The 54227-nt window shown below is 56.0% G+C and overlaps 9 non-coding genes across 9 annotated transcripts; 7 read left to right on the plus strand and 2 right to left on the minus strand.

Annotated features, from left to right (window-relative positions):
* Nucleotides 1-19531: 19531 nt before the first annotated feature.
* TRNAK-CUU lies at nucleotides 19532-19604 on the minus strand. Its single transcript has one exon. It is a non-coding gene; the product is annotated as a tRNA-Lys (tRNA).
* Nucleotides 19605-20704: 1100 nt separating this feature from the next.
* Nucleotides 20705-20776, minus strand: TRNAQ-CUG. The gene has a single exon. It is a non-coding gene; the product is annotated as a tRNA-Gln (tRNA).
* A 2199-nt stretch (nucleotides 20777-22975) lies between these two features.
* Nucleotides 22976-23048, plus strand: TRNAF-GAA. Its single transcript has one exon. It is a non-coding gene; the product is annotated as a tRNA-Phe (tRNA).
* Nucleotides 23049-24452: 1404 nt separating this feature from the next.
* On the plus strand, nucleotides 24453-24525 carry TRNAK-CUU. Its single transcript has one exon. It is a non-coding gene; the product is annotated as a tRNA-Lys (tRNA).
* A 1486-nt stretch (nucleotides 24526-26011) lies between these two features.
* Nucleotides 26012-26083, plus strand: TRNAQ-CUG. The gene has a single exon. It is a non-coding gene; the product is annotated as a tRNA-Gln (tRNA).
* A 1319-nt stretch (nucleotides 26084-27402) lies between these two features.
* TRNAP-CGG lies at nucleotides 27403-27484 on the plus strand. The gene has a single exon. It is a non-coding gene; the product is annotated as a tRNA-Pro (tRNA).
* A 1703-nt stretch (nucleotides 27485-29187) lies between these two features.
* On the plus strand, nucleotides 29188-29259 carry TRNAQ-CUG. Its single transcript has one exon. It is a non-coding gene; the product is annotated as a tRNA-Gln (tRNA).
* A 1157-nt stretch (nucleotides 29260-30416) lies between these two features.
* Nucleotides 30417-30489, plus strand: TRNAK-CUU. Its single transcript has one exon. It is a non-coding gene; the product is annotated as a tRNA-Lys (tRNA).
* Nucleotides 30490-35583: 5094 nt separating this feature from the next.
* On the plus strand, nucleotides 35584-35657 carry TRNAT-AGU. The gene has a single exon. It is a non-coding gene; the product is annotated as a tRNA-Thr (tRNA).
* Nucleotides 35658-54227: the final 18570 nt, after the last annotated feature.

The following is a 54227-nucleotide window of genomic DNA, read 5'->3' on the forward strand; positions in this document are numbered from 1 at the left end:
CACCATATTGATGCTGAACGTTGTGCAGACACCCGATCGGCACAGCCCCCTGCAGCCCAGAACTTCTGAGCTCAAGCGATCCGCCAGCCTCAGCCTCCCCAGGCGCTGGGATCACAGGCACCAGCCACGGAGCCAAGCTTGTTTTGCTGTCTGGCAGCTGGAGCTTTAAACTCTGCTTGTGAGCTCTGTGCCTTGGCCAGACGGGGACAGCCTGGAACTGGGAAATGCTCCTGCTTCCCCCGTCCCCGTCTCATGTCGAGCTGCAGGCGCCGCTGTCCTGCCAGGTAAGATCCCGGATGTTTCGGTGCCCCCCATCCCCCGCCCAGGTGTCCGGGTATCTCTGCCCCCCATACAGAATCCTGGGTGTGGGGGTGTCCGTCCCTCTGCAGAGGATCCCGGAGTGTGGATGCCCTTGTCCCCCCCTACAAGATCCTGGGTGTGTGGGTGCCACTCTCCCCCCCGTAGATCTCTGGTGGGTGGGTCCCCAGGGTGTGAGTGCTCCCATCCCCCGATACAGGCTGGGGGGGGGGGTATAACTGGCTCTCCCTGTCCTGCCCAGGTGCTGCTACAGCAGCTGCTCCCAGGGGCAGCAACCCCACTGTCACCCTGCAGCTTTAACCTGCTCCAGGGGTGACCTGCTTCACCCTCCTGTGGGAGCCCGGGGACCCCGGACTTCCCAGAGTCACCTGATTGATGCCGAGCTTAGCACAGACACCGGCTCAGCATGGCAGGGAGCTGCCCTGAGCCCTGACAATCAGCTTCCCTCAGCCTCCTGCTGCACAGCGAGGGTCCCATGTGAGAAGCTTTGTGCCCCGCGTGTCCAGCCAGGTCCCTTCCAGCTCCAGCTTTCAATTCTGCTTGTGAGCTCCCATCTCCGGCCACACGAGGCAGCACTAACGGCCTCATCTAAATTTGACCCTTCAGACCGCAGATTATAACCCAGCGGGCAGATTATAGCCCAGGAAGCCAAATCCTTCCCCAAACTGACAGCTGAAGCAGAAGATCCCCTTGGAAAGATCAGGAATTTTGCCTTTAAAAACAAGGAAAATGTGCATTGTTCTCTTCTGTCTACAGCGAGAGATTGAAGAAACTCAATTGATTTCATTGACTGGAGGTTAAGAGGGGATTTAGTCACTGATTTTAAATACACAGTTTTAAAAATTCCCAGAGGGGGGAATATCTGATTTTAAAGGGTTCTTTAATTCACCAGACAAAGGTTGAACACGACCCAATTGGTTTGCAGTCAATGTCACAAAATGCCAACAGGAAATTACCATTTTTTAACCGTGAGGCTAATTATCTAGTGGAACAAGTTCTGTGCAGGAATTGGTTAAATCCCCATCACTGCCCTGTGTAAATGAAGACCGCAGCTCTTGCTGCAAGACACCTGGTGTGTGGGTGTCCCTGTTCCCCCTTCAGAACCTCTGGTACATGGTGATTCCCTCCTCCCAGTTCAAGATCCCCAGCGTGTGGGTGCTCCCATCCAGGATCTCCGGTGGGTGTCTCTGTCCCCCACCCCATGAACTAGCTCCAGTGTGTGGTTTCCCTGCCTGCCCCCATCCAGGATCTGTGGGTGTCTCTGTTCCCCTTTTCAAGATATGTGTTGCTTGGGTGCGTCCCTCACCCCAAGTCAGAATCCCCAGCGTGTGGGTGCTCCCATCCCCCCCTCCAGGCTCTGCGGGGGGTGTCTGTATAAAAAGAGACTGTGTCTCACTGTCTTGCCAAGGCTACACTGCAGGGACTATTCACAGGCACGATCCCACTACTGATCAGCAGGGGAGTTTTGACCTGCTCCATTGCCGACCTGGGTCGGTTCATCCCTCCTTAGGCAACCTGGGGACCCCAAGCTCTCCCAGGGTCACCATATTGATGCTGAACTGAGTGCAGACACCCGATCGGCACAGCCCCCTGCAGCCCAGAACTCCTGAGCTCAAGCGATTCGCCAGCCTCAGCCTCCCCAGGAGCTGGGATCACAGGCACCAGCCACAGAGCCCGGCTTGCTTTGCAGTTTGGCAGCTGGACCTTTAAACTCTGCTTGTGAGCTCTGTGCCTTGGCCAGATGGGGACAGCCTGGAACTGGGAAATGCTCCTGCTTCCCCCGCCCCCGTCTCATGTCGAGCTGCAGGCGCCGCTGTCCTGCCAGGTAAGATCCCGGATGTTTCGGTGCCCCCTTTCCCCGCCCAGGTGTCCGGGTACTTCTGCCCCCCAGACAGAATCCTGGGTGTGTGGGTGTCCGTCCCTCTGCAGAGGATCCCGGAGTGTGGAGGCCCTTGTCCCCCCCGACCCGATCCTGCGTGGGTGGGTGCCACGCTCCCCCCCCAGAAGCGCTCGGGTGCGAGGGTGGGTGCCCCGGTTCGCCCGTACAGCATCCCTGGTGCACGGGGGCCTCCCTCCGTCCCAACTCAGGGGCCCCAGGGTGTGAGCGCTACCATCCCCCGATACAGGCTGGGGCGGGGGAGGGGTATAACTGGGTCTCCTGTCCTGCCCAGGCGGTGCTACAGCAGCTATTCACAGGGGCAGCAACCCCACTGTCACCCTGCAGCTTTAACCTGCTCCAGGGGTGACCCATGCGGGTCGGGAGTGAGGGGCACCAGCAGAGCTGAGAGTCTGGACGTCAGGACTGGGATAGCAGGGGCTGCGGGTCGGGAGTGAGGGGCACCGTCAGAGCTGGTTGACGCCTAAGGGGCTGCGGGTCGGGAGTAAGGGGCACCAGCAGCGCAGTAACTGGGGATCTCAGCGAGGAATCGAGTGGGCTGCGGGTCGGGAATGAGGGGCACCGTCAGAGCTGGAGGGAGCGCAGGGGGCTGCGGGTCAGGAGTGAGGGGCACCAGCAGAGCTGAGAGTCTGGAGGTCAGGACTAGGATAGCAGGGGCTGCGGGTCGGGAGTGAGGGGCACCGTCAGAGCTGGTTGACGCCTAAGGGGCTGCGGGTCGGGAGTGAGGGGCACCAGCAGCGCAGTAACTGGGGAGCTCAGCGAGGAATCGAGGGGGCTGCGGCTTGGGAGTGACGGGCACCAGCAGAGCTGTGAGGTTGGAGGTCAGGACTGGGATAGTAGGGGCTGCGGGTCAGGAGTGAGGGGCACTGGCAGCGCAGTAACTGGGGAGCTCAGCGGGAAATCCAGGGGGCTGCGGGTCGGGAGTGAGGGGCACCAGCAGAGCTCTTGGTGTGGAGATCAGGATTGGGATAGGAGGGGCTGCGGGTCGGGAGTGAGGGGCAGCAGCAGAACTGTGAGTCTGGAGGTCAGGACTGGGATAGCAGGGGCTGCGGGTCAGGAGTGAGGGGCACCACTAGAGCTGGGGGGAACCCAGGGGGCTGCGGGTCGGGAGTGAGGAGCACCAGCAGAGCTGAAGGAAGCCCAGGGGTCTGTGGGTCAGGAGTGAGGGGCACCGGCAGCACAGTGACTGGGGAGCTCTGCGGGAAGCCCAGTCGCTGCAAGTCGGGAGTGAGGGGCACCAGCAGAGCTCTGGATCTGGAGATCAGGACTGGGATAGGAGGTGCTGCGGGTCGGGAGTGAGGGGCAGCAGCAGAGCAGGAGGGAGACCAGGGGGCTGCAGGTCAGGAGTGAGGGGCACCAGCAGAGCTGAGAGTCTGGAGGTCAGGACTGGGATAGCAGGGGCTGCGGGTCGGGAGTGAGGGGCACCGTCAGAGCTGGTTGACGCCTAAGGGGCTGCGGGTCGGGAGTGAGGGGCACCAGAGGTGCAGTAAGTGGGGAGCTCAGCGAGGAATCGAGGGGGCTGTGGGTCGGGAGTGAGGGGCACCAGCAGAGCTGTGAGGCTGGAGGTCAGGACTGGGATAGTAGGGGCTACGGGTCGGGAGTGAGGGGCACCAGCAGAGCTGTGAGGCTGGAGGTCAGGACTGGGATAGTAGGGGCTGCGGGTCAGGAGTGAGGGGCACTGGCAGCGCAGTAACTGGGGATCTCAGCGGGAAATCCAGGGGGCTGCGGGTCGGGAGTGAGGGGCAACAGCAGAGCTCTTGGTGTGGAGATCAGGATTGGGATAGGAGGGGCTGCGGGTCGGGAGTGAGAGGCAGCAGCAGAACTGTGAGTCTGGAGGTCAGGACTGGGATAGCAGGGCCTGCGGGTCAGGAGTGAGGGGCACCACTAGAGCTGGGGGGAACCCAGGGGGCTGCGGGTCGGGAGTGAGGGGCACCGGTAGAGCTGAAGGAAGCCCAGGGGTCTGTGGGTCAGGAGTGAGGGGCACTGGCAGCACAGTGACTGGGGAGCTCTGCGGGAAGCCCAGTCGCTGCAAGTCGGGAGTGAGGGGCACCAGCAGAGCTGTGGGTGTGGAGATCAGGATTGGGATAGGAGGGGCTGTGGGTCGGGATTGAGGGGCACCAGCAGAGCTGTGAGGCTGGAGGTCAGGACTGGGATAGTAGGGGCTGCGGGTCGGGAGTGAGGGGCACTGGCAGCGCAGTACCTGGGGAGCTCAGCGGGAAAACCAGGGGGCTGCGGGTCGGGAGTGAGGGGCACCAGCAGAGCTCTTGGTGTGGAGATCAGGACTGGGATAGGAGGGGCTGCGGGTCGGGAGTGAGGGGCAGCAGCAGAGCTGTGAGTCTGGAGGTCAGGACTGGGATAGCAGGGGCTGCGGGTCAGGAGTGAGGGGCACCACTAGAGCTGGGGGGAACCCAGGGGGCTGTGGGTCGGGAGTGAGGGGCTGCAGCAGAGCAGGAGGGAGACCAGGGGGCTGCGGGTCGGGAGTGAGGGGCACCGTCAGAGCTGGTTGACGCCTAAGGGGCTCCGGGTCGGGAGTAGGGGGCAGCAGCAGAACTGTGAGTCTGGAGTCAGGACTGGGATAGCAGGGGCTGCGGGTCGGGAATGAGGGGCACCGGCAGAGCTGGAGGGAGACTAGGGGGCTGCGGGTCGGGAGTGAGGGGCACCAGCAGAGCTGTGAGGCTGGAGGTCAGGACTGGGATAGGAGGGGCTGCGGGTCGGGAGTGAGGGGCACCAGCAGCGCAGTAACTGGGGAGCTCAGCGAGGAATCGAGGGGGCTGCGGGTCGGGAGTGAGGGGCACCAGCAGAGCTGTGAGTCTGGAGGTCAGGTCTGGGATAGTAGGGGCTGCGGGTCGGGAGTGAGGGGCACCGGCAGCACAGTAACTGGGTAGCTCAGCGGGGAATCCAGGGGGATGCGGGTCGGGAGTGAGGGGCACCAGCAGAGCTGTGGGTGTGGAGATCAGGACTGGGATAGCAGGGGCTGCGGGTCAGGAGTGAGGGGTACCACTAGAGCTGGGGGGAACCCAGGGGGCTGCGGGACGAGAGTGAGGGGCACCGGTAGAGCTGAAGGGAACCCAGGGGTCTGTGGGTCAGGAGTGAGGGGCACCAGCAGAGCTGTGAGTCTGGAGGTCAGGACTGGGAAAGCAGAGGCTGCAGGTCGGGAGTGAGGGGCACCGTCAGAGCTGGTGTACGCCTAAGGGGCTGCGGGTCGGGAGTGAGGGGCACCGGCAGCTCAGTAACTGGGGAGCTCAGCGAGGAATCCAGGGGGCTGCGGGTCGCGTGTGAGGGGCACCAGCAGAGCTGTGGGTGTGGAGATCAGAATTGGGATAGGAGGGGCTGCGGGTCGGGAGTGAGGGGCACCGGCAGCACAGTGACTGGGGAGCTCCGCGGGAAGCCCAGTCCCTGCAGGTCAGGTGTGAGGGACATCAGCAGAGCTGTGGGTCTGGAGATCAGGATTGGGATAGCAGGGGCTGCGGGTCAGGAGTGAGGGGCACCACTAGAGCTGGGGGGAACCCAGAGGGCTGCGGGTCGGGAGTGAGGGGCACCGGCAGCACAGTGACTGGGGAGCTCTGCGGGAAGCCCAGTCGCTGCAAGTCGGGAGTGAGGGGCACCAGCAGAGCTGTGGATCTGGAGATCAGGATTGGGATAGGAGGGGCTGCGGGTCGGGAGTGAGGGGAAGCAGCAGAGCAGGAGGGAGACCAGGGGGCTGCGGGTCGGGAGTGAGGGGCACCAGCAGAGCTGTGAGGCTGGAGGTCAGGACTGGGATAGTAGGGGCTGCGGGTCGGGAGTGAGGGGCACTGGCAGCGCAGTAACTGGGTAGCTCAGCGGGGAATCCAGGGGCATGCGGGTCGGGAGGGAGGGGCACTAGCAGAGCTGAGAGTCTGGAGGTCAGGACTGGGATAGCAGGGACTGCGGGTCGGGAGTGAGGGGCACCGTCAGAGCTGGTTGACGCCTAAGGGGCTGCGGGTCGGGAGTGAGGGGCACCAGCAGCGCAGTAACTGGGGAGCTCAGCGACGAATCGAGGGGGCTGTGGGTCGGGAGGGAGGGGCACCGTCAGAGCTGGAGGGAGCGCAGGGGGCTGCCGTTCAGGAGAGAGGGGCACCAGCAGAGCTGAGAGTCTGGAGGTCAGGACTGGGATAGCAGGGGCTGCGGGTCTGGAGTGAGTGGCACCTTCAGAGCTGGTTGCCGCCTATGGGGCTGCGGGTCGGGAGTGAGGGGCACCGGCAGCACAGTGACTGGGAGCTCGCGGGGAAGCCCAGTCGCTGCAGGTCGGGAGTGAGGGGCATCAGCAGAGCTGTGGGTCTGGAGCTCAGGATTGGGATAGGCGGGGCTGCGGGTCAGGAGTGAGGGGCAGCAGCAGAACTGTGAGTCTGGAGGTCAGGACTGGGAAAGCAGGGGCTGCATGTCGGGAGTGAGGGGCACTGTCAGAACTGGTGGACGCCAAAGGGCCTGCGGGTCGGGAGTGAGGGGCACCAGCAGAGCTGTGGGTGTGGAGATCAGGATTGGGATAGGAGGGGCTGCGGGTCGGGAGTGATGGGCACCAGCAGAGCTGTGAGGCTGGAGGTCAGGACTGGGATAGTAGGGGCTGCGGGTCGGGAGTGAGGGGCACTGGCAGCGCAGTAACTGGGAAGCTCAGTGGGAAATCCAGGGGGCTGCGGGTCGGGAGTGGGGGCACCAGCAGAGCTCTTGGTGTGGAGATCAGGATTGGGATAGGAGGGGCTGCAGGTCGGGAGTGAGGGTCAGCAGCAGAACTGTGAGTCTGGAAGTCAGGACTGGGATAGCAGGGGCTGCGGGTCAGGAGTGAGGGGCACCACTAGAGCTGGGGGGAACCCAGGGGTCTGTGGGTCAGGAGTGAGGGGCACCGGCAGCACAGTGACTGGGGAGCTCTGAGGGAAGCCCAGTCGCTGCAAGTCGGGAGTGAGGGGCACCAGCAGAGCTGTGGATTTGGAGATCAGGATTGGGATAGGAGGGGCTGCGGGTCGGGAGGGAGGGGCAGCAGCAGAGTAGGAGGGAGACCAGGGGGCTGCGGGTCGGGAGTGAGGGGCACCGTTAGAGCTGGTGGACGCCTAAGGGGCTCCGGGTCGGGAGTAGGGGGCAGCAGCAGAACTGTGAGTCTGGAGTCAGGACTGGGATAGCAGGGGCTGCGGGTCGGGAATGAGGGGCACCAGCAGAGCTGTGAGTCTGGAGGTCAGGTCTGGGATAGTAGGGGCTGCGGGTCGGGAGTGAGGGGCACCGGCAGCGCAGTAACTGGGTAACTCAGCGGGGAATCCAGGGGGATGCGGGTCGGGAGTGAGGGGCACCAGCAGAGCTGTGGGTGTGGAGATCAGGACTGGGATAGCAGGGGCTGTGGGTCAGGAGTGAGGGGCACCACTAGAGCTGGGGGGAACCCAGGGGGCTGCGGGATGGGAGTGAGGGGCACCGGTAGAACTGAAGGGAACCCAGGGGTCTGTGGGTCAGGAGTGAGGGGCACCAGCAGAGCTGTGAGTCTGGAGGTCAGGACTGGGACAGCAGAGGCTGCGGGTCGGGAGTGAGGGGCACCGTCAGAGCGGGTGTACGCCTAAGGGGCTGCGGGTCGGGAGTGAGGGGCACCATCAGAGCTGGTGTACGCCTAAGGGGCTGCAAGTCGGGAGTGAGGGGCACCGGCAGCGCAGTAACTGGGGAGCTCAGCGAGGAATCCAGGGGGCTGCGGGTCGGGTGTGAGGGGCACCAGCAGAGCTGTGGGTGTGGAGATCAGGATTGGGATAGGAGGGGCTGCGGGTCGGGAGTGAGGGGCACCAGCAGCACAATGACTGGGGAGCTCCGCGGGAAGCCCAGCCGCTGCAGGTCGGGAGTGAGGGGCATCAGCAGAGCTCTTGGTGTGGAGATCAGGATTGGGATAGGAGGGGCTGCGGGTCGGGAGTGAGGGGCAGCAGCAGAACTGTGAGTCTGGAGGTCAGGACTGGGATAGCAGGGGCTGCGGGTCAGGAGTGAGGGGCACCACTAGAGCTGGGGGGAACCCAGGGGGCTGCAGGACGGGAGTGAGGGGCACCGGTAGAGCTGAAGGGAACCCAGGGGTCTGTGGGTCAGGAGTGAGGGGCACCAGCAGAGCTGTGAGTCTGGAGGTCAGGACTGGGAAAGCAGAGGCTGCGGGTCGGGAGTGAGGGGCACCGTCAGAGCTGGTGTACGCCTAAGGGGCTGCGGGTCGGGAGTGAGGGGCACCAGCAGAGCTGTGAGTCTGGAGGTCAGGACTGGGAAAGCAGAGGCTGCGGGTCGGGAGTGAGGGGCACCATCAGAGCTGGTTGACGCCTAAGGGGCTGCAAGTCGGGAGTGAGGGGCACCGGCAGCGCAGTAACTGGGGAGCTCAGCGAGGAATCCAGGGGGCTGCGGGTCGGGTGTGAGGGGCACCAGCAGAGCTGTGGGTCTGGAGAACAGGATTGGGATCGGAGGGGCTGCGGGTCGGGAGTGAGGGGCAGCAGCAGAACTGTGAGTCTGGAGGTCAGGACTGGGATAGCAGGGGCTGCGGGTGAGGAGTGAGGGGCACCACTAGAGCTGGGGGGAACCCAGGGGGCTGCGGGCCGGGAATGAGGGGCACTGGTAGAGCTGAAGGAAGCCCAGGGGTCTGTGGGTCAGGAGTGAGGGGCACCGGCAGCACAGTGACTGGGGAGCTCTAAGGGAAGCCCAGTCGCTGCACGTCGGGAGTGAGGGGCACCAGCAGAGCTGTGGATCTGGAGCTCAGGAGTGGGATAGGAGGGGCTGCGGGTCGGGAGTGAGGGGCAGCAGCAGAGCAGGAGGGAGACCAGGGGGCTGCGGGTCGGGAGTGAGGGGCACCGTCAGAGCTGGTTTACGCTTAAGGGGCTCCGGGTCGGGAGTAGGGGGCACCAGCAGAGCTGTGAGTCTGGAGGTCAGAACTGGGAAAGCAGAGGCTGCGGGTCGGGAGTGAGGGGCACCGGCAGCACAGTAACTGGGGAGCTCAGCGAGGAATCCAGGGAGCTGCGGATCGGGTGTGAGGTGCACCAGTAGAGCTGTGGGTGTGGAGATCAGGACTGGGATAGCAGGGGCTGCGGGTCAGGAGTGAGGAGCACCACTAGAGCTGGGGGGAACCCAGGGGGCTGCGGGACGGGAGTGAGGGGCACCGGTAGAGCTGTGGGTGTGGAGATCAGGATTGGGATAGGAGGGGCTGCGGGTCGGGTGTGAGGGGCACCGGCAGCACAGTGACTGGGGAGCTCCGTGGGAAGCCCAGTCGCTGCAGGTCAGGAGTGAGGGGCATCAGCAGAGCTGTGGGTCTGGATATCAGGATTGGGATAGGAGGGGCTGCGGGTCGGGAGTGAGGGGCAGCAGCAGAACTGTGAGTCTGGAGGTCAGGACTGGGAAAGCAGGGGATGCATGTCGGGAGTGAGGGGCACTGTCAGAACTGGTGGACGCCAAAGGGCCTGCGGGTCGGGAGTGAGGGGCACCAGCAGAGCTGTGAGTCTGGAGGTCAGGACTGGGATAGTAGGGGCTGCGGGTCGGGAGTGAGGGGCACTGGCAGCGCAGTAACTGGGGAGCTCAGTGGGAAATCCAGGGGGCTGCGGGTCGGGAGTGAGGGGCACCAGCAGAGCTCTTGGTGTGGAGATTAGGATTGGGATAGGAGGGGCTGCGGGTCGGGAGTGAGGGGCAGCAGCAGAACTGTGAGTCTGGAGGTCAGGACTCGGATAGCAGGGGCTGCAGGTCAGGAGTGAGGGGCACCACTAGAGCTGGGGGGAACCCAGGGGGCTGCGGGTCGGGAGTGAGGGGCACCGGTAGAGCTGAAGGAAGCCCAGGGGTCTGTGGGTCAGGAGTGAGGGGCACCGGCAGCACAGTGACTGGGCAGATCTGCGGGAAGCCCAGTCGCTGCAAGTCGGGAGTGAAGGGCACCAGCAGAGCTGTGGATCTGGAGATCAGGATTGGGATAGGAGGGGCTGCGGGTCGGGAGTGAGGGGCACCATCAGAGCTGGTGGACGCCTAAGGGGCTCCGGGTCGGGAGTAGGGGGCAGCAGCAGAACTGTGAGTCTGGAGTCAGGACTGGGATAGTAGGGGCTGCGGGTCGGGAGTGAGGGGCACCGGCAGCGCAGTAATTGGGTAGCTCAGCGGGGAATCCAGGGGCATGCGGGTCGGGAGGGAGGGGCACCAGCAGAGCTGTGGGTGTGGAGATCAGGATTGGGATAGGAGGGGCTGCGGGTCGGGAGTGAGGGGCACCAGAAGAGCTGTGAGTCTGGAGGTCAGGTCTGGGATAGTAGGGGCTGCGGGTCGGGAGTGAGGGGCACTGGCAGCGTAGTAACTGGGTAGCTCAGCGGGGAATCCAGGGGGATGCGGGTCGGGAGTGAGGGGCACCAGCAGAGTTGTGGGTGTGGAGATCAGGACTGGGATAGCAGGGGCTGCGGGACGGGAGTGAGGGGCACCGGTAGAGCTGAAGGGAACCCAGGGGTCTGCGGATCAGGAGTGAGGGGCACCAGCAGAGCTGGAGGGAGCGCAGGGGGCTGCGGGTCGGGAGTGAGGGGCACCGGCAGCGCAGTAACTGGGGAGCTCAGCGAGGAATCCAGGGGGCTGCGGGTCGGGTGTGAGGGGCACCAGCAGAGCTGTGGGTGTGGAGATCAGGATTGGGATAGCAGGGGCTGCGGGTCGGGAGTGAGGGGCACCGTCAGTGCTGGGGGGAACCAAGGGGCTGCGGGTCGGGAGTGAGGGGCACCAGCAGAGCTGTGGGGCTGGAGGTCAGCACTGGGATACCATCCAGCCTGATGGTAAGCGATGCCCAGCTGAGCCCATGGCCAGTACGTCCTGCTCCACCCACAGCCGGGCTGGGAGCCAGGACTCCTGGTTCTTCTCCCCAGCTGTGGCAGGGCAGTGCAGGCTAGTGGTTAGAGTGGGGGTTGGGAGCCAGGGTATCCGGGTCCCACCGCTAGCTCTGGGAAGGGAGTGGGGGCGAGTCGTGGTGCCCCCCCCCGGCTTGAAGTGGTTTCCATCCTGTGCAGGGTTTACAGGTTTGTTCACTGGCTCTCAGCACCTCCCACTATACAAATTGTCCCAGTGCCGCTGGATCTAGTGGTTAGAGCAGGGGAGGCTGGGATCCAGGCAGGGGCGGTGGGTGTAAGGGGCCCAGGGAGGCACCTGGCCTGTGCTCCACCCAGAGGCCCTGCTCCCACTGTCCTCTCCCGCAAGGCCCCATCCTCACTTCGCCCTTCCCCAGCTCCATCCGGCCACATGGGGCCGTGGGGAGAGGCCGGGGTGCAAACGGCAGAGAGGCAGGCGGGGGCCTTGGGGTGGGGGCTAAGTGGCACATGTGGCAGGGCCTCGGGGGAAGAGACGTGAGAGGTGGGCAGGGGGGGTCAGGGGAGTGGAACAAAGGGGTCCTGAGGGGGGCGTGTGGGCGGGGCTGAAGGGGGAGTGTGGGCGGGGTGGAGGGGGCGTGTGGGCAGGGCTTTGGCAGGAGGAGGCTGAGTGGCAGCAGGCCTTGGGGCAGGGCCACAGTCCGGCCCGCCCAGCCTCCCAAGTGGAGGAGTCCCAAGCTGCCCATGGAGCCAGGACTCCTGGGTTCTATTCCTGGCTCTCCCACAGACTCCCAATCTGAGCTGGTGCAGCCCATCTCGCCCTCCCTGGTGCCTCAGTTTCCCCCGTGTGAGACGGGTCCCAGTGTGAACGGCTGCAGAGCCCTGAAGAATCTCGTCCCTTCTCCTGGCGGCTCCTTGGTAGCCCTGGGGAAGCAGCCAACTGCTGCAGCCCCTGGATCCCGTCTGGGCAGCCCGGGGTGGGGGTGGGATCTGGGCAATGGGAGGAAGGAATCCCCCCTTCCCCCACCCCACCCTGGGGACATGGGGGGAGGCTGGTGCTGCGGGGGCAGGGCGTCCTGCAGCCCTCGCAGGGGAGAAGGGGCAGGTTCCCGGCTTGGCTGCTGATGGGGGCGGGGTGGGGGCACTGCTGGACTGGGGCTCCCCTGCGGGGTGGAGATGGAGCACGGCCTGCTGGGAGCGGACGTCTCCTCTGGATGGGGAGGGTGACACTGGCCAAATTGTGGAGCCCCTGTCCCCAGACGAGGAGGGCCTCTCAGCCTTGCCGGCTCGTCTCTCTTTCACCAGGATCGGCCCAGCACCTGGCCTGGCCCAGACCCCCCTGCCTCAGCGCCAGCAGCGGCCCATTGGGGGGAGTGGCGCGGCCGGGGGTGGGGCCTCTCAAGCCCCCGGGAGCAGGGCCGGGCACTGGGGGCAGAGGCTGCGAGGGGGGGAGGTGGGTTGGAGAGATGTCGGGGGTGAAGCTGGGACTCAGGGGAATGGGGCAGGCTGCAGGGAGGAAGTGTGGGGGCCACCGGAGGAGCTGGGGGCTGGGAAGCTGCGGGGGACACAGCCGGGGGTAGTGGTGACACCGCAGGGGGCTGCTCAAGAGGCAGTGGGCTGGGGGCAGGGCGGGAGCTCGGACAGGGGTGGGGTCAGGCTATTGCGGGTCTCCTCTGAATGGCACCAGACTGCAGGGAACCCCACGGCCGGCAGCCCCCTGCTGGGGTCTGGTCAGTGCAGCCCCGCTGCACCCTGCTGGGGTCTGGTCAGTGCAGCCCCGATGCACCCTGCTGGGGTCTGGTCAGTGCAGCCCCGATGCACCCTGCTGGGGGTCTGGTCACTGCAGCCCCACTGCACCCTGCTGGGGTCAGGTCACTGCAGCCCCGCTGCACCCTGCTGGGGCTCTGGTCACTGCAGCCCCGATGCACCCTGCTGGGGCTCTGGGCACTGCAGCCCCGATGCACCCTGCTGGGGGCTCTGGTCACTGCAGCCCCGCTGCACCCTGCTGGGGTCAGGTCACTGCAGCCCCGATGCACCCTGCTGGGGCTCTGGTCACTGCAGCCCCAACCTCACACTGGAACTGGGCGGGGGGGGGAAGGTTTCTTCTTGCGCTCCCATTGGTCAGGGCTCTGCCTCCTCTTCCTATTGGCTATCTCGGGAGAGGCGGAGTTTCCGCGAGGGCGTCACGTGGCCTTGAAGCGTTCGCGAGGCGGCTCCTGAGCAGCCCAACCCCGAGCTCCCCTCCCACTGCCGCCCCTCCCCTCTCTGCCCCGCCCCAACCCCAGGCTCCTCCCCACTGCCGCCCCTCCCCTCTCTGCCCCGCCCCAACCCGCCCCTGAGCTCCCTCCCCACTGCCGCCCCTCCCCTCTCTGCCCCGCCCCCAACCCCTGAGCTCTCCCTCCCCACTGCCGCCCCTCCCCCTCCCGGCCCCGCCCCCAACCCCCCCGAGCTCCCCCTCCCCCAGGGCCGCCCTCCCCTCCCTGCCCCGCCCCCAACCCCTGAGCTCCCCCTCCCCAGGCCGCCCCTCCCCTCTCTGCCCTGCCCCCAACCCCACCTGAGCTCCCTCCCCAGGGCCGCCCCTCCCCTCCCTGCCCCGCCCCCAACCCCTGAGCTCCCTCCCACTGCCGCCCCTCCCCTCTCTGCCCCGCCCCAACCCCTGAGCTCCCCTCCCCAGTGCCGCCCATCCCCTCCTCCCCGCCCCAACACCCCAGAGCTCCCCTCCCCAGTGCCGCCCCTCCCCTCTCTGCCCCGCCCCAACACCCCGAGCGCCCCACCCCAGTGCCGCCCTCCCCTCTCTGCCCCGCCCCAACACCCCTGAGCTCCCCTCCCCACTGCCGCCCATCCCCTCTCTGCCCCGCCCCCAACACCCCCAGCTCCCCTCCCCAGTGCCGCCCATCCCCTCTCTGCCCCGCCCCAACCCCCAGGCTCCCCTCCTCAGTGCCGCCCATCCCCTCTCTGCCCCGCCCCTGAACCCCAGAGCTCCCCTCCCCACTGCCGCCCATCCCCTCTCTGCCCCACCCCAACCCCAGGCTCCCCTCCCCACTGCCGCCCATCCTCCTCTTTGCCCCGCCCCAAACAACCCCGAGCTCCTCCCCAGTGCCGCCCATCCCCTCTCTGCCCCAGCCCCCAAACACCCCCAAGCTCCCCGATGCCGCCCATCCCCTCTTCTGCTCCCGCACTCAAACACCCCCGAGCTCCCCTCCCAGTGCTGCCCATCCCCTCTCTGCCCCCGCCCCAACCACCCCCGAGCTCCCCCTCCCAGTGCCGCCCCTCCCCTCTTCTGCCCCGTCCCCAACACCCCCAAGCTCCCCTCCCCAGTGCCGCCTCCCCTCTTCTGCCCCGTCCCCAACACCCCCGATCTCCCCTCCCCAGTGCCGCCCATCCCCTCTCTGCCCACGCCGCCAACACCCCTGAGCTCCTCGATGCCGCCCATCCCCTCTTCTGCTCCCGAACTCAAACACCCCCGAGCTCCCCTCCCCAGTGCCGCCCATCCCCTCTCTGCCCCCGCCCCAAACACCCCCGAGCTCCCCTCCCCAGTGCCACCCATCCCCTCTTCTGCCCCCGCCCCAAACACCCCCAGCTCCCTCCCCACTGCCGCCCATCCCCTCTTCTGCCCCAACCCCAAACACCCCCAGCTCCCCTCCCCAGTGCCGCCCATCTCCCTCTCTGCCCCTCCCCAACACCCCCGAGCTCCCCTCCCCAGTGCCGCCCCTCCCCTCTTCTGCCCCCACCCCAAACACCCCTGAGCTCCCCTCCCCAGTGCCTCCCATCCCCTCTTCTGCCCCACCCCCAAACACCCCTGAGCTCCCCTCCCCAGTGCTGCCCATCCCCTCTTCATCCCCCAAATACCCCCAGGCTCCCCTCCCCAGTGCCGCCCATCCCCTCTCTGCCCCCGCCCCAACACCCCCGACCTCCCTTTCCCCTCTCTGCCCCCGTCCCCAAACACCCCAGCTCCCCTCCCCAGTGCCGCCCATCCCCTCTTCTGGCCCCGCCCCATCATCACCCCGAGGACCCCTCCCCAGTGCCGCCCATCCCCTCTTCTGCCCCAGCCCCAAACACCCCCGAGGCCCTCCCCAGTGCCGCCCATCCCCTCTGCTCCCGCCCCAAACACACCCCGAGCTCCCCTATGCCGCCCATCCCCTCTTCTGCCCCTGCCCCAACACCCCCGAGCTCCCTCCCCAGTGTCGCCCATCCCCTCTCTACCCCGCCCCAAACACACCCCGAGCTCCCTCCCCAGTGCCGCCCATCCCCTCTCTACCCTCGCCCCAAAACACCCCCGAGAACCCAATCCCCAGTGCCGCCCATCCCCTCTCTGCCACCGTGCCCAACCCCCGAGCTCCCCTCCCCGATGCGGCCCATCCCCTCTTCTGCCCCCGCCCCAAACACACCCCGACACTGCTCCTGGTTTTGGGAGGGGAACAGCAGAAAGGACAAAAGAAGCAAGAGACAAAGAGAAAGTAGGGAGGGATGGATGGAGGAAAAGGTGAAACAAAAAGGACAAACCCTAATGTCCCCAGTGATTCTAAGGGACAAAATCCCAGGTGCGCAATAAAATTCTGCCTCCTTAAGCTCGTGTTTTCCATGCCTAGAATTCAACTGTCACCTGATGGATCAGACTGAACAGGTTTCATACCTCAAGGAGGCTCTTACCTTCTAAACAGGGACGGCTGTTTTCTAGTAAAATCAGGCAAAGGGAAGGAGAAAACTCGAAAGAGGTTCCTCCTGGCGCTCACGTCCGTGAACCCGAATACTCTCTCAGTCCTCAAAGAGAGACCTGGAGAAGGAGACTTGCTGAAGCAAAGCCACAGGGGCCTCTGAGGGTTCCCTGGCCCCTCGCCCCTGTCCTGCCTGGCTGATGTCAGCATCTCTCTGTGAGGTCACCACCTCCCCACCACCTTTGACCAATAGTCTGAGGTCCTGCAAAAGGCCTTTGTGATGTCACTGCCACACCCCTCCCTTGCTGGGCTAATGTCCTGCCCCTGGCCAGGCACTTGGGAGGTTTGAGCTACTCCCTGTGGATCACCCCACTCAAGGAGCGTTCGTTCTAGGAAGCAAGCCGGCTAGACAGGAAACATCAGACGCTGCTCCCAATGCTACACTCAGTTTTTCAGAAATTAGTCGACTTTATGGCCAGAAGGGACCATTAGAGCATCTAATCTGACCCCCTGCATATCACAGGCCTCCTGTATGACACAAGAGCTACTTTTGGGGCAAACACATTCCAGAAAGGCATCTAGTCTTCATTAAATGACATCAGGAGATGGAGAATCCACCACTTTCCCTAAAAGATATTTTTCTCCAGCCCTCAGAACATTTGGTGGCTCTTTGCAATTGAACGAGCTCAACCTGTTTAGCTTATCAAAAGAAGATTGAAAGGTGATTTCACTGAAGTGTTGAAGGGCCTTAATGGAGAGAAAATATTGGGTATGAAAGGGCTCTTTAATCGAGCAGAGAAAGGCATAACAAGACCCAATGGCTGGAAGGTGAAAAGAGACAAATTCATATTACAACTAAGGCACAAATATTCAACAGCGAGGATGATTCACGACGGGAACAAGCTCCCAAGGAAAGTGGTGGATTCTAATTCTAATTCCTTATGAATATTCTGTGTGTTTGTGTCTGCAGGGGAGGAACATGCTATATGCCCAGAGGCCTTTATTCCTCCAGCCTGCAAGGACAGAGGGGATGTCAAGGAGTTGCTCCTTCAATGCCCCCCACAGAAAGGCCCTTCTTAGGAAAGGCAAAATCCTGGAGAGAAAGAGTAACACTGAACTAGACTCCAGAAAGACAGATTTTTATACTCGCAGTAAGAAGTTTTTCACCTCACCAGGGACTTGAACCCTGGACCCTCAGATTAAAAGTCTGATGCTCTGCCAACTGAGCTAGCCAGGCTCACATAGGAAAAGCATAAGTTGGTGCACAGGTGAAGCTAGTCAAGAAAAATCGAGACGGCCACAATAGGGGAAACCTGCTGCTCTCTCTCTCTTCCCAGCCCTGGCTTGGCTGGGTATTAGTGCTGGTTAAAAAGACGGGAAAATATCGGCATCTACCATCCTTTCATAGCTGTACAAGACTCAGGCACAATACAGAGGTGCCCATCTGCAAGTGCCGAATGGTTGGATTGGCTAATGCAGCCTGTAGACGTCCAGGGCACTCTGGGATATACAGCCAAGTGTCCATCACCATCATCAATTCAAAGGGATAATGATAATGGTAGCAAGGTTCACAACTGACTCAGCAGTTGCATACAAAGGTGCACGTTTGGCAGTTACGTTGGCTCAGGTTGGCCACCCCAGTCTAGATGTAGAAGTTACAACATTTAAACTGGAAAGAGGGGCCAATTTCCCCATCATTTCACACCTTTACATCCAAACACGATGAAGGTAGCAGATAGAGCCAGAGCAGGTTGTCTATGGGACCAAGTATATGCAGAGTATCCTCGACAGAGGTTTGTTCAACCTGTTCTTAAAAACCTCTGAGGACAGAGACACCACAGACGCCTTTGGGAGCCTATTCGAGACCTTAACTACACTCAGAGTCTGACATTGGTGAAGTAGGAGGCTGAGAAAAACAACACTGGCTGTCAGAAAAAAAACAGCCCTCCCTGGTGCTTTAAGCAGTAGGTTCTGGTGTTTTAACAGCCATGGCCTGGGTTCAATTCCCCCTAAAAGCCAGAAGTTTTTCAATGAAAATCTCCATTCATTTCGCATTTGAAATGGAAAGGAAAAGAGGGCTTCTTGTCCTTATTAACAAGGCAAAGAATGGCTTTTTTCTCAGTAAATATTTTTAAAAGGCGCTGACTCGACCTGAAGATCTCATTTCATTTGTATTTACAATGGAATGATTCTCTCTAGGATAGACAGAAATTCTTCAGCTAGACTCGGATTCCACGGGAATACGAGAAGCGATTGTGTCCAACACCTGCCTTTTTTTGGACAACAGTGATGTCCAGGTTTTCCATGGACATTTCCCTTCCAGCACCTCAGGCTCCATCCAACAATACAAGAAACTGAAATGCACAGAAAGTTTCTCACCATAGGATTCACTGACCAGGCCGGGGGAAAAGTTTTGCCATTTGAAGATGTTTGAATTCCCTCCAACTTCTCTCATACAAATGCTAAATAGTTGGTGGTGTAATGTTACAGGAGAGGTTGAAATTAGGCTATTTCGTCAGATAGAAGACAGTGATTGTGTCAGGAGTGGGATGTGAATGGAGCCTAGAGCAACAAATGACAGTCTTAGAGGGCTTATTCCTTCACCCTCTCACTTCCCTGGTCCTTCTCGCATGAACAGAGAGCAACAATACCTGAAGTCCAAAGGCGCAAACAATTCGATGTTTATTGGGGTGAACGTCCAGCAAGCATGATTCCAGTTTCCTTCCTTAGTGTTCCCTTCTCAGCTCTGACACCAAAGAGCTTTGTCTGTGTCCCTGTTTCTGTTCCCATCCCAGTTCCCATTTCCCCCTGTAGCAAAACATGATCCCAATTCCCCCATCCCCAGTCCCTGGTCCCATTCCCCACCCCCACCTTCCTGATTGACTGCAGACTATATAGTAAAACCTGAGTTTTGCTTCGCTATTCCTTAACCAATCATTTTACTGAAATTTAACTAACCAATCCTAATATACTGTAACATGATTATCTAACCAATTATATTCCACCACCTTCATTGGTTTATACCCAACAAAATTAATGATACAGCAGGCAGAAACAATCACAGAACCAGACAGAGACCATGCAAATAAACATACAAAACAATACAGAAGGGAGGATTTCACAACTACATCTATACAGACATAAGGGTTTTCCAGCTGTGTCTATTGATAAGTGAGTTCTTGCCAGACAGGATGCTACCAAACTAAGTTTCCCTTTCTCTGGAGGTGATGGAATATCAGGACAGGATTGTATTCCTCACAGCCCAATAGCACCTTATTTCAATGTGACTAGTTGGGAATGTGTGAATGTGACCACACACTTCCCACCTTATGGCTGCCTTTGCTGCTTAGCCGAAGAACCAGGCCTCAGACTGTCACAGTAAGAGAAGGCCATTACACAGACAGACAGTGATTTTTTATTCTTTCTTTTATACCTTTATAACTAGCTAAGTGATAAAAATACACCTAAATTCTTAAAGTACAGGCCTTTGCAGACTGGCCTGAATATCTGTATCCTAACAGTCCTCGAGGTCAGGCAGCCTCTGGGTAAGGGGGTGGGGACTCAGATCCTTTCTACAGCCAATTGCACCAGGGTCGTGTATAAACCAGGCAAGTTCCCCACAATAGCCAGACCAGATGCCCCCTTTACACTTATGCTCTGTCCTCATTGCTTCTCTGTCTCCCTTCCCCCCATCTCTGCTGCTCCCCCTCTGGGCTTTCTCAGCACCTGGCCCCACAGCGCTTCCTGCCAGCCAGAGACTGCGCTATCTGCACCTGCAGCTGTGGCCTCTCTCCTGCTTGCTAAGGAAAGGAAACTTTCCAGGAAATGGCCACAGCTTCTGGGAATCCCTGTGTGGCTGTCAACAGAATTTGGGTCCTGGCACACAAGGCAACATAAAAGCTGAGCACCCAGACAGGGGCTTGAACCCTGGACCCTCAGATTAAGAACCTGATGCTCTACCAACTGAGCTACCTGGGCTTGTTAGGAAGCATCTTCACCATTCACCACAAGAGTGAGCGGGCAGGCAAAGTGGGGGCAAAAAAAGTCCCAGGAACCCCTCCTCTTTTTATGCACAGCCACTGCCTGTCAGCAGGATTCCTCCTCCTCCTCAGGGAGACTAAATCTCCCAACCTAGACAGCCGGTCCATCCGCTGCACATCAATCCCCCATGCCTGAGCCTCCCTGCCAAAGCCCTGCACCTGGCCCCATACAATTAAGTCTCATGTCTCGCTGAGAACTCGACTTCTTGTGCCCAGAGTGTCTCGGCCCCCTCAGCAGATGACCTGAGAAACACAGTGTCCGGCTTTTCCAAAGAAGAGCTTAGACCCCTTCATCATGTGGCCTAAAGTATAAGGCATCTCCCTGTGGATCAGATGATTCAGGATTTGAGTCCCCTCGTGGTTGTGATCACTTTGTGCTGCAAGTCCTGCTTTCTTCACAGCTGGAACCTCTTCTTGGTCACTCAGGCCAGTGCTCTGGCTTCAGCTAGAGCCCCAGGAAGGAGTTGGGGGTTGGGTGTCACAAAGGCTGGGGCATGAGCCCCAGGGGCTTCCAGTCTCGCCTTTGTCCTTCCTGACTTGCCAAAGAAAATGGGCGGCTCCACTTCCAAAGTGAGCACCCTCAGGGGCCCAGCCCTGCTTTCCTACCTTCTTCTGATGTTGGCCACAGAGCATCAGCAGCTGCCCTGCAGGGGTTTGGCATGGTAGGGAGTCTCTGTGGCTGTCTGCTGGCCACACATAGGCATGGTCCTCCCCTCCTCTTGCCCTGCCCTCAGTTGCTTTTAAGCCTTCCCTTGGAGCTGTCAGCACCAGCTGCCCCTGCTCAAGGTGCCCAGAGGAGGAGAGGTGCTGGGCTCCCACCTGCCCTGCCCAGCCCAGCCCTGCTTCCTTCAAGCACAGTGGCAAGTACCAGACTTATGGGCACCAGGTAAAGCCATGAGAATCCCAACCCTAAGACACCAGTACCCAGCTCTAGAGCCCTGACCCACCACAGCCAGAAGGGAAAGACTTGTTCTCCTACAACTGGAGACAGGGAAGTTGAGCACTGCAAGCTCCAGGGCTTCACCACAACCCAACACAAGGTCCCACTGAGATTTGAACTCAGATTGCAGGATTCAGAGTCCTGAGTGCTGCCCGTTACACCATGGGACCAGCTCCTGCTGCTTTTTCTGCACATTGGTGACCCTCACAGGGCTGGCTCATGTAAGGGACTGTTGGCCCCTTACTAAAACTTAGTGGGGTTTTTGGTTGGCTAGTTCCCAGTCCCAATAGAAGGGGGAAGGGCCAATGGGAAATCAGGACCCTGAGACTGACAGTCCCCTGGGCAATCGGGAGAGGCCAAAGCTCCAAGTTAGCCGCACTGACAGGCCAGGCAGTGTAATGAGGGAGTCACCAGGCCAGGGGGACCCATCCTCCGTGGGAGCTGGAACTGCCTGGGTCAGAGTGGGGCAGAGCTAAGGAGAGAGCAGGAGCCCGAGAAGAGCCAGGGAGCAGAGCTGCGCAGGTGTAGTGCCGGAAACTGCTCCCTGTAGGACTTTGCTACCTCTAGCAGTTACTGTTACCTGAGGTTGTTCTTATTTGCTGACTTGTCCTAATTGGCTAACACTTGACAGTGGTTTCTCTAGCAAAGGCCAGTCCCTGGCCTCTTGGTCCAGACATCCTCATTCACACCAGGCTGGGGTGACCAGATGTCAAAGATGAAATATTGGGACGTGGACGGCAGAGCAAAAAACAAAAAAGCCAGAGGCTCCCCCCACACCGCCAGGTGGCAGTGGCACAGCCCCATCTCCACCCAACTCTCGGCTCAGACCCCCGATACACCCCCAGCTCCCCCATCCCCTCGCTCCTGGGCCCAGCCTGGGCTCCGAGCTCTGCAGCCGAGCCGCGCTCCAGGTCCCTCCTGCAGCTCCCGGGCAAGGGGCGAACCAGGCAGCCGGGCCCGGGCCCTCCTGGCAGGAGCGTGTCTGCCCCACATGTGTCTCCGCCCCCCGCCCACCTGGGCCCTGCCCGCTCCACACTGCCCCCAGCCCCACTGCGCTGCCCCGCAGGCTCCAGGGCTGGAGCAGCCTCCGTGCTGCGCTCCCGGCCATGGCCATGGCCCGTGTGCAAACCTGGGAGGGAGGAGGATGCCGCGTGCTTGGGGAAGAGGCAGGGCCAGGGCGAGGATTTGGGGAGGGATCCAATGGGGCAGTGTGGGGGTGGGGCTGGGGGCAGGGCCAGGGCGGGGATTTGGGGAGGGCTCGAATGGGGCAGTGAGGGGGTGGGGATGGGGAGGGATCCAATGGTGGAAGGAGGGGCGGGGCGGGGGCGAGTGTCCCTCCAGGATCTGCCTGTGTGCCGGAGCAGAGGGCAAAATTGTTTGTTTGTCCAGTGTCCTGACCAAACATCGGTCGGGATGTGGGACAAACAAGCAAATATCGGGACAGTCCCGATAAAATCGGGACGTCTGGTCACCCTACATCAGGCTTCAAGTTGAGAATGATTTCCCCTTCCCGCTCTGTGGGAGGGGAGACTGTTAAACGCGCTCTCTGTGCGACTGCACATGGCTAAGCAAAGAGAACAAACCCCCAATCCCCCCTGTGCTTTGGGAGCCAGGTTTGCGGTGGGAATTCTGTAGTTCAGATGACTTCACGCCTGGGCATTGGGATTCTTTACCAGTTTCTCTGGCATTGGGGCAGTTTTGTGCTCACAGCTGTGATGGCCGAGTGGTTAAGGCGTTGGAGTTGAAAGAGCTGAAGGGAAGCACTGACTATCACAGTGACAATACAACTGACCAGCATTGCGGGGGAGGCTGAGGGAGATCCGCACTCACCAGGTCTCTTCTCTCCCCCACGGTGAGCCAGACACTGCTCTCCCCTGGCTCTCACTCTAGCAGCTGGATGCCAAGGAGCCATTTCCCCACAGGAAGTGCATTGAGTGCCCCTGTGGTGCTGGGGGGCTGGCGTTGCTGCTGCCTGTGGGGCTGGCAGGGGGGCTGATGTCTGCACAGACTCTCAGCTGCCAGGCTGGAGGGGGCACTTGGGACCTTACCAGACTGGCTCAGTGAAGACGGGGGGTTGACAGAGCAATACAGACACTCTCCAGAGCACGGAGCAGCAGCCGCCCATGCAGCCAGGCAATGAGCATTTCCCACAGCCTGGAGCCCAGGGGGAGGCGGCAGCTGCTGTTCCAGCTCCTCGGGGACAGGCCCTGTCAGCCAACAGCCACTTCTTACTCCCCACAGCTACGGGCGCCGGGTTCCTCCGGTGGGGGTGTGGAGCAGCCGTTCGTTTTCCTGTCCTTTTGGTGTGCAACTGCCGACAAAAACATCCCGGACAGAGAAGCAAGAGGCCAAAGTACTACCATGCAGCTGCCAAAGTAGCTCAGTTGGGAGAGCGTTAGACTGAAGATCTAAAGGTCCCTGGTTCAATCCCGGGCTTTGGCAGGCTCTGTCATCTGCCTTTGTGCAGGGGTGGCTTGTTTTCTGGGAGCACAGCAGTGCCTGCACCCAAGGTGAGTCCCTGAGCTTGGGCTCTGCAGTAGGAAAACATAGAATGGGCTTCTGCCCCTAGTTGGCCCACTTGACCTTTACCAAGGAGAGATGGGAGCTGTCTTTCCCAACGTGGCAGGGAGAGAGCAAGGCAGGGTGGCCCTCAGGAATGGTGCCAGAGAGCTGCTGGGCAGCGACAGGCAGGGATTGGGGATGGAAGCTCCTTTGTGCAGCTGAGCAAGGGCAGTGCCAGGGAAGGGGCATCTGTAAAAGTGACCCAGCAACACCTCTCCTCCTCTGGGCACCTAGAGCAGAGGCAGCTGGTGCTGACGGCTCCAAGGGAAGGCTTAAAAGCCACAGAGCAACTGAGGTCAGGGCTAGAGGAGGGCAGGACCATGCCTAGGTGTGGTTTTCAGACAGGCACAAAAATACCCAGCCAGGCTGCTCCCTGCCATGCCAAACACCCACTGAAGGTCACCAGCATGCGGGGCGGCTGCTAATGCTCTGTGGCCAACATCACAAGATGGTAGGAAAGCAGGGCCAGCCCCCATGGTGGGGCCTCTTACCGTTCCCATTCACGGTGCTCACTTTGGCAGTGGGGCAGGAGATTTTACCCCAGGAGGCTTTTCCCCAGCTGGCGAGAAGCAGAGAAACACCCAGGCTCCGAAGACGCTATGTAGCAAGTACCCTCCAGCACAGGGACAGGCGCACATGCTAGCCCGGGCAGCTGCCCATTTTCTTTGGCAAGTCAGGAAGGGCAAAGGCGAGACTGGAAGCACCTGGGGCTCATGTCCCAGCCTTTGTGACACCCACCCCCCAACTCCTTCCCGGGGCTCTAGCTGAAGCCAGAGCATTGGCCGGAGCGGCCAAGAAGAGGTTCCAGCCCTGAAGGGAGCAGGACTTGCAGCACAAAGTGAGCACAACCACGAGGGGACTCAAATCCTGAATCATCCGATCCACAGGGAGATGCCTTATCCTTTAGGCCACATGATGAGGGGGTCTAAGCTCTTCTTTGGAAAAGGGGGACATTGTGTTTCTCAGGTCATCTGTTGAGGGGGGCCGAGACTCCCTGGGCACAAGAAGTCGAATTCCCAGCGACACATGAAACTTAATTCTATGGGGCCAGGTGCAGGGTTTTGGCAGGGAGGCTCAGGCATGGGGGATTGGGGTGCAGCGGACGGACCGGCTGTCTAGGTGTGGAGATTTAGTCGCAGAGGCACAGGAGGGAGGAGGAGGAGGAATCCTGCTGACAGGCAGTGGTTGTGCAGAAAAAGAGGAGGGGTTACTGGGACTTTTTTTTTGCCTCCCTTTTGCCTGCCTGCTCACTCTTGTGGTGAACGGTGAAGATGGTCTCACCAAGCCCAGGTAGCTCAGTTGATAGAGCATCAGGCTCTTAATCTGAGGGTCCAGGGTTCAAGCCCCTGTCTGGGTGCTCAGCTTTTAAGTTGCCTTGTGAGCCAGGAGCCAAATGATTCCTGGTGCTGTCCACCAGCCACATGCGGATTCCCAGAAGCCGTGGCCATTTCCTGGAAAAGTTCCTTTCCTCAGGAGCGAGGCCACGTCCACAGGAGCAGGCCTAGAACACAGTCTCTGACTGGCAGGAAGCGCTGTGGGGCCAGGTGCTGAGAAAGCCCAGAGGGGGAGCAGCAGAGATGGGGGGAAGAGAGACAGAGAAGCAATGAGGACAGAGCACAAGTGTACAGGGGGTTCAGGTCTGGCTATTGTGGGGAACTTCCCTGGTTTCTAAATGACCCTGGTGCAATTGGCCAGAGAAAGGATCTGAGTCCCCACCCCCTTACCCAGAGGCTGCCTGACCCCAAGGACGCTCTTTCTACTCTCCTGTGTGGCAGAGACCTCGTAACCCCAACAAGCTGGGCCCAGGAATCCTGGGGGGTTTGATGACCCCCAATCTTGTCATGATCACTTGAACAGGGGCTACGGTGTCCCCACTCTGGGCACTTCCCTGACCCACTCCTCATTGCATGTGCTTCAAGCAAACACCATTTATTACCCAGCAATCGATGTAAAACATAAGGAAAGATGGGAAAGGAAAACACGTCACCCTGTTCTGTGGTGCAGGGAGATCACAACCAGCGTCTCTGGAGGGTCAGGGCAGGTCACAGTCTCTCCCTCACATGTCCCAGGCCTCCTCCCCAGGCCCTGGCTGTGCTGCAGGGACACCACGGGCTGGACACTTGCTCTGGCAGTGGCCACATGCTCTAGGTGACAGGCCCCTTGTTCCCAGTGTCAGCCCCCATGTAGGGGATATGATCCCCCCACCCCCAAAAGTCTGGCCTGCAAGATCTCTTGACGGGTGGCATCTCCTTGCACTGGGCCTTCTGCCCAGGGTCCCCCTCGCTCTCCCACGCTGCTCACTGCACCCACCTCCAGCCCCAGTGCTGCTGCGGCTCTGCCTCCAGCTCCCTGGGCTGCTCCTCTGGCTCCGCTTGCTGCAGATCTGCTCCCAGCACAGATCTGCGCCCTGGGCAGCTTCTACGGCTCGTGCTGCTGTGGCTCAGCTCACAGCACAGATCTGCTCTGGTTCTCCCTGGCTGGTGCAGCTCTGCTCCCCGGCTCTTCTCGGGCTCCTGCTCTCTCCTTAGCTCCGCCCCACTCTGGCCCAGGCAGTTCCAGCTCCCACGGAGGATGGGACCCCCTGGCCTGGTGACTCCCTCATTACACTGCCTGGCCTGTCAGTCCGGCTAACATGGAGCTTTGGCCTCTCCCCATTGCCCCTGGGGACTGTCAGTCTCAGGGTCCTGATTTCCCATTGGCCCTTCCCCCTTCTATTGGTGCTGGGAACTAGCCAACCAACCCCCCCCCACACACACACACTAAGTTTTAGTAAGGGGCCAACAGTCCCTTACACAAGCCAGCTCCGTGAGGGTCACTGATGTGCAGAGAAGGCAACATGAGCTGGTCCCATGGTGTAAGGGGCAGCACTCAGGACTCTGAATCCTGCAATCTGAGTTCAAATCTCAGTGGGACCTTGTGGTGAAGCCCTGGAGCTCCCAGTGCTCAACTTTCCTGTCTCCAGCTGTGCAAGAGCCACTCTCCCCCCTCCAGCTGGGTGACTCACCCACTGGAGCCAGGTCTTGGGTTGTGATGGCCACAATGGGTTGGGGCTCTAGAATGTGTTACCCTGTTGCCTGTGGTTTGACCAGGTGGTTGGGATTCTTGCTGCTTCACATGAGGCCCACAAGTTTGGCCATTTCACTTGCAGCGACACGTTACCTCTTGTCCACATGGCATTTAAAGGAAGGAGGGCCAGGGCCAGGCTTCATAGTCAGGGCTAGGCAGGAGGGAGGCAGAGTCCCAGGCGGGAGCCCAGCACCTCTCCTCCTCTGGGCACCTGGAGCAGAGGTGGCTGGTGCTGACAGCTCCAAGGGAAGGCTTAAAAGCCACAGAGCAACCAAGGGCAGGGCCAGAGGAGGGGAGAACTATGCCTATGTGTGGCCAGCAGACAGCCACAAAGACACCCAGCCAGCCTGCTCCCTGCCCAGGGGTGGCTCCAGGCCCCAGCACGCCAAGCGCGTGCTTGGGGCGGAAAGCCACTGCGGGCACTCTGCTGGTCGCTGCAAGGGCCACAGGCAGCGTTGCCTTCTGCGGCTTGCCTGCAGAGGGTCCGCTGGTCCTGCGACTTGGCAAGCTGCCGAAGGCAGCCTGCCTGCTGTGCTTGGGGCAGTAAAATGCCTAGAGCCGCCCCTGTCCCTGCCTTGCCAAACCCCCACTGAAGATGTGCTTAATCCACTCTGTGTGGGGAGAGGATGTGTGGTTGGAAGGAGGAAAAGCCTTGGGCTGCACTGGGGGAGTGCAGAGCAAGGGTGACACCCTAAAAAGCTGCAGCAAAGGGATGGACAGGTGGGGTGCATGGATAGAAGAGGCAGTGAGCCTAAAATCTAAAAGGGGAGTGTGGGGTCTGGTGGTCAGAGCAGGGGAGGGGGGTTGGTGGTCAGAATTCCTGGGTTCTATCTCCAGCCCTGGGAGGGGTGTGGGGGCCAGTGGTTAGAATGTGTGTCGGGGGGAGAGCAAATATTGGGACAGTCCCGATAAAATCAAGACGTCTGGTCACCCTACGTCAGGCTTCAAGTTGAGAATCATTTCCCATTCCTGCTCTGTGGGACGGGAGACTTTTAAACGCGCTCTCTGTGCAACTGCACATGGCTAAGCAAAGAGAACAAACCCCCAATCCCCCCTGTGCTTTGGGAGCCAGGTTTGTGGTGGGAATTCTGTAGTTCAGATGACTTCACACCTGGGCATTGTGATTCTTTACCAGTTTCTCTGGCATTGGGGCAGTTTTGTGCTTACAGCTGTGATGGCCGAGTGGTTAAGGTGTTGGAGTCGGAATCTAATAGGGTTCCCCTGCGCAGGTTCAAATCCTGCTCATAGCGAGGCCTGTGTTTTAGCCAGTCTCTCACCTGGGCAATACCTCTGTACAACCCCCTGAGCCACTCTCAATTCTCTCCCCACCCCAAGTAAATCCTGTTCTGCTCCTTTCATCGAGATCCCTGGGACACCCCCTCACACTGTGTCCCTGAGGGGTCAGGCAAACTCTCAGCACCTAAAGCCTCTGCCACTCACCTGGTGCCCCATAGATCAGCCAGAGCCCTGGTTCTGCTCCTCTCTCTAGAGTGTGAAAGGAGCCAAGTCAGCGACTCCATGGGAGCTACGGGGCTGCAGAACCAACAGAGGAAAAATAGGTGCTCAGCGCCCACTGGCAGCCAGCTCCCCCCCCCCACTACAGGCCTTGCCGACAAGCTCCTCCTCTTCTCCTTCAGCGCCTCCCACCTGCCAGTGATCAGCTGTTCAGTGGGGTGCAGGAGGCACTGGGCGGGGAGGGGGAGGAGCAGGGATGGGAAGAGGTGGGGGAGGGAGAGGAATGGGGCAGGAAGGTGCAGGATGGGAATAGAGGGGACAGGGGTGGGAGCTTGGGGGAAGGGGTGGAGTGGGGACAGGGCAGAAAAGGGAGGATTTGTCCTGGGCCCTGCACCCCTCTAGGGCCGGCCCTGAAGGGAAGCACTGACTATCACAGTGACAATACAACTGACCAGCATTGCGGGGGAGGCTGAGGGAGATCCGCACTCACAGTGATGCCAGGTCGTTTCAGCAGGGCTCAGTGAGCTTTATGCTTCTCATGGAGGTGGATTACCAGGAGCGCTCCAGCTGCACAGCCCAGGTGCTCCATGTGCCTTGCGAGTGTGGACACCTCAGGCGTTAGGGCACCCGGGGCTGCTTTAATGCGCTCTAACTTGCAAGTGTAGCCAAGCCCCTAGACTATGTCACCTGTGTGACTTACTTGTGCTATTGTAATAAATACAATAGACGTGCAATGGTCAGAAATCGCACCAGCAGAGAAGTATATTGCAGGGAAACCATAAGGAAATTAAGAGTTTAAATTATCCTGCACATGTCCCACATCCCACTAAAATGAATCCAACCCACAGGGCACATGGGCAGAAGTATCGGTGTCAGGATGCTACATTGTTAGCACAGTAAATGAAGCTGCAAAATAAATGATGTTTAAATGACCTCACTCTATTTTTTACAATCCTGTGTTAAGAGGTAATAGATACAGATGGACACCAGGCAGGGTCGTTTGGAGGATGAAGCCTTTATGCTTCCATCCCCCACCACTGTCAAGTTTTAGCCAATTTGGACAAGTCAGCAAATAAGAACAACCTCAGGTCTCAGTAACTGCTGCAGGTAGCAAAGTCCTACAGGGAGCAGTTTCTGGCACTACACCTGCCCAGCTCTGCTCCCCGGCTCTTCTCGGGCTCCTGCTCTCTCCTTAGCTCTGCCCCACTCTGGCCCAGGCAGTTCCAGCTCCCACGGAGGATGGGACCCCCTGGCCTGGTGACTCCCTCATTACACTGCCTGGCCTGTCAGTGCGGCTAACTTGGAGCTTTGGCCTCTCCCCCTTGCCCAGAGGACTGTCAGTCTCAGGGTCCTGATTTCCCATTGGCCCTTCCCCCTTCTACTGGGACTGGGAACTAGCCAACCAAAACCTCCACTAAGCTTTAATAAGGGGCCAACAGTCCCTTACTTGAGCAGGCCCCATAAGGGTCACTGATGGCCAAAGAAGGCAGCATGAGCTGGTCCCATGGTGTAATGGGCAGCACTCAGGACTCTGAATCCTGCAATCTGAGTTCAAATCTCAGTGGGACCTTGTGGTAAAGCCCTCGAGCTCACACTGCTCCACTTCCCTGTCTCCAGCTCTGCAAGAGCAATATTTTCCCCTCCTGCTGGATGGGTCAGGGCTCTAGAACTGACACCTGAGGGTTGGGATTCTCACGGCTTCACCTGGTGCCCACAAGTCTGGCACTTGCCACTGTGCTTGAAGGAAGCAGGGCTGGGCAGGTGGGAGCCCAGCACCTCTCCTCCTCTGGGCACCTAGAGCAGAGGCGGCTGGTGCTGACAGCTCCAAGGGAAGCTTGAAAGCAGCGGACGCCAGGGCAAGAGGAGGAGAGGACCATGCCTATGTGTGGCAAGCAGACAGCCACAGGGCCAGCCTGCTCCCTGCTGTGCTGAACCCCCACTGAAGGCCACCCACAGGCCAGCATGCAGGGTGGCTGCTGATGCTCTGTGGCCAACATCAGAAGAGGGTAGGAAAGCAGGGCCAGCCCCCCTGGTGGGGCCTCTTACCATTCCCACTCATGGTGCTGACTTTGGCAGTGGAGCCGCCCATTTTCTTTGGCAAGTCAGGAAGGGCAAAGGCGAGACTGGAAGCACCTGGGGCTCATGCCCCAGCCTTTGTGACACCCAACCCCCAACTCCTTCCTGGGGCTCTAGCTGAAGCCAGAGCATTGGCCGGAGCAGCCAAGAAGAGGTTCCAGCTGTGAAGAAAGCAAGACTTTCAGCACAAAGTGAGCACAACCACGAGGGGACTCAAATCCTGAATCATCCGATCCACAGGGAGATGCCTTATCCTTTAGGCCACATGACGAGGGGAATCTAAACACTTCTTTGGAAAAGCCGGACACTGTGTTTCTCAGGTCATCTGCTGTGGGGGCCGAGACGCTCTGGGCACAAGAAGTTAAGTTCCCAGCGACACGTGAGACTTAACTGTATGGGGCCAGGTGCAGGGCTTTGGCAGGGAGGCTCGGGCATGGGGGATTGAGGTGCAGCGGATGGACCGGCTGTCTAGGCACAGAGATTTAGTCTCCCTGAGGAGGAGGAGGAATCCTGCTGACAGGCAGTGGCTGTGCAGAAAAAGAGGAGGGGTTCCTGGGACTTTTTTTGCCTCTCTTTTGCCTGCCTGCTCACTCTTGCCTGCACACTGGGATAATCACTCTTGTGGTGAATGGTGAAGGTGTTTCCTAACAAGCCCAGGCAGCTCAGTTGGTAGAGCATCAGGCTCTTAATCTGAAGGCCCAGGGTTCAAGCCCCTGTCTGGGTGCTTAGCTTTTAAGTTGCCTTGTGTGCCAGGAGCCAAACTCTGTTCACAGCCACACAGGGATTCCCAGAAGCTGTGGCCATTTCCTGGAAAGGTTCCTTTCCTTAGCAATCAGGAGAGAGGCCACATCTGCACGTGCAGAGAGTGCAGTCTCTGGCTGCCAGGAAGGGCTGTGGGGCCAGGTGCTGAGAAAGCCCAGAGGGGGAGCAGCAGAGATGAGGGGAAGAGAGACAGAGAAGCAATGAGGACAGAGCACAAGTGTACAGGGGGTTCAGGTCTGGCTATTGTGGGGAACTTCCCTGGTTTATACATGACCCTGGTGGAATTGGCCATGGGAAGGATCTCAGTCCCCACCCCCTTACCCAGAGGCTGCCTGACCTCAAGGACTGTTAGGATACAGAGATTCAGGCCTGTCTGCAAAGGCCTGTACTTTAAGAATTTAGGTGTATTTTTTTCACTTAGCTAGTTATAAAGATATAAAAGAAAGAATAAAAAATCACTGTCTGTCTGTGTAATGGCCTTCTCTTACTGTGACAGTCTGAGGCCTGGTTCTTCGGCTAAGCAGAAAATGCAGCCAGAAGGTGGGAAGTGTCTGGTCACATTCACACATTCCCAACTAGTCACATTGAAATAAGGTGCGATTGGGCTGTGAGGAATACAATCCTGTCCTGATATTCCATCACCTCCAGAGAAAGGGAAACTTAGTTTGGTAGCATCCTGTCTGGCAAGAACTCACTTATCAATAGACACAGCTGGAAAACCCTTATGTCTGTATAGATGTAGTTGTGAAATCCTCCCTTCTGTATTGTTTTGTATGTTTATTTGCATGGTCTCTGTCTGGTTCTGTGATTGTTTCTGTCTGCTGTATAATTAATTTTGTTGGGTGTAACCAGTGAAGGAGGTGGAATATAACCATGTTACAGTATATTAGGACTGGTTAGTCTAGAGAAGGAGTGAGGGTACCAGGCGGCGCAGCGGTCGGGGCCGCGTGGTGAGTGTCCCGCTGACGTGCTGGCCGCCCCCCTTCCCTCTCCCCCTGCTCCCTCCCCTTCCCCCCCACTAGACCGGGCGCGCACTCTGCAGCACAGGGAGTCCCCTGGCTCCGGCCGCCCTGTAGGGTTTTTTGTTTTGTTTTTCCCCTGCTTTGCCGGCCGCGCCGTTGTTCTTCCCCCCATCCCCCTGCTTTGCTGCTCCAGCCCCACCTTTTTTTGTGTTGTCCCCCGCCCCCCACTTTGCTGCTCCAGCTGTGCCGTGTCCCTCCCCCCCAGCTTTGCTGCTCCAGCCCCACCGTTTTTGTGTTGTCCCCCGCCACTTTGCCATTCCAGCCCCGTCGGGTCCCCCGCTTTGCTGCTTCAGCCGCGCCGTATCCCCCCACCCCCGCTTTGCTGCTCCACCCGTGCCGTTTTCCCCTGTTTTGTTGCTCCGGTGGCCCCACCCCATTTTTTTTTGCTTGGGGTGGCAAAAAAGCCAGAGCCGGCCCTGCCCACACCTGACTCCCTGCCATCTTTACAGGGGCCTGACAAGCTTTGCTTGTGTTTGGATTCTGCAAAGCAGAGGAGCAGGTGACGTTTTCCTTCCAAGTTGTGTGTGAGTCAATCTTTGGGCAGGTCTGCACTACAAAGTTGTTTCAGCAGAATTATATTGCTCAGGTGTGTGAAAAACACACAACACTCCCTCGGTCGGCAGCTTGTGGCGGGTGCACACACTGCAATGCCACGTCTGGTGACAAAACTGCCCTGTTTTGGTGACAAAATAAAACGACTTCGATGAGAGGTCTAGAGCTTTTTGCAGCAAACTTAAAGTGACAGAGTAGATGCTGCTGTTCATTATATCACCATAACTGGCCTCCTCCAGTATCCCACAATGCCCGCCGTGAACTCGCCTGCCCTGCATTCCTGCTACAGAGCCATGGGCCCCTCCCCTTTCATCGCTCTGGGAAGTTCTGACAGCTGAGCCTGCTGCTCTGCTCCGGCAGCCAGGAGCAAATCACTGCCATGGATGCTGCTCTCTCCCGCTCTGTGAACACAGAGCAGGGTGGCGGGAGCTTCCATACATTGTAGGGGGGGCACCGGCATCCGAACTGTGACACCACCATGACACCCCTTCCCTCGAGGAGGCTCTTACCTTCTAAACAGGGACGGCTGTTTTCTTGTAAAATCACTAAAAGGGAAGGAGAAAACTCGAAAGAGGTTCCTCCTGGCGCTGACGTACGTGAACCCGAATACTCTCTCAGTCCTCAAAGAGAGACCTGGAGAAGGAGACTTGCTGAAGCAAAGCCACAGGGGTCTCTGAGGTTTCCCTGGCCCCTCGCCCCCCTCCTGCCTGGCTGATGTCAGCATCTCTCTGTGAGGTCACCACCTCCCCACCACCTTTGACCAATAGTCTGAGGTCCTGCAAAAGTCCTTTGTGATGTCACTGCCACACCCCTCCCTTGCTGTGCTAATGTCCTGCCCCTGGCCAGGCACTTTGGAGGTTTGAGCTACTCCCTGTGGTCACCCCACTCAAGGAGCGTTCGTTCTAGGAAGCAAGCCGGCTAGACAGGAAAACATCAGACGCTGCTCCCAATGCTACACTCAGTTTTTCAGAAATTAGTCGACTTTATGGCCAGAAGAGACCATTAGAGCATCTAATCTGACCCCCTGCATATCACACGCCTCCTGTATGACACAAGAGCTACTTTTGAGGCCAACACATTCCAGAAAGGCATCTAGTCTTCATGAAATGACATCAGGAGATGGTGAATCCACCACTTTCCTTGGTAGCTTGTTTCTGTGGTGAATCATCCTTGCTGTTGAATATTTGTGCCTTATTTGTAATATGAATTTGTCTCTTTTCACCTTCCAGCCATTGGATCTTGTTATGCCTTTCTCTGCGAGATTAAAGAGCCCTTTCATACCCGATCTTTTCTCTCCATTAAGGCACTTCAACACTTTAATGAAGTCACTTATCATTCATGAAGGACCCCCCGCCGCCGAATTGCCGCCTAAGATCCAGAGTGGAAGAATCTCCGGAGGCCCGGACCCCACGAGAGTTTTCCAGAGCTCCCGGAGTTAGTAAAGGACCCCGCTCCAGGAGCCCCCAAAAACTCTTGTGGGGGCCCCTGCAGCAGGCAAGTGCTCCACTTACTCCCCCATTTGGGCAGCCCTGATGGGACCTGGAGCTACTGTCATTGCAGGACTCCTATGAGACCCTCAGCTGGTCAGTTTGCACTCTGCTCTTGGGACTCTCTCTCCTCCTCCCTCTCTGCTGCTCTCCTCCCCTAGACATTGAACCCAGCCCTTGCTGCTGCCAACACCAACTGGCAGAAGGGCCTATAAGTCCCCTGCCTGAGGGGAGGCCAATGCATGTGGTCGGCCATAAGCAATATGATATTTTCTGTCTTATTCTCTATCCCTTTCTTAATGATTCTCAAGATTCTCTTTGCTTTTTTGACCGTCATTGCACATTGAGTGGATGTTTTCATAGAACTATCCGCAGTGACTCCAAAATCCCTCACTTGAGTGGCAACAACTATTTTTGGCCTCATCGTTTTATATGTATAGTTGGGATTATGTTTTCCAATGTGCATCACTTTGCATTTATCAACAAATCTGCCATTTTGTTGCCCTTTCACCCAGTTTTGTGAGCTCTTTTTGTAACTCTTCGCAGGCTGCTTTGGACTTAACTTTCCTGAGTAGTTTTGGATCATCTGCAAATTTTGCCACCTCGCTGTTTGCCCCTTTTTCCAGATCATTTATGAATATGTTGAATAGCACTTGTCCCAGACCCCCTGGCGGGCACCACTATCGACCTCTCTGCATTTTGAAAATTGACCATTTATTCCTACCTTGTAATCAGTTATTTACCCATGAGAGGACCTTCCCTCTCATCCCATGAGAGTGTAATAGAGCAGAATAGGGCTTCCTTGGGAGGGGGCGTGAATTCACAATATTTCAGGGGGTTGTGCACATTTATTGTCCTGATGAAAAAGTGTGTCTGATACTCAGTCTTTGCTGCTCCTGCCAGCTGTGACTGCTGAGGACATTTTCCTTCTCTGCTCCAGGGTCTCTCCTCTGCCAGATTCTCAGCATGTCAGGCCCCCTGCAGACTATGGCAGAGCAGTTTGGTAATAGGCTGCAGGACTCAGCATGTAAGAATGTAGCTGCTGTAGCACCTTGACTGTCCATGGGCCAAATCCTGCAGCCCAGGATAACCTCCCACTGATGGCAATGGGAATTGAGCCTTTGTAACTAGCTGCTGGTACCTGAGGTCTCAGTTACGGATTAAACTGGTGGCAAACAGAGCTTCAGCCAAAGAAGTGAAGGATGTAAGTGAAAGAGCAAAGCTGGCCCTGGGGAGCTGCTGCAGTCCCATCACCACAGCTGGAAGGGAGAAGAGGAAAAACTCCCTAAAGTGCTGGGAGCAGCCCCGAGAAAAGGAAGTTTGTCAGTGAGATCAGTAGCAATAACTGTGAAATGAAGGAGTGCTTTCTCCTCTGTGCCGACATGGTTGAATTGTGTTACTTTACTGTGAGATAAAGCTTTAAAATATCCTGCTCTAATTTCAGGATGGGTCTGTAACCATAATCAGTCTCTGTGGGAAGTGGCCTCTAGATAGTGATCTTTGGGAAGAGCTGGATGAAGAGCCTTCCTACTCACCAGGAGATCCTGGCTTGGCCAGCCAGTTCTTCCTTGCTGAACCTGGCTTGTCTGTCAGGCTCCTTTCTTTTATTTTATTTCTTCTCATGAAAAGAAAAGACCTCACTGCACAATCCCTGTAAGTGCTTGTTCAAGACACAGAGACCCTTCCTTGCAGCTAAGTCTTAGAAAGTGTTAAGTGGTAAGTATGGAGCTGATGGAAAGGTTACCATGACTCAAAGCTGAGCTGAAGTTGCTGTGACTGAAACACAGAGCACTAATCAGTATCTGATCACAGCAGCTTGTGGGAGAAGCACATGTTAGAAGCCCTTTGTCAGCTCAGCTGTGGCTTTCTGTGCACTGAGCCAGCCTGCTCAAGGTCGGCAAGTCTTGATGGAAATGAGCAACATTTTTACTTTGGAATTTGAAGGTTTAGTCTTGGACCATCAAGTAGAATGGTTGCAAAGGTCTTCTTGGGGAAGGCACTATGGCTTAGTAGGCTAAAGCACCTGTCTAGTAAACAGGAGATCCTGGGTTCAACTCCCAGTGGTGCCTTATTCTATAGCTTTTGTCTCCTCTGCTCACATTTTCCTGTGTCTTCCTAGGAAACAGAAGAGACCTCCCTTGACAATCCAAGTAATTGCTTGTGAAGGAAAAGGCTTCTTTCCAGCAGAGCATTGGAGAGAATCAAATCCTCAGTCTGGTGTTGATGAAAAGGCTATTGGCATTGGCAAGGAGGTTGCTCCAGCTGCAATTTGCTGTGACAGGAGAGCCTGTGTCATGCGCCCATGCGATTCGCTGGGGATATCTGTGCACAGAGCCCCTTCTAGAGGGTTCTCTGCAGGGCTTGCAGGAAATGGAGAATGACTGTCCTTTCACTTTTCATGTTATTGTTGATGAAAAATAGAGCAGTTCGGGGAGAAGTCCCAGAGCGTGGCACCATGGCAGAGCTTGCCAAGAGAGCTGCTGGATAAAGAGCAGATTCAGCATCCAGTGCTGCCTTGCTGAATGTGCCTCCTCTTGTCCCCTTTTGGTCAATCTTTTTTGTTAACAGAGAAGCCCGACTCTGGCTCGCCATGCAAATGCTTGCAAACGAAACGGGTCTCTTTGCTGACAACTGTCAAAAGGAGGCTTTGGATAAACATGGAAACAAGGTCAAGGTCACTGAAACTCATCCTGCATGTGCAGCTGTTGAAGCTACAAGGCAGAGCACTAAGCACAGTATTACCATGGCTGGTCACAGCAGGATCTCTGTGTGGTGGGATCCACGGGGTACAATCCCAAACTGTGGAACTGCTCTGTTTTCTTCTCTCTCCAGCCTGGGCTGTGTCTTACAATGCTGCACTAGTGTCAAGCAGCAAAACCCCCTCCATGTGCTGTGATCACTCAGCCAACAACATGCAGCAATGCACCCAGCTAAGTTGCATGAATGCTCTATAAGCCACTCCTCAATTATACATAGAGAGACACCAGCATATTTCCCCAGCCCTCAGCCTTGCACCTCAGAAATGTACCGTCTTACACTGCTCAAAACCTCTTGAAAAGTGCAAGCTCATTAATTAATTCGCCACTTCCTCAAAAAGAAAGTGAACATGCACCAGCCTTTTTAATCTGAGCAGCTTTCCCAAGCACTTTGGACAATTTCACAAGTAAGTTTAAAACATTAAAATAAGTTTATTAACTACAGAAAGATAGATTGTAAGTGATTATAAGTGTTAGGCAGAGAGGTCAAAGCTGGTTATGTAAATGAAAATAGAATCTCAGTGTGACATTCTAGACCTTTGGGGGAGCGGCTGTAACCCCCATATTCCTCATTTTCATATAATCGTGATCTTACATATAGAGCATGACTTGTAAGGTATCAGGGGAAGGGATATGATCTGCTGAAAGTCATTTCTCTACCCATAGATGTATACCATTCATGCATATGAAGTTATGAGAATTGTGTAGTATGGTTGTCACTATGCTGTAAGCAGTGATGAGCTGCCAAAATATTAACAACCGGTTCCCTCCTTCTCACCTCACAAGGGGGTTGTGCCCCCCGGGAGGTCATGCCCCATCCAACCCCCCATGTTTTTGACACCCCCCCAGGACCCCTGACCCATCCCCCCCTTTCCCTGTCCCCTGACTGCCCTTTGCAGCCCCATCCAACCCCTCCTCTCATTCTTGATGGCCCCCCGGGACCCCTGCCCCATCCAACCACCCCTTCTCTCTGTCCCTGAGTGCCCCCACCACCTCATCCAACCCCTGCTCCTTCCTGATTGCACCCCGGGATCCTTGCCCCCATTCAATCCCCCTGTTCCCTGCCCTCTGACCGCCCTGACCCCTATCCACCCCTCCACAACCAACCAAATACCCCCTCCCTGCTCCCTGCCCCCTTACCACACTGCCTGGGGCCGGGACCCGGTCCACTCCCCCAGGACCTCAACCAGCCCTGCAGCGCCCGACTCCCCGGGCCGGGCCGGCACTGGGGCCAGAGCCGCTCTGCCAGCACTGGGGCCGGAGCCACGGGGCCCAACTCCCCGGGCCGGGCCCGAGCTGGGGGTGCTTGGCTGGGACCGGGCTGGGGCACTCGGCCAGGGCCAGAGGGAGCCATTCCGCCCCTGCGCCCAGCTTACCTGCCTGCTGCTTTTTTCTGGCTTCCCGTGAACATTTGATTCGCGGGAAGCAGAGAAGAAGGAGAGGGGAGCATTCAGGAGAAAGAGGGAGGTTAGCTGGGACCAGGCAGACAGCTGCCTGAGCCTTTGTTAAATTTAAAAGCTTTTTAGAACCAGTTGTCCTGGAACCACCAGTTCTAAAAAGGCTTCTAAATTTAACAACCGGTGTGAACTGGCTGGAGCTCACCACTGGCTGTAAGTTGGGGGAATCAGCCATCACCTGCATGAGGCCACACATGGGGAATTGCTCAACCTTGCTTGGAAAGACACATGGTGCTGGGCCCCCCATCCAACTGAAGTCTTCAGTGTCACAGTGACCCAAGGTGTGTGCACAGAATGGGGATGGTGTATGTATGGGTCGGTGGATGGATGGATGAATTGATTTCTGCATGTGTTTGTGTGGTTTTGTGTGTGTGTGGGGAGGTGTTATTACAGCTCTGGGGGTTGTGTTTGTGGCTGTGCAAATGTGTGTGTGTTCATGTGGCTGGATTTGTGCATGTGTTTGCATCTGTTAGTAGTTGTGTTGATGTTGGCTGGATTTATGTGGGTGTTTGTGTATATTAGCAATTGTGTGTGTGTGTGGCTGGATTCATGCATGTGTTCGTGTATGTTTGCAATTGTGTGTGTGTGTGTATGTGTGTGCGAATGCTCAGCTGCCCTCTGCCGGTGCAACAACCGTTTCTCTATATGTCCCAGCCCCCATACCGTCGACCCCGGTGGTGATTTCCCCATCTTACAAGGGCTGGCTGGCCTGACACTTAACCCCTCTGTGAAGTGTGGCGGGGGCTGCAGCTCACCCCCTGTGGGGCAGGAGGGCCCAGGTGTGGGGCACTGGGCTCCGATGCACCTGGAGAGCAGCTCAGGTGAGGCAGGGCAGGGCGTGTGGTGTCCGTTCTGTGTTGCCTGGTGCTGGGCCATTGCACAGTCCCCAGCCACGCCGCACAGCGCACCCCGAGAGGGGGCAGGGGGCCAAGCTGACGATCCAGCACGAGGCGAGAGGATGTGTGGTTGGGGGGAGGAAAAGCCTTGGGCTGCACTGGGGGAGTGCAGAGCAGGGGTGACACCCCAAAAACCTGCAGCAAAGGGATGGACAGGTGGGGTGGGTGGATAGAAGAGGCAGCGGGACTAAAATCTAAAAGGGGAGTGTGGGGTCTGGTGGTCAGAGCGGGGGGGGGGTTGGTGGTCAGAATTCCTGGGTTCTATCTCCAGCCCTGCGAGGGGAGTGGGAGCCAGTGGTCAGGGTGTGTGTCGGGGGGGAGCCAGGACTCCTGGGTTCTCTCCCTGGCTCTGACTCTCTCTTGTGCAATCCCTCGGCAGTTACCCAACTCACCAGCGTGTGGAAGCGAGGGGCTGGGGCCGGGTTGTGACACAGCCCAGAGTCCCGTACTGCCCCTTTGTTACCCAACCGGGGCAGGGTGGGGGATGGCCTGGGAGACCTGCTAAGAAAGGTGCTTCTGGTGGGTCTGTGTGTGGGTCACGCTGCCCCCTGCTGGATAGACCCCTCTAGGTCAGAACCAGTCTCAGCCCGGGTCAGACCCTGGGAGCCCAGCCCCCTCTGTCGCCATGGCCATGTCTATTGGTCTCCTGGAAAGGTCCATTCTCATGGGTAGCTGTCCAGTGGCAGTGAGTTCCACAGGCCTCGGCACACGCTGTGTGGGGCAGGAGGTCCTTGTGTTGGGAGCAGTGGGAGTGAACTGTGTGCGGTTGTGTCTCTGAGCACAATTGCGAATATTCTGGTGTGTGTGTGAGTGTGAGTGTGGCTGGGGGTGTGATTGTTTCTCTCTTTGGGGTTGGGATAGCATGCCCCTCTGGGTGTGTTGTGTGTGAGTGTTCTTGGGACTGAGAGTCCCTTTGTGCGTCAATGTGTGTGTGTGTGTCACTTGCTGCAGGATACAAAATCCTGCAAAGCCACCACACACACACACACACACACAGAGCAGGGCTCAGCCCCACCAGCAGGGGGCAGCAGGGACACACACGTCTCTCCTGGGCCAGCTTGGACAACTTCCCATCACGACCCGGCACAGTGCTGGTGCCCCCACACGGGGGTGGGCAGTGACCGGGCGGGGGGGCAGATGTGCTGGATTCAGAAGGAAGCACTTTGGGAAAATCAGTCACGGCCCTTAGCAGAGCTGGGACACAGACCCAGTGACCCCTGCACCACCCTGGGAGGGGAGTGGGGTCAAGTGGTCAGAGCAGGAGGGGGCTGGGCACCAGGACCCCTGGGTTCTATCCCTGGTCCTGGGAGTGGAGGGGGTCTAGAGCAGGGGGACTGGGAGCCAGGACTCCTGGGTTCCATAGGGGAGACTGTTTTTTTCTGTGCTCCCCTCCCTAGAGATCCCAGCCCAGCCCCCTAGTGGAGAGTGAGTGGGAGCAGGGAAAGTTGCTCTCCCACTTCAGAAACATGATTCAACCTCCCCTCCACCATGGGCTGTGACATCATAGACCCCTCCCTCCCCCAAGCAGACAGTAGAAGCCCCGCCCCACCAGAGAAGGGAGGGGTTCTAGTTGCACCCACAACAATCCCACTCACGGTTGCAAAGAAACCCCACCCCCACAAACCACTGCTAGGACAGGATCTGCTGCTTTCTTTTCACCATGAGCTGCTCCCCGCCAGGCACCACACCCCATTCACACGCCTTTGGTCACTATGCAGCTCAGTGGCAATCACTGCCCCGAAGTGACTCCGGCGCAGGCACTGACAGCACGAACTCCCCACACCGGATTCTGTCCACACGCAGAGAATTCTCTCCGCCGGGCTCCTTCGGTTCCTCTCGCTGCTCCCCGTCCTGCCGCCAGACACTGCTCATCTGCATAGCCCCGCCCATGGACACGTGACACCTTCTGTCGTTTTGCTCTCCAGTGAATGAGTCGCCTGCGGGGAGTGAACACGTCACCGCACGTCACAGCCGCCGGGCGGGGATTGTCTGTGAGCCCCGCGCTGGGGGCGGGGCTTCAGGGAGAGACCCAGCCCCATAGACAGCCTGGGGCAGGGAGATATTGGGGGAAGGGATGAGGGGATGGGGAGAAGGGGGGAGGGAGTGACCCAGCCCCATAGACCTGTAGGGGCAGGGAGATATTGGGGTCAGGAGGGGAGAAGGGGGGTTGGCAGAGACCCAGCCCGGGGTGCAGGGGAAATGGGGTGGGGTGGAGGGAGACATGTCGGGTGGGGGTGGGGTGTGTGAAATGTTGGTCCAGGGAATCTGAGTCACTCTCAGGACATGCTGTGCAGGGGGGAGCACAGGGGCAGGGAGAGAGACCGAGCCCCAGAGGGATATAGGGGGCAGGGGAAGGGATGGATGGAGGAGAGACCCATCTCCATAGACCCCTAGAGGCAGGAACTGAGGGGAGAAGGGGGGAGGGAGGGATCCAGCCCTATAGACCTGTAGGGGCAGGGAGATATTGGGGGCAGGAGGGGAGAAGGGGGGTGGGCAGAGACCCAGCCGGGGTGCAGGGAAATGGGGTGGTTTGGAGGGAACTGGGGAGGAGAAGAGACACATTGGGGGACACATGTTGGGACAGGGAAACTGACTCACTCCGAATACATGCGGAGCAGGGCAGGGCGGAGGCAGATCATGCTGGTCCCAGGGTAATTTCGGGGGGTTCTGATTCCCCACTCAGCCGGGGGGCTCCCCTCTGGGCTGAGGAGCCCTGGGGTGGGGCGGGTGCAGGGGCTGGGTGTGTGTGTCAGGCTGGGGGAGCTGCCTGGGCAGAGGGGCTGGAACCAGGGGCGGCTCCAGGCACCAGCACACCCAGCGTGTGGTTGGGGGGGACAAGCTGCAGAGGGGGCTCTGCTGGTCACCGCGAGGGCAGCAGGCAGCCCAGCCCCTCCCCCACTCTACCCCCTCGCCCCCTCCCCTCCCAGAGCTGGGGGAGAACCCAGGAGTCCTGGCTCCCAGCCCTGCCCCTCCCCTCCCCTCCCCGAGCTGGGGGAGAACCCAGGAGTCCTGGCTCCCAGCCCTGCCCCTGAGTGGGGAGAGACGAGGCCAGGAGAAGCAGGCGGGGACTGGGGGCACCGCGCTGCGGGGGGGGGGGGCCGGGCCGGGCCGAGCCCCCTGGACACGCGAGTTCTCCTCAGGAGCCGGAGGGGGGCGGGGCGGGGCTCTCTGGCGTTGCGGGGATGAGGAGTTGCGTTGGGGGGGGAGGTGTCAGGTTGACCCAGGGACCCGCCCTTACCTGGGCTGGAGAGGACGGAGGCGCCCTGGGGCAGGCTGGGAGTTGTAGTTCCTGGCTCGTCTCAGAGCGGAAGTGACGGACACGTTGCTCAGACAACGCCCCCTCCCGGTGCACTCTGGGAAGCGTAGTTCTCTCTCTCTCTGTCAAACACACGCGGCCTCTATTGGAGGAGGGGCCGTAACTCGTCACTTCGCCGCGCCCCTCCCCGCTCCCTGATTGGCGGAGAGAGCGGGGGACAGAGACTCGGCGCGTGGGCGGAGGCCCCGGTTCCCTCACCCCAAGGCTTCGCTGCCCCCCCCCGCCCCGGGCGCGCGCTGCGACCGTTGGGATTCGAATCCAGCGTGGGATCCGGGCTGAGGGGGGGGCCACAGGGCAGAGGCCTCCAACCCTGCCCCCAACCTGCCCCCGCAGTGTCCCCCCCCTCCGCTGTGACCCTCCCGCCAGCCAGGCCCCCGGTGTCCCCTCCCCCACCCTCTCTGCTCTGCCTGGCCTTTCCCTTCACCCCCCCTGCCCTCCTCCTCCCCCCTCTGTGCTCAGCGCCCTGCCCCCCCCCTTCCTGGAGTCACTGGACCAGGGGATTGGGAGTCAGGACTCCTGGGTTCCATTGCTGGGGATTTCATACTTTCCTGCTATTGGAAAGTGCTGGGAGAATCCCCCAGCCAAAGCTGCTGTGACAGCGCTAAGCAGCGTCTGACCATTCAAGGTCGGAGCGCACGGCCCAGGAGGAGGAGGGTTTGGCTCTGGGGTTTCACTTCAGCCCAGTCTAGAGAGAGGGGCCCAGCCATGGAGTTTGGCTCAAGAAGACCAAGTCTCCAATTTGTTAAGGGCGTTTTGAATTCCAATCCTGTGCTCCAAAGTGCTTGGTGTCAGCTGTGAATGTTAGCAGCATGCTCTCTGCTCCATTTTCCAAATCATTCATGAAAATATTGAATAGTACCGGACCCCGGACTGATCCCTGCCGGACCCACTAGGTGCACCCTCTCCCTTGGACAGCCAGACATGGAGACGGGCTCTTGGAGTCTGGGCTTTCAACCAGCTTTGCACCCACATGTCACTGATTGCATCTAGACCACATTTCCCTCGTTTGCTTGTGAGAATGTCCTACGGGACTGTGTCAAAAGCCTCAGTAACACCGAGATCGATCCCATCTACTGTTTACCCACCTCCACTAGGCCCAGAACCCTGCCAAAGAAGGAAAGAGGATTGGTTTGGAATGATTTGTTTTTGACAAATCCATGCTCACTTGTCCTAAGAACCAAAGTATCCTGTAGGTGCTGCTGACAAACTGATTGTTTAAGAATGTATTCCAGTATCTCCCCAGCTGTGGAAGTGAGGCTAGCTAGTCTGTAAGGCCCAGGGGTCTCTTTGTTCCCCTCTTAAAGATAGGTCCTGTCTTATTCATGGATGGGAAGATGTTCTTTTTCAGGGATCTCAGACGAGAACTGGGGCACAACACCTGGTTTGTTAAGGCCACAAAAACAGAGGCAGGAACCTCTTCTCTCCTGCTGGCAAAGAACCCCAGGCACCTAAGAGACAGGGACTCACATCCCTGAATGGGCTTTAAAAAAGGCAGTGGTTAAAAAGTTTGGCCCCGACTATTTCTTGTTTCCACAGACTAGACATTTTAGCAAACTTTAGAATTCCTTGGTGCTAAACACCATGAAACTCCCCTTTCTCCTTCACAGAGGGCTTTAACGCCCCTTATCTCACTCAGTCTCACAACTGCCCAGAGTTCGAGAACTGTCCCTGTTCCCATTGGACAGATGGGAGGAGCCTGAGGTCCAGAGAAGGGAAGTGACCTACCCAAGGGCCTACACAGCAAGGCAGTGGCAGAGCCAGAAAGAGAAGCCACCGGTCCTGACTCCTGTTCTAACAGACAACCCCCCCCACCCCCCTGAGGCAGGGATAGAGCCCAGGAATCGAGATGGTGGGGAAATTTCACTGAAACCATTTCTGTCAGAAAATCCCCTTCAGACTAAACCAGTTTGTTTCTCGAAATCAAAAGAAGTGGGATGAAAGTTCTTTGCAAAAATATTTTGTTGCAAAACAAAAGCATCTCCTGTTTGTCACAGTGTGTTAAATTGTCTCTTCGCACACAAAGGGAGACACTTAGATCTCAAAAATTAGATAAGATGCTTCAGTCTTAGCTAAGTAGTTGCTGCTCTTAATTTAAAAATAAAAAAATACAAACAAAAAAGACTATTTCAGCTATTCTATTATGTCATAATCTGTTCTGAGTAAACGTGATAGGACACCTCATATTATGCACTACTCCTAGTGATGCTCTCCAATGGAGCCCCGTCCTCCACCCACCATGACGTAGGTAGGAGCGGATCATTATTATCCCTACTTGAAAGAGGGAGAAGCAAAGGCTGAGAAAGGAGAATTGACTTGTCTTAGGTCACACAGCCAGTCAGTGGCAGAGTTGGGAATAGGACCCAAGAGCCCTGATTTTCAAACTAACCATCGGATCTTGAATTTCAGACATTGAATGACCTGAATAAAGTGCTCTCAGATGAGCTCCAGACCAACAACAGTGCACAGTAATTATTCAGCAAGTATTTTAGGAGAACTGCAGTGTTAGAGAGAATCATGAACTGCTCAGAGACAATTAATGTGGAGGAGCAGCAAAATTCATCAAACATATAAGTGGTTCTGACTTATTTACTTGGTCTTAAAAGTGAACAACAAGGACCTGAGTCTCCTCCCTGTCAATAACTCCTTGCTCAGCCAATCAGGGTAGAGACTGAGGACGGGATGCTGAGGGTTCTCGCCCAAAGGATGGCCCAGGTCACCGGTGGGGATCACTGCCCGAGCACTATTTCAGCCCCACATTTTTGGGTGGACCTCCCACAGTGGGAGCTGCAGAGCACTCCCCATACACACACACCTCCTGGTGTTGGGAGGAACAGGAGAAAGGACAAAAGAAGCAAGAGAAGAAGACAGGAGGGAGAGATGGATGGAAGAAAAGGTGAAACCAAAAGGACAAATCCTAATGCCCCCAGTGATTCTAAGGGACAAAATCCCAGGTGCAGAATAAAATTCTGCCTCCTTAAGCTCGTGTTTTCCATGCCTAGAATTCAACTGTCACCAGATGGATCAGACTGAACAGGTTTCAAACCTCAAGGAGGTTCTTACCTTCTAAACAGGGACGTCTGTTTTCTAGTAAAATCACTAAAAGGGAAGGAGAAAACTCGAAAGAGGTTCCTCCTGGCGCTCACATCCGTGAACCCGAATACTCTCTCAGTCCTCAAAGAGAGACCTGGAGAAGGAGACTTGCTGAAGCAAAGCCACAGGGGTCTCTGAGGTTTCCCTGGCCCCTCGCCCCTGTCCTGCCTGGCTGATGTCAGCATCTCTCTGTGAGGTCACCACCTCCACACCACCTTTGACCAATAGTCTGAGGTCCTGCAAAAAGCCTTTGTGATGTCACTGCCACACCCCTCCCTTGCTGTGCTAATGTCCTGCCCCTGGCCAGGCACTTTGGAGGTTTGAGCTACTCCCTGTGGATCACCCAATTAAAGACCATCAGCTATACAACTGACCCATTGAGAGAAGGCAGATACACCTTGTGACTCAGCAAGGTATGCAGGGACCTGCCTATGGACAGAACTCTAAGGTTTTTCTATGCCACGTGCTGGATAGTGTGTCTTTGGGACAAAGAAAGCAAAGACCACATGGCAAGAGACTATACAAGGCTGATGCCTCGTCTCCATCCTGTCTTCAATCCTCCTTCATATCTCTGGAGGGACTTTGCTACAAACTGAAGCTCTGTACAAAGGACTCAATGACCCATCCCAGCTGTGGATGGACTCCAGAGACTGTATTTGAACCTGCAGTTTATTCCATCACTGCTACAAGCCTGAACCAAGAACTTTGCCATTACTGGATGTGAAGGGTTAAAATCCATATGCATTTTGTATAACAACCTGGTCTATGGATTGTGCCAGCTCTTTTCCAGACCCAACATCCAGAGTATGGTCAAGGGACCAGAGGCCTAGCAAATCGTGATCAGCTAAGAGAAAGCTGGGTAAACACAAAGTCTTGCTTGCTAAGATAGGCCTGGTCAGCAAATTGCCAGGTGTTGGAGCTAAGAACTAAATAATTGTGTCTTATTCAGAGTTGCAGATTGAACAAAGAATCCCTGTTCCTATTGTGTTAGTCGCTTCTGTAGGGAGACGTTCTTCCCACAGATCCAACCTTGAGTTTATGAAAAGTTGGCACAGGTCAGTAACCAATACCTTGCCTTTAGACACACAGAAAACAATCTTTATTGCCATATACTTTCACTGTTTCTTTGCTTTAACCCCTAGGAATGTACCTGTTGGACAATCAAAGGAGTTGCTCCATTCCAATGGACCCCAAATCAGAATTCAACATAGATATTTTATACTAATAACATTTTATCAAAGTATTCATTAAATGTTAACTTGCTAATTTAAGACCATGGCCAGAGACATTATATAACCTGTTGGCTAATGTGCTTATCTTGTCTTGCTGAAAAACCTATCCCAGGGTGTGGAACTGCCTACCCCGTCACTTTCCCCCACCCATGGAAAATCTATATATTCTACTTTAATCAATTGATTGACAGTGTCGCTGAGCCTAATAAGCAAGTTGACACTCCGGCAGTGCTGTGTGTAATAAACTCTATGCTTGACCTCTACACGGTGTGGATTTATGTCCTTCACTGGTGAAGCTAGTAGTTTATAAACCATAATGGCTTTACTAGTCGCTAAGCCTGTCTTCAATATAAGTACCATCAAGTTTATCATAAAAGTAAATGAAATGTTGTCTAGGGACTCACTCATCCCTCCACAGCCACCCTGTCTTAAAGTTGGTTTAACACCTAAATTTTAGTATTAGAACCCAGGGGCCGTACCACTTGGCTTTGGAACCCATGTACCCTGCCTAGCAAGTGCTACTGAATTGAGGGTGAGTCCCTCAATCAGGGTCTGCCAAGCACAGTTGTGCTGCCCTCGATTCACACAACAAGCATAACAACCCTTTATTTCTCCTGCCCCTGTAACATGGAGACTGGGAATCCAACACCAGACAAAAGTGATCATTTCGGCAAGCAACCAACCTATTTCCAACATACTGTAAAATCCACATGCAGACTCATACATGAAACCTTGCAAGAAAAACTTCCTGAAGGGGGCTGAGGCACCTGCTGCTGGAGGGAAGGAGGGAGCTGTATGTTGGGATTGAGGGGCACTGGGAATAGGAGGGGGCTGTGGGTTGGGACAGAGGAGCAGGGTGAAGAGGAGCAGGCTCTGGTTGGGAGTGAGGAGCAGTGAGCACAGGAGGGGCTGTGGGTTGGGTCTGAGGGCACTGGGAATAGGAGGGCTGTGGGTTGGGTCTGAGGGGCACTGGGAATAGAGGGGACATGGGTTTAGGCTGAAGAGCATCCTCGTTTGAGGATCCAGCGGGACAGGGGAAGGCAGCAGGTGATTCTAATTCCTTAGGGATATTCTGTGTGTGTGTGTCTGTGTGTGCAGGGGAGGAACATGCTCTATGCCCAGAGGACTTTATTCCTCTAGCCTGTGAGGACAGAGGGGCTGTCAGGAAGTTGCCCCTTCAAACCCACACACACAAAGGCCCTTCTGAGGAAAGGCAAAATCCTGAAGAGAAAAAGTAACACCAAAGAGGACTCTAGAAAGACAGATTTTTAAGATCTTAGTAAGTAGCTTATCACCTGACCAGGGACTTGAACCCTGGACCCTCAGATTAAGAGTCTGATGCTCTGCCAACTGACCCATGAAAGCTCATGCTCCAAAATGTCTGTTAGTCTATAAGGTGCCACAGGACTCTTTGCTACTTCTACCAACTGAGCTAACCAGACTCACATAGGGAAAGGGCCAGTTGGTGCAGAGGAGAAACTAGTCAAGAAAAAGAGAGCAGGAAACAATAGGGGAAACCTGCTTCTCTCTCTCTCTCTCTCTCTCTGCCCAGCCCTGGCCTGGCCTGGTATTAGTGCTGGTTAAAAAGAGGGGAAAATATCGGCATCTACCAGCCTTTCATAGCTGTACAAGACTTAGGCACAACAAGAGGTGCCCATCTGCAAGTGCCGAATGGTTGGATTGGCTAATGCAGCCTGCAGACGTCCAGGGCACATTGGGTGAGTGGAAAAGAACTGTAAGAGATGCTGGTTTTCAACCTTGTGTTAGAGAAGAACAGAATGCAGACTGTAACAGAAATTGCTGAGAGAAGTAACAGATCAGAAAGGAATATGTACAAACAAAATGCAGTTGTTGCTCATCACTGTATGTCAGAAAAGGTATAAATGCTTGCCTTAACTGTTTATCTAACCAAGACCTACCTCGGCTAACTGCAGTTGCTCGAAAGAAACTGCATAATATAACAACATTTAACATCCCTGTGGTGGGAAAAACATCTCAATAGCCCAACACTGTGGCATTTAATTTCAAAAAGGGGAACTATGCAAAAATGAGGGGGTTAGTTAAACAGAAATTAAAAGGTACAGTGACTAAAGTGAAATCCCTGCAAGCTGCATGGACACTTTTTAAAGACACTATAAAAGAGGCCCAACTTCAATGTATACCCCAATTTAAGAAACACAGTAAAAGAACTAAAAAAGAGCCACCGTGGCATAACAACTATGTAAAAGAAGCAATGAGAGATAAAAAGGCATCTTTTAAAAAGTGGAAGTCAAACCCTAGTGAGGTAAATAGAAAGGAGCATAAACACTGCCAAATTAAGTGAAAAATTTAATAAGAAAAGCCAAAGAGGAGTTTGAAGAACGGCTAGCCAAAAACTCAAAAGGTAATAAAATGTTTAAGTACATCAGAAGCAGGAAGCCTCCTAAACAACTCGTGGGGCCCCTGGAGGATTGAGATACAAAAGGAGCGCTTAAAGATGATAAAGTCATTGAGGAGAAACTAAATGGATTCTTTGCTTCAGTCTTCACAGCTGAGGATGTTAGGGAGATTCCCAAACCTGAGCCGGCTTTTGTAGGTGACAAATCTGAGGAACTGTCACAGATTGAAGTGTCACTAGAGGAGGTTTTGGAATTAATTGATAAACTCAACATAAACAAGTCACCGGGACCAGATGGCATTCACCCAAGAGTTCTGAAAGAACTCAAATGTGAAGCTGCGGAACTATTAACTATGGTTTGTAACCTGTCCTTTAAATCGGCTTCTGTACCTGATGACTGGAAGATAGCTAATGTAATGCCAATATTTTAAAAGGGCTCTAGAGGTGATCCTGGCAATTACAGAGGGGCAAGTCTAACATCAGTATCGGGCAAATTCGTTGAAACCATAGTAAAGAATAAAATTGTCAGGCACCTAGAAGAACAAAAATTGTTGAGCAAAAGTCAACTTGGTTTCTGTAAAGGGAAACTGTCTTACTGATTAAAGTTCTTTTAACATGTGGACAAGGGGGATCCAGTGGACATAGTATGCTTAAATTTCAGAAATCCTTTGACAAGCCCCTAACCAAAGGCTCTAATGTAAATTAAGTTGTCATGGGATAAAAGGGAAGGTCCTTTCATGGACTGAGAACTGATTAAAAGACAGGGAACAAAGGGTAGGAATTAATGGTAAATTCTCAGAATGGAGAGGGGTAACTAGTGGTGTTCCCCAAGGGTCAGTCCGAGGACCAATCCTATTCAACTTATTCATAAATGATCTGGAGAAAGGGGTAAAAAGTGAGGTGGCAAAGTTTGCAGATGATACTAAACTGCTCAAGATAGTTAAGACCAAAGCAGACTGTGACAAACTTCAAAAAGATCTCACAAAACTAAGTGATTGGGCAACAAAATGGCAAATGAAATGTAATGTTGATAAATGTAAAGTAATGCACATTGGAAAAAATAACCCCAACTATACATACAATATGATGGTGTAGATGTGCAGACTCACCCCTGCGGCGCCTCCTGCTGGTCTCTCAGGGAATTAGCTCGATCTCCAGCTCCGGAGCACCCTCTGAAGGCTGGTGATCCGCCTGTCCTCCAGCCCCCATGTCCCTCTCTGGACTCTGGTGCCCTGTTAGCTGAGGGGCTGCCCTCTGCAACCCCCAGTACCTGTTGCCTTCTGCTAGGCTGCAGCCTGGGGCTTTCCAGGCCGGAGCTCCCCAGCTCCTCTTCCTGTCCCCAGCCCTGCTCCAGTCAGGTACCCTGTGTCCAGCTCCCTGCAGCCAGGCCCATCTCCCTCTACAGGCAGAGGGAGACTGCTGAGCTCCTGGCTCACAGTCTCTTTATACAGGCCACTGTAGCCTGACTGGGACATAGCCCAGCTGCAGCCTCTTCCCAATCAGCCCAGCCTAGCAGCTCCCAGCCACAACCTTCCCCCAGGGCTGGTTTAAGCCCTTCATGGCAGGAGCGGGGTAAGCCCCTGCTACAGATGGGGGCTCATTTAGCTACAATCAATCAGGACAAAGATCTTGGAGTCATCGTGGATAGTTCTCTGAAGATGTCCACGCAGTGTGCAGAGGCGGTTGCAAAAGCCCCACATTGGGTGGTAGTGACAGCCACTCTTCCGCTTATATTCACAGCCCCAAATGAAATAAACTCTCTGTCCTCTCTACCATCTTAGGCAGGTCATGTGTCTTCCTCTCTCTAAGCTTCAGTAAAACATGAAGGGAGACCAAACTGACGTTTGCATCCTCTGTTGAGAGAGGTTTTTCTCCTCTTCCATTCTACCCCAGGCAAGACCGGGGATAATAACCATTTAACGGATAATTCCAGAGAGAAAAGTTTGGTCATTATAAATAGGATGATCCACTGAATCATATAGGAAGGTGGGGTAGGGAGGGATCCCGAGAGTCAGGACCAAGTATCCCTAGGCCATCCCTGACAGGTGTTTGTATAACCCCTTCTTAAAATCCTCCAATGACGGAGATTCTGAAAATTTCCATTGAGGCCTCCACCATGCAATCAACAATGCTTGGCTCGTGGTTAACGGCCAGGCTGTGATTCAGAAAATTTGGATTCAGTTCCCAGTTTGGTCCCATTATTTTCTGTGCAAACATGGACAAATTACAGCACTTCTTCGGGCCTCAGTTTCCCTTTCTGTAAAACGGGAACCGCCCTCCCACACTTTTGTCTATTTCACCTGTGAGCTGTTGGCAGCAAGGACTCTCTCTCTCACTCTGAGTTGTATAACACCTGGCAGAATCAGGGCCCCCACTCTCGGTCAGGGTCTCTGCAGTGCTTGGCCCAACTAGGGCACCCACTCTTGGATGGGGTATCTGCAGTGCCCAACACAATGAGACCCCAATCTAGGAGCCTAATGAGGATACAAAAATCTCCCTTTTCATTTGTTTATTTTAAAAAGTCCATTTTTAGCCTTCAAGTTCAGCCAGAAAACAGGGCCCAAGAGTCTCAGAAAAACCAAGGAAGTAATAACATTACCCCCAAAGGGAGCATTTTTAAACATCTCATGATTTTTAAGCTGCCCTCTGGATTTTTGAGTCCAGACTCCTAGTTACTGTTCTCAATCTAACCTTGGCTGTACTCTGGAACTTTAACCAGTGACACTGAACTAGTAAGTGGAGTTGTACAAACAATTTTCCTTGGGCCGTTGGTCATCATAGCTTCCTTTACTGGGGTGGAAACCAAGAACGGAGTGTGTGCTCTCTCCACTCCAGTTCTTTCCGAATCCTTGGCCTTGGTTAGGGTAAATTTACACTTCTCTGAAGTAGAATCCTTTACAAAACCACTCCAAATCTCAGCAGTGTTAGTAAGCACTGGCTTCCCGAAACATGCTCAGCTTTTCTTTAATTTGGTGGCACAGTTCCAGGCAAGGGACTGGATACAGGGCTGGATCATAATCTTTGTTTGTTACCAGTGCTGGAGATTCTATTCAAAAATAGCTATTTTTCTGCAGCTATTAGATTTCCAACAGTGATTTTATACACATTTTCAACACCTACAAAGGATAAATTCAACAAAAAGCCCACTTCTATTTCCTCAACATCTGCATCAAGAAGGGCAGCATTCCCTGTAACACAGGATTAGCTAGGAGAGATCTTTTGTTGGGCCTGGGGTACATATCATTTGGGAGCCAAATACATGGGAATTTTGCCTAGTTCAAAATCACCTAATGTGGAGTTCTATCCCCAGATCATCTGAGACAATATTGACTTCAACAACTGAACTACAATGTGATCATATGAAGTTCCTTCAGTTAGTTGGGGTTCTGCTGTTGTTAACCATTTCTGAGTGGAGAATCACTGCTGTGTCTTTGTTAGTATGTCCAGTAAATTGGACAGTTCTCTCCTGTTGACACAATTGCACTTGAATTGTCTCCCTGTCATCATGGAGGGATGGGGGAAAAGCAAAGCTGAAATCATAAATGAGGACTTTAGAAAATGGTCATTTGTCTTAAATTCTCCAATAAATCTGAGCTACATCCTATCAAACTGAACTAATATCCAACTGGGTGACCAAACAGCCTTCAGGAAAGATAGAAACCCACATCACAGAGAGACAGAATACATGACAATGGAAGTGTTAAGTGAAATTCCAGAGCAGGTTATATCTGATTATTCAGAATCAGGACAAGAGATGCTCCCATCACATTCTCCTCTGATCCATTCAAACCTGCTTCACTCAGATTTAAACTCCCAATGATCACACTGTGTTTGGGATCCATTTGGATTCCCCTCCCAGGTCTTTGACACTTACATCTGCACTCATAGCAACTCTGATATAGGATTAAAGTCAAACCATCATCTCCAAGTACAGATAATGGAGAATGCTTCATCACATGACATTTTTAAAAGTGGATGGATAGAATGTGAAGGTAAACTATACATGGCTCAGACAAAAGGTAACCGTTCTGCAGTGATGGGGAAGGAGGGAATCTCTGAGTCGCCCCGTATCCTTCCGGTGTCACAGAGGCTGAAATGACACTTTTTTTCCTGCCCCTGCTCCTCTTCATTTAGATATAATTTGAAAAGTTCCCAATAGAACTGCTCTTCAGCACAACCCAGAGCAATGGGAGAACAACTGGCAATGATACAATCTGAATCACTGGTGACTCTAACAATAACTTTGCAATAGGAGGAATGCTATAAATGTGATGCTCCTTGTTTCTTATGGAAAGGGCTCACTCAAATTACTCATGAGACAATGGAGTTGATAGAAAGGACAAACTGGTCTACCTCAAAACAGGGCAAACTGTAAAAAGGCAAAAATGGGCCACTCATCTGGTCAAACTGAGGGATAATGGTGCTGCAAACAGTTCAAACAGCTTCAAAAGTTACTGTGTGGGAATCAGGAAAATGATTAAAGAAAAATAAAGTATTGATAGCCCTAGAGGCTTTTATAGTGTTGATCTCCTTGGCAGATTCTCTGATGGCTAACATGAGTTGAGAGCCAAGAGAAGATTTTCCCACACTCACTGCATTGATAGGGCCTCTCTCCTGTGTGGATTCTCTGATGGGTAAAAAGGTTTGAGCTGCGATTGAAGGTTTTCCCACACTCACTGCATTGATAGGGCCTCTCCCCTGTGTGGATTCTCTGATGTTCGGAGAGGGTTGAGCTGCTAGTGAAGCTTTTCCCACACTCACTGCATTCATAGGGCCTCTCCCCTGTGTGGATTCTCCGATGCCTAATAAGGTGTGAGCTGTGATTGAAGGTTTTCCCGCACTCACTGCATTCATAGAGCCTCTCCCCTGTGTGGATTCTGTGATGTTCAGAAAGGGCTGAGCTCTTAGTGAAGCTTTTCCCACAATCATTGCATTTATAGGCCCTCTCTCTTGTGTGGATTATCTGATGCCTAATAAGGTGTGAGCTGCGATTGAAGCTTTTCCCACACTCACTGCATTCATAGGGCCTCTCCCTCTGTGGATTCTCAGATGGCGAAAAAGCCTGATCTGTGAGTGAAGTTTTCCCACACTCACTGCATTCATAGGGCCTCTCCCTGTGTGGATTCTCTGATGTTCAGAAAGGGATGAGCTCTTAGTGAAGCATTTCCCACACTCACGGCATTCAAAGGGCCTTTCTCCTGTGTGGATTCTTTGATGCTTTATAAGGACTGAGTAGTCAAAGAAATTCTTCCCACCTTCAGTGCATGTATTTTTTCTCTTTCCCATGAGGATTTCCTGCTGTGTTGTGGTTTCGTTGAGGTCCGTCTGAGTTCCCCGACAGGAAATACATTTATCCACTTTCTCCCCTGGATGGTTTCCCTGCTCTCTTTCTGGTCTGTGCTGAATCTCACAGGAGTTTCCCGGCTCATGATTGCAGGACACATTCCTTTTCGATCTCTGCGATAATTCTCTGTGTTTATCCACTTGTTCAACATTTCCCTGCTGAGAATTCTGC

The sequence above is a fragment of the Mauremys reevesii genome, linkage group 12 (assembly GCF_016161935.1).
Source record: "Mauremys reevesii isolate NIE-2019 linkage group 12, ASM1616193v1, whole genome shotgun sequence".
NCBI lineage: Eukaryota > Metazoa > Chordata > Testudines > Geoemydidae > Mauremys > Mauremys reevesii.